Source organism: Apium graveolens, unplaced genomic scaffold (assembly GCF_009905375.1).
Source record: "Apium graveolens cultivar Ventura unplaced genomic scaffold, ASM990537v1 ctg4214, whole genome shotgun sequence".
Lineage (NCBI taxonomy): Eukaryota > Viridiplantae > Streptophyta > Magnoliopsida > Apiales > Apiaceae > Apium > Apium graveolens.
Window position 1 is genome coordinate 5673 of NW_027418439.1, and position 72089 is coordinate 77761.

Consider the following 72089-nt stretch of genomic DNA (forward strand, 5'->3'; position numbering starts at 1 on the left):
TGATTGTCATCAAAATGTGGCTGTTTATAGTTATGATTTCCAGAAGCTTTCATTATCTCAATCATGTTCAGTTGCAAGATAAGAAATTTGCAACTCGAACTATATCAAAGTTTCCCAAGCGTTTTTCTTGTTGATAGGCGCAATTCATTTCATATATGTATATATGTACTTCCTAGAATTTTTGAAGGAAGTACTAAGATAATATGAGTTGACCGTTGTCAACAGATAAATAATTAATGGGGAGTTTCTTTCGACATCATCGTCAAATTAGTTAAAATAAATCGAAGTAATATATTTCGAATATTGGAAGTACTAGAATGATTTTTCTAAAATTTAGAAGATATTGCAAAATATGATTAATGATTTTTAATTCCTATAAAATAATTTAATAAATATTTAATAATTAGTAATATTTATTAAACAATTAAACCTCAAATTATTCTATTTTTAAATGAATATTTGAATTAATAATCCTCAACTATATCATATACCTGCAACTCGAACTATATCAAAGTTTCCCAAGCGTTTTTCTTGTTGATAGGCACAATTCATCTCATATATGTATATATGTACTTCCTAGAATTTTCGAAGGAAATACTAAGATAATATGAGTTGACCGTTGTCAACAGATAAATAATTAATGGGGAGTTTCTTTCGACATCATCGTCAAATTAGTTAAAATAAATCGAAGTAATATATTTCGAATATTGGAAGTACTAGAATGATTTTTCTAAAATTTAGAAGATATTGCCAAATATGATTAATGATTTTTAAATTCTATAAAATAATTTAATAAATATTTAATAATTAGTAATATTTATTAAACAATTAAACCTCAAATTATTCTATTTTTAAATAAATATTTGAATTAATAATCCTCAACTTTGATATATTTTCTTCCATCTTGATTTGATATATTTTCTTCCATATGTATACTTTATACAGTAAATATTTTGTTTAAGTTTTATTAAAATTTGCACGTACTGTATGTTTAAAAACTTGTTAAGTTTGTCATCTTCTTATAGCCTAAATAAGGAGACGAGGAGGGAGTAAAATTTTTGAAATGAAAATAATTGATGTTGGAGGAATCTCTTCTGATACAGGAAAATATTTGGAGGGAGAATAATTTTTCATGTTAACCAATATTTAAATTTGTAAATGGAAGAGTTAATTTTTTTACTCGAGATACGTTAATATAATTAAAAATATTAATGTTTGTTATATTAGAAATATTACAAATAATTCTAACTAGCTAAATTAAAGAATAAAATAATGTTAAATATTTGTCTCATCTTTTATATTTTTAAATTTATTTTTTGGTTTAAGTATTTGATCACAAAATATTCACATATTTTATGTTGATAAATTGAATATAAGAAAGGTTTAATATTAATCTAAGAGAGGTTTAATATTTTATGTTAATTGTAAAATTTTTAGTGAATTCAATGTACAAAGAGGCGAGTACGGTTTATAGGGGAGGGAAAATGATTTTTTTTTAAAAAATGTATACCACTAAATATTGGAGATAAGTCTAACAGCCTAGTAAAGTTGTTATAGTTACGACACAAAACTAGAATTAGATCATTATTACGTAGAATAGTGCACGCCTACGCATGCAGGCTTTGTAAGGGTAATATTAGAACATATTTATTAAAAATGGAAACACATTTTTTTGGGACAACTTAAAATGGAAACTCAGCCAAAAGAATTGGGACGGAGGGAGTAACATTTAAGATTATAAGATTCTCTTGATATATTTATCTATTATCTTAAATTTCTAGAACGACCGATTATATAACAAAAATGACCAAATTCAGCTACATATAAGTTATAGTAATATTTAATTTAATAAAATATAAACCACTAAAAGAAGGCAAACTAATGTTTTATTTTGCTATAACAATGGTGGAACAAACAAAGTTGGCACTCATTGCCGAGAAGAGAATCATTGCAAAAGTGAAAGAAAAAAGGTGTTTCTCAATAGAAAATATAAAACAGGAAAAAAGTAAAAATAGGATACTCCAATAGAAAAACACGGGAAAGATATACACACGCATGACATATGAATGCGACTGCACAAGCACAACAGGAAAGACGACCAAGACACTTGTTCTCTAACTTCGTTCACTTTACCATATTACCCTCCCCATCATTTTCAAATTACTCCACACCCGTCCGTACCTCTCCTACTACTAAAAATCCAAATGACCGAATATTAATATGCGAAAGTATTTGACTCAAATCAAATCGGATTGGTTGCGATATGTTGTATATTTTTTAGATAAATATATAGAACACCGGCACACAACATATATTATTACATAATTTTCAAACTAAATATAAATTATTCTATCAACTTCTGATAAATTTAATAAAAAGAAGTCAAAAAATAAATTTAATAATGTCCGATTCAATCCAATTTACGAACGCATGCTTCCGTGTGCAGACAAAGCATACAAAACACAACGCGCAAACAAATTGTTTTATTTCTCCTTTTTCTCCACCTATTTGCAAATTGCAATAATAAGTTCATAAAAGTTAGTGTTCATCTAGTGGTATATTGTAGGCCTTGTTTGGTTATGTTTTTTCGTGTTAGCACCGAGTCAACTCACTGAGTCATGGGTTGCTGCGAGTCATCTTGCTGGAAGAAACCATCTCTCCACCGCAAAGATCATCAACACGCAGTCCAAACACAGCCTTACGCCTCTAACGGCGCCACCACCACCACCGCCGGAACCACCGCCGTCTCTGACGGAGGAGTTCCGGCGTTCTCCGAGTTCTCACTCTCCGACTTAAAAACAGCTACTAATAACTTCAGTTCTGAGTTTATCGTATCGGAGAGCGGCGAAAAAGCCCCAAATGTTGTGTACAAAGGAAGGTTACAGAATCGGAGATGGATTGCTATTAAGAAGTTTAGTAAGATGGCCTGGCCTGATCCCAAGCAGTTTGCGGTATCGAATTTGTATTTAGTTTTATGTTTATGGAAAATTTTCGTGTTTTCGGGTTTTTGAATTGAATTAGGGTTTAATGTTTTTGTAGGATGAAGCTTGGGGAGTTGGAAAGCTGAGATATAAGAGATTAGCTAATTTAATTGGTTATTGTTGCGATGGAGATGAGAGGCTACTTGTTGCTGAGTACATGCCTAATGATACTCTTGCTAAACATTTGTTTCACTGTATGTTATTTATTTTAAAGTTTGTTTGGCTAATGTGGTAATTTTGGTTACGAAATTGCATTATGTTAGTGACCCCCCAAAACATAATTAGTTACGTAATTATGTTATAATTTGGTTAAACTTTGTTAAGTGGTTTGGATTTCTATATGTAGGTAGAGTATGTTTTAGTGTGTCGTGTTTTGAAATCACTAGTGTTCGCCGAGATGGAATAGAGAGTGCCTTTGCAATTAAAAAAAATGCTTAGGGTTGTTTTGTAGTGGTTGGCATTGGATGAAACGATGAACTTGTAATGTACATTGGTAACAAGATTTGTCATATGAAAAAGTTTGATAATGTTTAGCTATGAAAGACTTTAGTTGTGGTGTAAAGTAGTGTTCGGTTAACTGAAGAGTTATAGTGCTTAACTCGGTGTGCTGGTGTGAAGTAGTTACATTTATTTTTGGAGGTACTATGCTTCTATGCCCATCCCAGGTTGGTGGATAATTTGCCAGCATAAATCTGTTGAATTATGGCTTATGGCCTAATCTCTCTGAATTTAACATGAAATTGGAATTACTAGTGTGCATGCAGCGTGCTCATGGAAGTCCCTAATCTCTCTGAACCCATTGTAATTTCCCGTACCCTTATTAGGCTTGGTACTTCATACAACGTGTCAATGATCTAACTTAATGTGAGTATTTGTTGGTAAATAAGAAACAAAAGACTTGTTTTTTAATTGTATATGTTCGCGGGGAAACTTGTTCTCTATGTTTTACCTGTCGTCCATCTATATTACGATTCATGTACTAAATGTAGGTTTGCATTCTAGCTTTTTAGTACACTTTTATAGAGCTTGATCTGAATAATCATACCAGTTGGTCAATCGGAAGTACGACATGCTGTTTTTCTTTTAAGTGAATACTTGACCTCTTGAAAAGTTTCTCTAGAGTAGGTTTATAAATATTGTACTTCTGTTGGTCTTGTTTTACAGGGGAAAATCAAACTATCGAATGGGCTATGCGGTTACGAGTTGCTTTTTATATTGCTGATGCATTGAATCATTGTAGTGCTGAAGGACGTCCACTCTACCATGACTTAAATGCATACAGGGTTCTATTTGACGAGGTTTTTTTTCTAGTCTCCTGTTTCCAAACGTCTAAAGATTAATACCCATGCTTTCATATGCATGTATATATGGTTTTTGATTAGACATGGTAATGACAATTAGACAGTATTGATTTGATTTCCTAGTGCATGGTTTTTGCAGAATGGTGATCCAAGGCTATCATGTTTTGGCTTTATGAAAAATAGCAGAGATGGCAAAAGTTACAGCACAAACCTTGCTTATACACCTCCAGAGTATTTAAGAAATGGTAATTTTTTTTCTTTTGTGTATCATGTTGTTTTAAGGTGACATTATCCAGTGTTTGTAGTCCAGTGTTATAGTGAAACTTTTGGTAGTTGTTATATTCTCTTATCGTATTCATGTTGCTAATGCTAATAGTGTATGTGATGGATGTGTTTTTTCTCCAAAGTTATTTGGACAAAATAAAACATGGAGAGATTTAATCTTGAAGGAAGCAGCAGGTCAATGTGTAAATGAATGACATGTCAGACTGTTAAGTGTATTATGTAGCATTTTGTTAGTAGTTTATCACCAAAAACAAATAGTTATATGTAGCGATGTATTTGAGATGAAGAATGAGGCTGTGCCGTAATTATGGAAAAAATCAGTTAATAGTCTTAGAATATGTGGATTTATCTGGAACTAAATAGTGGTAACTTTTAACAAATATGCGGTAATAACCATTTGCTAACCCTTTTAGGGAGGGTCACTCCAGAGAGTGTTATCTTCAGCTTCGGAACTGTTCTTTTGGATCTTCTGAGTGGAAAGCATATCCCACCTAGCCATGTAAGTTTTTTTGTGCTGTTACTGCTACATATACTCTTGAAGTAGAACTTGCATTTGGGCCAACCAATTGTTTTTTGTTTTGGATTAATAAATATGAACAGACATGCAGATTAATCAATGATTGTATGGTGATAATTAATGTTTCCATGTTCCTCTATTTTCAATTTAGTAATATCAGCTACTTGTAAGTGCTGGTTCCCCTTTCCTTTTTCTCTTCCACTTGAGGTCAATGGACATGGTTTGAGGATGAGGAGGTCTTCTTTTCTTGTATTAACTGTTTCATATACATGAATTGGGGGGGTTTTGGTTCCTCGTCTTTTATGTCTTGTTTTCCGAATCATTTTCAAACCCTTGTCTACCAAGTTAAACTTCATTTTCATGGGGCCAAGTCAGTTTAATTGCACATTTTAAAACAAAAGAGTTGGTTTACAAAATGGAAGAAATGAGGCATGCTATCTTCTTTATACATGGCCGTTTGTATCATGGTATTTACAAAGGTATAGTACAATCACTACCTACGATGGATTATAAAGGTCCATTACGGATCAGGGGTGTGCACTCAAGATGAGTTAAATATGCATGTGTTGGTAATCATGAACATCCTATCTTTTAGTCTTCCCAACTGCTATTGTATCAATCCAGTTACACATTGATCCGGTGAATATGTTGGCTTTTCTATTTATAATGTGTGAATTATGAACTGTTGGTTTTGGCTGGTTGCTCGTACGCTGGAAGTACACATTATATTTGTTCGCAATATGAATTTAAATTCTCTAATTCAACGCATCTGTGTACCATCATTGTAGCCAAAATAGAGATCCCATGAATCTTTTGGTGTTCACATTTTTTGTTGTTAATCAAAAACCCTAATATTATACTACAGACTCAACCCGTGTAATCAAACCTAATCTAGCATTCAGCAAATTAGCTACTTTTAAGTCCTGGTTCCCCTTTCCCTTTTTCTCTTCCACTTTAGGCCACCACGCATGGTTTGAGCATTTCCTATATTCTCATGTTTCATGTACATGAGCCATGGAGAGTTTTGGTCCCTCACTCCCTCGTTATTTATGTCGTGTTTGGAAAATCAGTTCCAAAACCTTTGTATACCAAGATTAAGTTCCTTTCCATGGAGCTGAGTCTGTTCTTTCAGTTGCACATTCGAAACAAAAGGGTTAGTTTACAAGGAAGAAATGAGGCATGCTATCTTCTTTTTATATAGCCTTGTGTATCATGGTATTAACGTAGGTATCCCTACATTCACTACTTATGATGGATTAAATATGTGTGCACTCAAGATGTGTTAAATATGCATGCATTGGTATTTTACTGAATGCCTTATCTTCTAGTCTTCCCAACTGCTATTTCGTGTAAGCCAGTTACACATTGATCAGGTCTCTTTGTTGCCTTTTACATGTATGATATGTGAATGATGAGGTGTGGATTTTGGCTGGTTGTGCGTACTCTAAAGTTACACAGTAGCCATGTTTGCTTTGTGTATTTAAAATACTCTAATCTTAGCCATCTCTGTACCATTTTTATAGCTGAAGTAGAGATTCCATCAAGTTCTTTTTGGTGTTGGGATTTTTATATTAATCGATAACCCTAATATCAAACTACATGTTCAACCCTATTCAACCCCCATAATCAAACCTAATCTTACATTTGGATAAGCTCATCACTTTTTTCTTAAATAGTCGATATATACATCTACATAATATAATTGAAGGTCAATATTATAGAGCAATTATCAGTGTTCGAATAATACTTGGGCAAAGGGGATAGAAGAAAAAATTTAAACTTATGTTGCTTATTTGTATTAAAATAACTGACATCAATTTGCTGTCCTCTTTTTTGGTTATTTTTTCTTAGAAAAAAGGACTTAATTGTAAATCATAACTTTATCCCTGACTACTGCCTTCCTAATTAATTATAGGAAATAATCTGGATTGTTGATTAGAATTTAATTCAAGGTTTGTTGTCAGTTCTCTTTTTCTCCAAATTAATTAGTTCCCATTTGGAACCTAGCAAGGGAGGGGGAGGGGGAGAGGAGAATTTTTTTGCATGCTTAATAAAATTTTTGAAATGCATTTTCTTTTGAGGATATTTAGTTATTATATTTACTGTAAGATGTCCTCATTCGAGGACAGTAGATTTAATAAGTGTAGTCCCAAAAATGGATTAGTGAACTTCTGTATAGCATATCATTTTGGTTGCAATGAGTTTTAGTGCCCGATAGTCTGCTGTACCAAATTAATTAGTTTTTTTTTCCGTTGCACTTATAGTTTATGTTCATGCAGGCACTCGATATGATTCGTGGGAAAAACATTCTCTTATTGATGGACTCACATTTGGAGGGGAACTTTTCAACTGAAGAAGCAACTGTAGTTTTTGATCTTGCATCAAGATGCTTGCAATATGAACCAAGGGAACGACCAAATACCAAGGATCTCTATGAAACACTTGAACCACTGCAAAATAAATCTGATGTAATTACTCATCCTTTACCTTTACCTAAACTTTCCACGATTTTAAATTATAAAATTATAAAATTATAATTAATGGACAGTAGAGTGTAAATTGGCCTTCTTTTTAAAAGAAATTGATAATACTCTATCTGCTGCTTTGTGTGTCTACACTGTTTGCTTGATTTTAGCCAGCATTTATTAGCATGTTTCCTGCCTCTTTTCTCAAATTCAAATATATTCAGTTTTTCGGTCCTGTTATTCAATTTTGCGAGGATTTCGTTCTTGGATCTTGACCTGCAGTTGTATCTTCTAATCATATCTCTCAACTCTCGTAATAATATCACATTCTTACTACAATGCTGTCAAATATTTCATAGTTGCTTTAATATTAGTTGGTGAAGAATAAACAGAATTAGCAGTAGTACTTGAAGACAACAAATTTCATTCTTTCCTGCAGGTTTCATCTTATGTTATGCTGGGCATTCCAAAACATGAGGAAGCACCTCCTACTCCGCAGCACCCGCTATCTCCTATGGGTGATGCCTGTTCACGGATGGACCTCACAGCGATACATCAGATTTTGGTGATGACACACTATAAAGATGATGAAGGAACAAACGAGGTATTAATATTGAAATTGCTTACAACTCAAAAGTTTCAGTGTTATTTTTGCTGAAGTATGCATTGCATTGATTTTTAGTTATCTTTCCAAGAGTGGACCCAGCAGATGAGGGATATGCTAGAGGCAAGGAAGCGTGGAGACTTGGCATTTAGAGACAAAGATTTTAGAACTGCCATTGATTGTTATTCGCAGGTATGAAATGCAGGTTCTTTGCACTTATTTATTCTCGTTATGATATAAGCTATCAACAGAATCTGTGGATCCCCATAGCTCCGTGGCTTTACTGAAATCCCCACCCTCATTTAAGTGGTAAAACTTCCCCCAATTTTGGAAAGCATTGTGTGAACTTTCCAATTTATTCTCTTATGTGGGATTGGATTGGGAAGAAAACGAGGAAGGGGGATATGTTTATGAATCCTTGATGCTTGGCTGACACGATTTTAATTGTTTTCTCAGTTCATTGATGTGGGAACCATGGTTTCACCAACTGTCTTTGCACGGAGGAGCCTCTGCTACCTACTTTGTGATCAACCTGATGCTGCACTTCGCGATGGAATGCAAGCACAATGTGTATACCCAGATTGGTCTACTGCCTTCTATGTGCAGGCAGTTGCACTTGCCAAGCTCAACATGCAGAAAGATGCAGCTGATATGTTGAATGAAGCTGCTACACTAGAAGAAAAAAGGCAACAACGAAGATGATTTCGAAGAATCTACTGGGCTTCATAAATATCTTTATACAGCTGTATTAATTTTGTTGGCAAAAAATGCACCAGTTAGTGTTTAATCCATATTAATAAACTATTTAGAAGTAAATGTATAATTATACCAACAGCGGAGTAGTTTGGTGGAAATCCATAGTTGTACCATAAGAAAAGTGAAGTTTTTTCTGTTGCCATTAAAATTGCTTCATTCTTTTACTAAATTCGTTTAGTAACCGTTTGCTTTTCGATATGATGCTCGTACTCCTTTTTTACTTAAATTGATTGACGTGTAAGGGTCATCCGTGATCTGTATCAAGTATCAACATATGTCTATACTATTTTTTTTACCTTTTCCTTGTGAAGCAAAGTCTACAAGGTTTGATTAATTGCATTGCTCATGCGAGATAACACGCATATAGGCGTGTGCAAAAATTTCTATCAACAATTCAAATCAACCATTTTAAATCATCCAAACCGAAATTTGGTTATAAGAATTGAAAAATCGATATACTCCCTCTATCCGAAATATACTAATAAGGTAATGATCTAATTTTTTTTATTATAATTTTAAAATATATAAAAATATTAATGAAAACCCGCTAATGTTATTAAAAAACAAGACATGCCGGTAAAAAAAAATCATTAAATCGAAAAATTCCATTCAAACATAAACCACATCTTAAAACTCTGAAAACCCTAAATAACGACAAGGATAAATTAAAATGAAGAACTAAACACTTAGAACTTGAACACCAAGAGCCTCGATAATTTACTTGTCGTTTCTTTTATGTCTGTGTATATAGTATCATATATGTCCAAAAAAATATATTGTCATCCAGAAAGAACCCCAAAAGAACAAAGAAGCACGAACAAGTCCATCCCTTGCGCAAAAGTTCCACATATGAACAATAGTGATCATGAAGAATAGTGATCTCACGAGATGCTGGCCTGGTGCCGACACGGAATCTCATCGAATAACTGAACTGCACATAGTATCCTCTATCAGGTAAATTAGGTGATATAGCACGCTTCACAATATTATTCATTGTTACTTATGTTAAATTGTTTGGATATATGGACATTTTGTACGGGTAATAAACTAGTTAAATATATATCGAGTCATACCCAGTACTCAGATTGTACAGTCACAGCTATTTAGCGATTAGTAGTAAATTAGGACAACAGGTCAGATGGGAAACTTAGAACCATAAAAAAGATTATCTTAAAAAACGATAACATTATAACAATAATAATAAAATATTATTAAATTAGTATATTGTGTTGGTCTGTTGCCGAATGCAAGTCCTAGCTAATAACAAGTCAAATCGGTGCAACTTCTACTCTACGGGTAAGGCCAACTTGACATGATATAACAGAATCTCCAACCACTGTGAGCTAAAAATCCTATGTGAGATTTAGGAAATCTGAACAATATATTCTGAACGATTACAATTTCTGAATGAATTGATAATCTGAACTAAATCAGTAATACCTGTTTGATATATTGTATCAAATTTTCTGAATGAAAAAAATTCCAATTTTTTTACATTAAATTTTATCATTTGTTTTTGTAGTGTTTCACCAAATTTAATTTAATTAATTACCCGAGTATAAATTATTATTATATTTTATAATTATTTAAAGTATATACACATTACACGGTTATAATAAAATAAACGGAATTTACCAAAAATACTACTATTTGTAAAATTATTTGCAATTTTACAAATTTCTGAAAAAATTTGTAAAAATACTTTTTTACTCTAAAAATATTTGGAAAAATATGATGTTATAAGGATAGCTTATACAATATTTATTTGATTCTCAATCATAAAAGAGTGGAAGTTGTGAAACTATAGAAAGGTAAATTCATCTAGGGCTGGCATACTACTGATCATGGATGGTTCAGCTAAATGTTTTATACTCACTCGTCCACAAGAATTTGGACTCGTCCAGGTGAATAAATATCCCAACAAACAATCTGAATAGCAAAGTAAGGAATCGTTCAGTCCAGCCAGCTTCGTTCACTTGTAAACAAATGGGCCCTTAGATATAAATTTTAGATTAAAAAACATCACTCCCACATTATTTGTTAGCAAAAAATTTAGATATCATTCAGGTCTTCTATATTTGTTATATTTGTTGAATCTGTAGGTCTTCCAATGTCAAATTTAATTCATGTTTAAATCTAAATATATACATTACTAGGTACACATACACATTAAATATGCATATATTTATATAATATTTAATACATAAATATTAAAATTATTATTTTATATATAATATTTTTTAATTTATATAATATTAAGTGTGAAAATATTGTTCTCTTATTAACAAAATTTATTAATTATTTTTAACAAACAATATATATATATATACATATAACTTTTGAAATTGATATTTTAACTTTAATTCTATTGATTTTTTTGAAGACTTTAATCCGTGCACTGTCACAATTTTTTTATGTTTTCTTAAGGCGAATTGTTTCGATCCCCTAAAAGCAAAATGAAGACTTTATGAGTTTAAGAATATAAAATAACTAGTTGAAGATAAAGAGATGAACAAGAAAATAACAATATATTTACGTAATTTTCACCAAAAACGGTTCTGCTGTTTCTCGTCAATTAGTTCACGCAACTACGTTCTTAATATATCTATCTATCTACATCTATACTATAGTATTATAAGCGAAATTTCTTTTGATCACTTGTTTAACACGTGCCTAAAAAAATTGATACATCTTCCAAAAAAAAGTTTAAATAAATATAATTTACTTAAAAAATTAAATCATATATATACTATAATTATAAACACTATGAATTATTATCTAACATAATTTCTAATCGCACTCAACTTCTACTAGAGAACCAAAAACTTCTAAAATTAATTTTTAATAAATTAAATTATAATATAACAAAATAATTAATAAACCAATAAAAAATTAAAAAAAAACAATAACAAATTATCCACATATATCATTGATATTCAAGACCCCCACTTTGTTGTAGGCTCTCCACGGCGCAACGAAACGTACTATAGATTGCGGTTGGCCTTTTTAAGATTTTAACTATCTAAATTTTGAATCTTTCAATAATATAATACATACAAAACAATACGTAAATATTTTAACTTAATTAATCTCAATAATATATAATTATTATTTTTTATAATTTATTTTCATACTATAATAAAATAATAAAATTACAAATATTATAATTAGTCCGTGCATCGCACGGGTTATAAGCTAGTCTATACTATCTATATCTATACTATACTATTATAAGCGAAACATACTTTCGTTTGGTCAGTTGGTTAACACCTTCCTAAAAAATTTGATACACCTTCCAAAAAAAGGTTTAAATAAATATAATTTACTTAAAAAATTAAATCACATATATAATATAATTATAAACACTATGAATTATTATCTAACATAATTTCTAATCGCACTCAACTTCTTTATTACCAGGGAACCAAACACTTCTAAAACTAATTTTTAATAAATTAAATTATAATATAACAAAATAATTAATAAACCAATAAAAAATTAAAAAAAAACAATAACAAATCATTCACATATATCATTGCTATTCAAGACCCCCACTTTGCTGTAGGCTCTCCACCAGCGCAACGAAACGTAATATAGATTACGGTTGACCTTTTTAAGATTTTAACTATCTAAAATTTGAATCTTTCAATAATATAATACATACAAAATAATACGTAAATATTTTAACTTAATTAATCTCAATAATATATATTTATTATCTTTTATAATTTATTTTTATACTATAATAAAATAATAAAATTACAAATATTATAATCAGTTCGTGCATCACACGAGTTATAAACTAGTCTATACTATATTATAATAGACGAAACATTAAAAGTTTGGTAGTCGGTCGGTCAGTACTTGGTGAAATTACTTAATTACCCTTACTTAATTATTTCAATTATAATTATTGGGTCGATCAATTTTATTTCCTAATTGATATTGAAGTCAACTTCTCTATTATTTTACCAATTTCAATTCTATTTTATATCAAACTCCATATCATTATAATTTATATTAAATTCAATTTTTTCTACCAATTTATTAATTTATATTAAATTATATATTATTTTAATTTGTTACTTCGGGTTAAATTAATAAGAAAACTAAATATAATTATTAAGATTTAGTTAACATGTCATGTGAATCGGGTTAAGATAAAATAATAATACTTATTATCTTATTGTTAAAATAATATTATTTCTGGTCAGCGAATCAATTCAAGAATTTGCAGACTGCAGTTGAAAAAGACATATTTATTCAAGAATTGTCCAGGCTCAGGGTGACAGTCGATGTAACAATATTATTATATAAGAATATTTGGGGCGCTTGCATCATTGGTTAAAATAAGAAACGGGATTTAAAATAATTATAAGCGAAATATGGTTTCGTTTGTTCGGTTGGTTGCTACCACCTTCCAAAATAAAGTTTAAACAAATATAATTTTAATAAAAAAATAAATAAATTATCCAATATAACTACAAACTCTAAGAATTATTATACAACTTAATATCCAATTGCATTCAACTTTTTTTTTTACCTCTTTTGTAGGAATCCAAACACTTTCAAAATTTATTTTAGTAATTTAAATTATAATATAACAATAATATAATTAATAAATCTAGAAAATAAATAAAAGAATATTTTAAACAAATAATATCAACCTATCTATCTATTTTATAATATTATAAGAAAAATATGGTTTTGTCTGGTTGATTGGTTAACACTGTCCAAAAAAATAGCCTAATGCTTATTATTTTTTATTAAAAAATAAAAATGCTATAGAGTAAACTGACTCAATTTATGACTCTTTCATTCAGAAAAACACTTTTTGTTCATTCTGCGGACTAAAAATATTATTAAAATTAATTAAAAAAATTCCATATAGACAAGATTTCATTGGTCATTTATATCAAAAACATATTTAGATCGCATAATTAATAAATAAATTTGAAAAATAAGATTAACTAAATTATATTAAAATTAATATCATAAATCAAAACTTATTTAATTTATTTCATAATTTATCTTTATAATAAAAAGTAAGTATAAGTATTGTTAAATTTAAAATAAATATATGAGAATCGTTATATTAATATGAAAAATATTCTAAATCTTAATATTTTAAATATTCAAATTTGAATTCGTCAAAAGTATGATATAAATATATATATATATATATCATTAATTTCAATAATACATAATTATTATATTTTATTTCATTTAATTATCTTTTATATTTTTTTCTATTTTTATAAAAATTATTATATAAATAAGAATATTATATTATAATCACCCCGTGCGATGCACGAGTTATATGCTAGTATATATATATATATATATATATATAAAGTTAGTTAAAAATTATACTATCCTTCTTATTTCTTAATACTCCTTCCAAGCCAATAAATGAGAACAAAGTGAAATTTTGACTTCAAGATTAAAAAAAATAAACTACTACTTATCTTCGAAAAATAATTGATGTGTACTTCATATAAATCATGTCCGGACAAGTACTCTATCATTAAAGGACTGATTTATACTTTTGTCCTAATTTTTACTAGATATTTGACAACAACTTTAAACACATTCAAAGTCACTAGATATTTGACAACAACTTTAAACACATTCAAATTCAGGCTTTTCTCGCCATTTGAAGACTTTTTGATATTTTCACGTGTCCGAATTATTTTGGCCATTGAGGAATTCAAATCATTTCTCTCTCGATCTCTCTTCTTCCTTGTCATCCATTTACAACTATTTTTTTTACAGATTTTTCAAAAAATCCGGCCTGGCTCAACAAAATATGGTGTTGAATTATCAACTATTTACAACTGTTTTTAAGAGATTTTTCAAGAGTTTATCAGAATATGATGCCAGAATTTAAATGGAGATTCGAGGCACGATTATAGCAACTTGATTACGCAAAAGCTATTTAATTTCAGCAACTTGACGATGCAAGTTAAGCCGTAAAATTAGCTCGGGTAGTATAATAAAAATATCAAACGTCATATAATAAAAAAACAAAAAAAATTGGTTTGGATGATTTTAACCGTTCAACCCGCCCAATTCTCACCCCTACACCCTAGCCTACACACCCCTACACCCTACACCCTACACGCAGCCTTGCCATTTTTTGAAAAGGCTCATGAACCCTTGCCTTGTATAGTGTGTCAAGTGTCAACGTGTGTTGATCTCTGTAACTCTTGCGTATGCCTCTCCTTCTCTGTTGCGTATTCTTCAGGCTAAATTTGTTGAATAATCGTTTACTTTTCTTTTTCAATGACACATTATGCAAAATGTTTTTCTCACTCTTGCGTTTGGTGATTAATTGTAAATTGTAATTTCATGTATGGATCTGTATCAACATATTTATACAAGATTTAATTAATTGCATGTGTTAATGCAGAAGGCATGGTTATGCAACATATAGCTCAGCCTTGCCATCGATGAAAAGGCTCATGAACTCTTCCCCATCGACACTTTCCTTCTCTATAAGAAGTAGGGCAAGCTTGTGTAGTATGTCAATGTGTGTGTTGATGATCTCTGTGGCCCTTGCGTACGCCTTCTCTACTAGCTCTCTTACTTCGGAATCCACCACATCAGCAGTTGCCATTGAGTAATCTTTCTGTGATGACATCTGTGTTACAATAATGAAAAAGAAGTCAGCAATGCCCAGGAATAAACCAAGTTCACTACATCAATGTGAGGAAATTCCATGGAATATTTGAGGAACAATTCGGGTATCATGTGAAAATTTTACCTGCTGACCAAGGAAGGGATCCCCTCCGGATCCACCTACAGCCACTTGTCCAATCTTTTTGCTGAACCCAAATCTCTCAACCATCTGACGGGCAACTCGTGATACTTGCATAAAGTCATTTGATGCTCCTGTTGTTACATTCTCTTTGCCAAAAATGACCTCTTCCGCGACCCTGCCATCAAATTAAGGTCAGGAACACAATTCTTTGCACTAGATACATTTATTAGAACTATTTTAGGAATCCACGGGGTCTTCAAAGAAATGTAGTACCAGTGTTCTTATGAACTGAGAAATCTGAACACGTAGTTTACTATGTTAATATAAATATGGTGGAACTAACCTTCCACCAAGAGCAACAGCCATCTGATTCTCAAGGTAACTTCTGCTGTACAAGCCAGATTCAAGCCTCTCTTCACTTGGGGCGAAAAAGGTAAGCCCGCCAGCTTGACCTCGAGGAATGATAGATATTTTGGCTACTGGATCATATTCAGGCATGAGTGCTCCAACCAAAGCATGCCCTGCCTCTGCATGTGCACAGAAATATGCATTGTTAAAAATATGAAGATACTAAAACAACACAATACAAAAGGAAATATCTTGCTAGTTTCTTTAGAACAGACCATGGTAAGCAACCAATTTTTTCTTCTCTTCTGATACAACAGCATTTTTCTTCTCTGGACCAGCAATTATCCTCTCAAGAGCATCAGCAATCTCATCTTTGCTGATTTCTTTAAGTTCGCGTCTAGCGGCAAGAATGGCTGCTTCATTCATCAAGTTTTGCAAATCAGCCCCGGTAAAACCTGGCGTTCTCCTTGCAACCTTATCAAAATCCACATCCTTTGCTAAAGCCTTTCCTCTGGAGTGCACCTACAGATTACAAGAAATGGAATCATAAAGACATATTGAAGTAATCACACTGACTCCTGGTTTTACATGACTGTTAATATTACATACTAACTACCAGAGTCAATACATGATATGCAACGCCTTGAATGGTGATGTTTTTAATTAATATCATATGCTCGTAGTCTCAACAAATAAGCATAGCAAGCCCCCTCACCATTATTGACAAGACATGTCATATTTTCTTGTAGTTCTATTCAAGCAGCTCATATTTAACATTCAAGTAAGCACCGATGATAACAGGAATGATATCGAAACAATTGTAAATATATTACGCATAGATATCTGTCTTAAATTAAATTTAGTCAGAAAATAACATGATGTAGAAATTTTCTATTACTGACAAATGAATTTGGCATCCTACTTTCCTCTATGTAGTTATTCTTCCATATGGTAATCTGAATGCAATCAATTAAAGAACTCACAGCAACCTAGGGACACCATAAAAGAACAATAAAACCAAAAAAATTTAGGTGTGTATGTTAACCTGAAGAATCTTGACTCTGCCGGCAACATCAGGCCTGTCCACTGTAACCTGTCTATCGAACCTTCCAGGCCTTAACAATGCTGAATCAAGAACATCGGGTCTATTGGTAGCAGCCAAGACTATAACCCCAGAATTACCCGAGAATCCATCCATCTCTGTCAACAGCTGGTTAATAGTCTGCTCTCTCTCATCATTTCCACCTCCCATTCCAGCTCCTCTCTGCCTCCCCACAGCATCAATCTCATCGATAAACACAATGCAAGGAGCTTTCGACTTTGCCTTCTCAAACAAATCCCTCACTCTCGACGCACCAACACCAACAAACAATTCCACAAACTCAGAAGCAGCACACGAGAAGAACGGAGTGCCAGCTTCACCTGCCACCGCCCTAGCCAAAAGCGTCTTCCCTGTCCCCGGAGGTCCAACCAAAAGACACCCTTTAGGAATTTTAGCTCCCAAAGCAGTGTACTTATCCGGGTTTTTCAAGAAATCAACCACCTCCTGTAATTCCAATTTAGCCTGATCAGCCCCAGCAACATCAGCAAATGTCACACCAGTCTCAGGAACCTCCTGAAACTTCGATTTCGACCTACCAAAATCCATAGGCCCACCCATCCCACCAGGCCCTCCAGACCCTCCCTGAGCTCTCTGAAACAGAAAAAACAATCCAGCAAAAGCAAGAAATGGAAACAACAAATTCCCAATAAACCCTAACAACCCATTACTAGATTCACCCTCAGAAACCGAAATATCAACACCATTCATAGCTAAAATATCAATTAAATCAGGATCATTAGGCACAACAACACTAGCTCTTCTACCATCAATAGCAGTAAGTTGAAGAACACCCCCATCTTTATTAAACCTAACTCTCTCAACTTTACCCTTTTTAACAGCATTCAAGAACTCACTATACCTCCATTGAGCACCCTCAGGAAGCTCAGAAACAGCTTGAGTTTTGGGAGCATCCAATGAAAGAGTTTGCGAAAAAGGCGAAGACTTTACAGCAGCAGCCTCAGCTTGAATCACCTCAGGAGGGCTTGGAGGTGAAACAATTTCATCTAAAGCAAAAGCTTTTGGTGAAACAGAAGAAAAAAGCAAGGCAGCTAAAGCAGCATTGGAAGTCAAATCTTGAACAAGTCTTAAATTCTTGGGCTTTTTGTTGTTTTTGTGATTAAGAAGTGAATGGGCTATCAAGAATCTTCTTTTAAAGAGTAAAGGTAAAGAAGATGAAGATGATGATCTTGATGTTTTGGGAGTTGGAGGTGAGAGTAGTACTAATTGAGAACCAAAGAATTGCTTAGAAGCCATGAGGTTTTGAAGTTTGAGATGAGGGCTTTTGATCAAAACCCAAGATTCAAATGGTGAAATGAGATTGATGTTGTATATATATGTGTGTGTGTAAGTATTGTTTAGGTACTACATGCTTCAACCAAGTCCATTACTTGAGGAGTTGCTTGGATAGCATCTACGTGTATCAATACATGTCCCTCATCCACACATATTTCTTTTTTGACTTGGATTAGCTATTTATTTTTTCAAAATTCCATTATTTATTTCCAAATCCACCAACTTAATTTGATAAATTTAAGTTGGGTTAAGGTAAAAATACTTAAATCAAACTCTATCTATGCATTTATATAAAAATTAAACATGTTAATGTTATATATTCTCGTACTTAATAAGCGCGGTAAGTATGTTGCAACAATCATCTGTCAAGAATTCGTGTCACTTATCTTGTATAAGAAAGTCATTTTCAATTATCAGGTTGGTAAAAGAATGTTAGAACTGTTGAAATACGATCTAGATTGACTTGCATTTTTATTTTTGAAATTTAATGGTTTGTATTTTTAATTAGTCACGTAATTTGTAGTTTAAAATTGTTCTTAGTTATGAAAATGTTTCTGATGTTCTGGTATTTTGATATATGATTTTAAAACAAACTTGGATTGTACTATATAGCAAGCAACTACAATTTGTGATATCAGCTGCATAATCTAATGAGATTTTACTGATTATCATCATAGCTTTCTGATTACTGATTAAAAACTGTCTACTGTCATTCTTCTCCTGAACTACACTAGTGCACTACCATCTGGTTTCTTATTTTCTGTATCTGTAATCTGTATTTCAAAGCTGGTACACAGACCCCCAGTACAGTGCTAATACTCGCTTGCATAGATCCTCTAGTACACCCTTAGTATGTCGATTAGGATCGACACTTGTGGTGGTTCTTATAGTGTTCAGTCTGATGAATGCACGCGTAAATATCACAAAATGGGGACATCATTTGATGATATACCAGTAGTGAAGGTTGTGTATGCTCTTGGTTTGTTATGAGATGGTCTCAACAGCTTTACGAGGTTCATATAAAAAATAAGGGTTAATGTTATATATTATCGTACTTAATAAGCGAGATAATTATGTTGCAACAGTCGTCTGTCAAGAATCCGGATTTCTTAGGCCGTAACTTGTGTTAGAAAGCCATATATAATCTATCATGCCCGTAAAAAAACGTTACAACCACTGAAATACGATCTAGATTGTCTTACGTTTTTATTTTTGAATATCATTGATTTATAATTTTAATTAGTCACGTACTTTGTAGTTTAAAACTGTTAGTTATAAAACCATTTCTGATGTTCTGGTGTTTGATATTAAAACAAAACTAAATTGTACTATATAGCAAGTATATACAATTTGTAATATGAGGATTCAGGTGCATGATCCAATGAGATTTTATCTGATTATCATCGTAGCCTTGTGATACTGATTAAAATCTGTCTACAGTCATCCTCTTCCTGAACTGAACTAGTGCAGTGCAATACCATCTGGTTTTTTATTCTCTGTATGTGTATTTTAAAAGCGGGTACACAGACCCTCAGCACACTGCTTATACTTGTCCACATAGATTCTCTAGTACACCCTTAGTACGCGATTAGGATAGACACTTGCGGTAGTTCTTATGAAGTGTTCAGTCTAATGAATGCAGGCGCAAATATCACAAAATTGGGACATCATCTGGTAATATACGAGTAGTCAAGGTATATATATGCTCTTGGTTTGTTATGAGATAGTCTCAACATCTGTACGAGATTCATACTTCAGTAACACATTCTTAAGACTTTCTTTCCGTCTAAAAGAAAGATGGCTGACCCAACACTGTTACAGTTTCTGAAACAACTTTTCACTCCAGATCAAGCAGTTTCCCATCTAAACCCCATCCTCTGAACACCGGCAGGATCAGTTGTGCAGATTAAGGGATTCTAAATCTGTCTCCCTCAGCATCAACAATATTAAAGGAACTGGATAGTCTTCAAGATTCGCATCAAGGCATCAATTAGTTGATTCATTTGTCATCATTCCATAGAGCCCTTCCCAAAAAATGTCAGCATTGGATGAGATTCTAGAAGTTCTCTCAGGTTGCTAGTTTTTTGCTCAGTTGTAAGATGAAGTTTTATCGAGTACAAAGGAATCTATTCAAGTGCTCCAATCATATATTTGGAGAAAAACTAGAGAAACTGGCTTGACTCAGGAATCAACAAATCAGTTGCAAAGAGCATAAAGAGTTAGATCAATTTTGGAAATAATATTAGCCTACCACACTTAAATGAAGACAGTTACCTTGTGGCCATTGGAAACATGGTAACAGAAGTACAAGCTGTCAGTTTTTCAGTTGAAGTGATTGTTGTCTCATCACACATGTGTTCGAGACAAAGGCAACTTCAAAGCAAAGTGAATAATTGAAAGTTCCAAATTCAGGCAACCAAAACGTGGTTCGTCGACAAAAAAGAAACAGGAGACCATGAAGTCCAGAGAATTGACGAGGCTTTGAAGCCATGACCATTTAAAAATCCTGCAAAGACATCAACACTGTAGAAAATGTGCTGAAGCAATTGCAGACAATAGAATAGAGTATTCAGGCTCTAATAGTTTCCTCCCATGTGGATCATGCAGCTATGCCTTGCCTGCTTGCAGAAAGGTTAAACGTTTCTTTTCCAGATATTCTTTATTTCCAGATACACTCCAGAAATAATTTCGTATGCTTAAACATGGTGTTTCAGATTCATAAATCACACCAAGAACCTCATGAAGCTACCAAAGTTCAAAGTAGAAAATCTTGTATAAAGATTAGATCAAATTGTCGTTTGTGCTTTGACGTGGATTAACAATATTAGAATTTTAAATAGCTTTTAAGATTCCACAAAATTGAAAATAGCAGAGCACACTTTGAGAGATTTGAGAAATTTAATTATGACTTATAAGATCAGGTACACGCTGTGGTAGAGTACTCGAGTGCATTACAGTACCTTCACTCCTCAGATCTTGAGCTTGCAGCAACGTACGGATAGTTAAATTTAATTAAGCCAATGAAAACTCCCCATTTAACATGTTACAGACTAGAATATGAAGAACTTGATTGAAAAACGTGTCATCAAGCTCGTGTGCACAAGTAATATGTACACAGTAGTGATCCAATTAATTTGTGCATCAAAGTCATGAACTTCATCTGTCAAAGGAGGTTGCTTGATATCATTCGATTTTCTAAAATAGCTGATTAGTACTTTTAGATAGTGCATTTGGGTATTGAATGTTTCCCAATTTCATCATATTCTGCATCTTTCAGGTGTTTAGCAAGACCGTGTTAATAAAGATATCTTGCATACTTCTTTTAAATTGATTTTAAGACATATATAGTAGCCTTCACACATTTAAATAGATTCTGATAGATAATAAAGATGTAGTATTACTAGTACTTGTCTTCTTCTGTGGACCTGTTTACATTTAAGTACAGAACACTCGATTGGTGTACGTACTACGGATGGTTGGGATAGATGCTGTTCTTAAATAGTATTCAAGTTCGACCTGGTGGATGCACGCGTAAAGATCACCTAGCAGGATGACATTCAGTAAAATACAAGTAGTTAAATTGTTTAACCTGATTTAAATTCTTTATCTACATGCTAGGTAGCATGATCCACATTATTAGTTAGAGACGGTGGTTCATCTGATATATTCAACTCCTGTCGAATCTTGTTTCTTGGAATAGTGACATAACCTTATGGAAGTATTTTTAACTCCAGCAAAATGGTGGGACATTTGAGGTAAATGAGATTCCTTATGTTTCCTTTGCTTCTGTATATATACTCATGGTTCACTATGAGATAATCTCAACATCTTCAAACTTAACAAACTTCGATTATCATTCTTAAGACTTTTTCCTTACCAAAAGAAAGATGGCTGGTTCTATTGCAGTTTCCAAACCAACTTCCCATTCAAGATCAAGCAGCTTCCCATCTAAATCTCATCCTCTGACCACAAGTGTTGAGGATCAGCTAAGCAGATTAAGGGCTTCTGAAACTGCCTCCACCTCGGCATCTACAACATGTGACAACTTGGATAGCCTTCAAGATCTGCATCAACACATCAACGAGTTGTTTCATTTGCCATCATTCCAGAGAGCCTTCTCCAAGAAAAGGTCTGCACTGGATGAGATTTTAGAAGGTTCTCTCAGGTTACTAGAATTTTGCTCAATTGCAAAGGAAGCGTTGTTGAGTACAAAGGACTCTATCCAAGTACTCCAATCATCTCTTCGGAGAAAAACTAGAGAAACTGGCTTGACACTGGAAGTTATGGCTTATATGGTCTCAAGAAAGAAGATCAAACAGCTAGTTTCCAAGAGCATGAAAAGTTTAATCAATTTCGAAAAAAATATCAGCCTACCACTCTCAAATGAAGATGCTGATCTTGTAGCCATTGTGAACATGGCAAGAGAAGTACATGCTATCAGTTTTTCGGTCTTGAAGTCAGTCTTGTCTCACGTGTCTGAGACAAAAGTGACTTCAAAGCAGAGTGGATGGCTAAAAGTTTCCAAATTGATGAAACCAAAACGTGTTTCGTTTGACACAAAAGAAACTGAAGGCCATGAAATGAAGAAGATTGATGAGGCTTTAAATGCCTTCACTACTCAGAAATCTTTCAAAGACAACACTGTGCACAATGTGCTGAAGCAATTGCAGACACTAGAATGTAGCATTCAGGAGCTTGAAGAGGGATTAGAACCCATATTTAGATGCTTATTAAACACTCGTGTTTCTCTTCTAAATGTACTCAATCACTAGTATTTTTGACAGTGTTCCTGATAGCACAAGAGTTCAAAACTTTTATGCTACATATATTCTTGTAAATGATGGAAAATTTTATACAGTGATGAATCCTTGTTCTATACACATCTCTCTCTATTTTATGGTTTCTCCTTTGCAGAAGAAATTTCTTAAGTTAAAGTAGCTTATAATTTGATTGATATTAGAGGATGCACATACAAACAATTCATAATCAAACTTGATTAAGACATTTAACAAACTTCATTTCTTACTCCCTGCCTAAAAGGTTCCTCCTACGTGGTCAATGATCTTGCGGGCTGCAGCTATGCCTGCTATTGATATGTCTCTTCCCCTGATGCTTTAATTCAATTCCTTCACCAAAAAATTGTGTTAATTTATTAATCACAGTAAGAACTAAGAACCCCATTAAGCCACTAGATTTTTTTAATTAGAATTTTAAGTTTAAATATTCACTCAAGCTGGTGTTCGTGCTTTGACGTGGACTCATATAATTAGAACTTTGCATAGCTGTTAAGATTCCACTTGTTCGCAAATGACAGACCATTCCTACTAAGGTCTGAGAAATATTAGTTATGCCTTGTAGGATCAGGAACACGCGGTGGTAGAGTACGTGTGCACTAAAAATATCTTAATACCTCACATCTTGAGCTTGCTGCAATGTGCAAATACATTATTCAGCACAGCAATGAGAACTCCCTGTACTACAGGCTGTAGTACATGTTGCAGACCACAGAATATGAACAACTTGATCAAAAATGTGTGTCATCAAGATCTTGTGCATAAGTTATACCTACGCAGTAGGTGATTAATATAAATTGTACATCAAAAATCATGAATTCATCTGCAAAACATAGTTAGTTACTTGACATCTTTATAGTTTCTAAAACAGCTTACCAGTATTAAGCTAGTGCATTTCATGTCATCACTTTGCATCTTTTAGGTGTTTAATCAAATAGAGTTTTTGTGGTTCTCCTTTTTGACATTTTAATTCTCCTTGGCCAGGGAATGGCATAACACAATTCTTAGTTGGAGTACTACGGATTGCTCAATACTAAAGTGTTTAAATAGTATTAAAGTTTCGACCTGATGAATGCACACGTAAAGATGTCAAAATGGGAACATTAGTTATCTAATAAACTTTATATATTCTTTGAATCTTTATTCTAGGTAGCATGATCCACATTATTAGTTCAGATGGTGGTTCATATGATAAATTCAACTCTGGTCGAATCTTGTTTCTTGGGATAAAGACAGAAAACTCATGCAGGTATTTTTAATATCAGCAAAATGGTGAAGCACTTGAGGTGGATAAGATACCTCATGTTTCCTTTACTTCCGTGTACTCATTGTTTGCTATGAAATATCTCAACGTTTTCACAAGATTCAAACTTTGAAAATACATTCTTAAAACTTTCTTTGTTCCACAAGAAAGATGGCTGGTTCAAATTACTGCATCACTTTAAATTCGTAATGATAAGTTCGGCAATAATGGCAACCTTCTACTTGTCTACAAAACATGGTGGCAAGCTTATGGTGTATTAGCAGCAAGATGCACTGAAGGAGGCAGATAAAATAATTATTATCATCTGGTCTAGTTTCCTTTTGTTAAATAAGTTATTAAACTTAACAGATGACTGCACCAGCTACACCCATTGAATTATATATCAATTTACGAGCTGCAAAGGTTCCTTTTGTCGACAGACAATCTACTATTATTGAGATCTGCATTTTCTGAATTTTAGCAAGTTCCAGTGTCCAGCACATGAAATTAAGTAAATTACAATTATATGATTCATTTTGCCTCCCTCACCCTGTATATATATGATAGCAAGAGGAGAGGTTTATCAAAATAAACTAGCATTACATTGGCATTTAATCCACATACAAAGAGAAATGGCTTACCATTCGCGTTCCATCAGCTTACCATCTAGATCTCATCCTTTCACTGCCAGTGTTGACGAGCACTTGTGTAGATTAAGGACTCCAGAAGAGACATCCTCTTCATCGATTTCAATCAAGTGCAACAAATTATCTGCGCTTAAAGACTTGTACGAGTGTGTAGAAAGTTTGCTTCAATTGCCATCCACACAACAAGATCATTGCAGCTGTTCAGAAGATATTCTTGGCGGGTCAATCAGGTTATTGGATTTGTGCAGCACCTCAAAAGATGCTATCTCGCAAATGAGAGCTTCTGTTCAAGATCTCGAGTCATCTTTAAGAAGAAAGGAAACTGATGTATCAGGGAAAGCTAGAAGCTACTTGATCTCTACGAGAAAAGCGTACAAAACAGTTTCAAAGTGCTTTTCTAGTTCTAACAAATTAAAGATTAACAAAAACAGTGAGACGGCTGCTATTGTTAGCCTTTTAAGAGAAGTTGAAGATGTCAGCATCAGAGTATTTGATTCTATTTTCTCCTCAATCTGTCCTGCTAAGGAAACATCAAAGCAAAACAGATGGTCAATGGTTTTCAAGTCAACACAATCCAAGCGTGTACATTGTGAAGGAGACAACCAAGTTCAGAAAATGGAATTGGCTTTAGAAGCTTTGTACAAGAAATCAAGCACGGGAAACGATATTATGGGAACTCAAGAAGTACAGAAATGTTTGATGGCATTGGACATGAACATGCAAGAATGTCAAGAAGAATTAGACTGTCTGGTTCGATCATTGATCATTGAAAATTGAACAAGTTGTTGCTAATTTCTTATGATCTGAAGTTAAAGTAAGAAAAGAAACAAAACAAAACAAAAATAGGAAATTCTTCTGTAATATTATGCAGCTACATTTAGCTGGCACATAACTACATAGGTAAAAAAAATTATGTTATGAATTCATAAGAGTGCTTCCATGCGGATGTCTATGATATGCTTAACCAGGTCAACTTAGCTGGTTAGCCTAAACAACTCTAATAATGAGCGAGGTGGTGCAGAACCGCTGAAAAGATTCTTAATGCCCTATCAGTAGCCTACAGTTGTTAGGTTTCTGATTTCTTCGTCAAGATACATAAATCATAGATAAAAGGATAGTGGATAAATTATTGTCCTTCCTATGCCCGTGGTTAAGAAGCATCGCACTCGTGGGCATTACTATTGTATTGGAAAAAATGTTCTAACTAATTGCTGATGAGCATGATCTTCATATGTGGATCACGGTCATTGTTAATCAATGCCAGGCTATTAAGGTTCCTTCTGTCTGCAAAAACTATCGTATTATTGAAATATGCACATTTTCTACATCAGCATTTCAATTTTCAAGAGATAAATAAAGCCAAGATGGTACTGTGATGTCAAGAAGACTTCAGTAATCCACTCGTGGTTGATCATATTAAAAGATAAACCACTCTATGATTAACTCTTGGTGTCGGGAAGACTTCAATCCGATCGTGCTTGATTACATAGAAGTTTTTTTTATTAGATCATACTGCAAACAAAGTTGGAATGATCCTGAATTATAGCAAAGAATGCATGGGCACAGCACATCAAAGGCCAGTACGATTCTTCTTGTCTCCTTGCCTTCATATAAAAGGTGCCAATGGCAAAGCTTAGATCAAACCAACATTTGGACTTAACATTTTATTGAGTTCTTCTCTTTATCTGCTATCTAACATGGAAGCCTATACTGCAACCACAAGAAACAATGGCCATTCTCGTTCAATCAGCTTACCGTCCATACCACACCCTTCAGCTGCAAATGTAGAGGAGCTTCTGTGCAGACTAAGGTCGTCAGATGCCACATCCACTTCTTCAGTGTGCAATAAAGTAAATGGCCTTAAGGACTTGTATGAATCTCTCGAGGATTTGCTTCAATTACCAAGTATGCATTCTAGCGATTCTGAGGAAGTTCTTGGTGCATCTATTAGGCTTTTGGATTTGTGCAACACAATGAAAGATGCATTTTCACAAATGAGAGCTTCTGTGCAAGATCTTGAGTCATCTCTTCGAAGAAAAGAAGCTGATATGTCAAACAAACTTAGAATCTACTTAATATGTATGAAAAAGGTCAACAAAAAGGTTTCTATATGCCTTAACAAATCACAAAATGAGAAAAGCAATCAGACTTCTGCTGTTATGAGCCTCCTGAGAGAAGTAGAAGAAGTCAGTACAACGATGTTTTAGTCCATATTTTCATCAGCCTTTCCATTGAAGCAAAATCGGTGGTCACTGGTTTTCAAGCCAACGCAATCAAAACGTGTACACGGAGTCAGTGAAGGCAATACCAATGAAGCTCAAAAAATGCAAATGGATATTAAAGCAATGTACAAGCAGAAAATCGACATGCAATCTGATTCCTCGCTGATTCAGGAAACGCAGAAGGGATTGATGGCACTGGACATGAACTTGCAACAATGTGAGGAGGATTTAGACTGCATTTTTCGATCTTTGATCAAGACTAGAGTCTCAATTCTCAATGCACTCAACCATTAGTTCATAATGAATTCTATGATTAGGTCCAAAATGCATTGCATTGTACAAACATGAGAGCAAATGTATAGATAGATTAACATCAAGGTGAATATATATCAAGAAATAAAGTTCAAAATCATATCCAGACTCATTTTATATCTTCTAGCAATACTTTTGTGCAAAATTTCCAGACTAAAAATAGAAGTTGGAACTAAAATATATGAAAAGATTATGTAAATTTCCTAAGAAAATTGAATCAATGTAATATTCATTTACCTCTAACAATTCTAAGCAGGTCCCTTGCCAACCTGAAAACAGAAATTGTGTTTAAACTGAAAGTTATCAATATTAATATTATACAAATTCAAATAATAAATATATCCGTTGTAGTCTAGTTGGTTAGGATACTCGGCTCTCACCCGAGAGACCCGGGTTCAAGTCCCGGCAACGGAATCATTTTTTTATTTATTTCCTCGAGGCCACTAAAGCAATGTTACTATTGGGCCGAGTTTTAGGGGATCGTTGGGGTAATATAAGTTATTGGGCTGAGTTAACCCATATTTTTGGGCCTACTAAAAACTTGTTACAGGTCATCTACCCGAAACCCCTATTTTGAATAATATAAAATTCACCGATGGGCCATAAAATTGGATTGTTTAATTATAAAATTGGATTCTTAGAAGCAGAGAGTTCCAATTTTGAGCTAATAATTGTTTTAGATATGTTTTGCATTCGAATCAAAAATCAATCTCTAGATACTATATATAGACGAAATATTAAAAGTTTGGTAGTGGGTCAGTTGATACTGGCTGAAATTAATTAATTACCATTATTTAGTTGTTCCAATTCTAATTATTGGGTCGATCAATTCTAATTGTAATTGATATTTAAGTTAACTTCCTCTATTACTTTACCAATTTCAATTTTATTTTATATCGAATTATATATCACTATAATTTATATTAAATTCAACTTCTTCTACCAATTTAAATTTTAATTTATATTGAGTTCTATATCATTCTAATTTGTTACTTCGGACTAAATTAAATTTAAACAAACTAAATATAATTCTTAAGATTTGGTTGATATATAATGTGACCCGGGTTAAGATAAAATAATAATACTATCAATTCTCCTAAAAAAATTATACCTATGAACTTGGATAAATAAATACATTATACAATTGATTCAGACTAATACAAAATAAAAATAAAAATACAATTCAACCAACAAAAAAACATATATACTACTACCTCCGTCCCTCTAGATTATATACATGCAATGTTTGCACGTATTTCGAGACTTCTATAAAGTATTGTTTTATGATGTTGTTTTTTAAAAAAATTTTGAATAAGAGTTTAAACATGAAACTTTTATTCAGAATTTTTTTTAAAAAAATATTATGGAATTATACTTTAAACGAGTATTGAAAAACGTGTACAAAAGTGATGTATAGAATTGAATGAGACTGAGGGAGTAATTATTTAGTCTAAAACAAAATTATGTTATTGATCTGGAATTTTAAAAAAATAATATTAAACTAAAAATAATTAGTTTGATTTGGTCGATGTATTGGCCATCGGGCTAAAATAAAATAATGTAAATCACTGATCCGAGATAAATCAAATTAATACTAGATTAAGTATAATTCGTATCCTATCCATGTGAAATAAAACATCAAATTTTATTTAAAACATAATTTTTTTTAAATACACTTAGAATTATCAATAAAACTATATCGTTCAATCAATAATATTGCCCTTTTCAAATATTTTTTTATAGAGTTATAGTTAATCGATTAAGTAATCAACATGCTAAAATAATAGTTTTTTAAGGTACCAACATATTGGAGACGTTATATTTTTATCCTCAATAAAATAATAATTTCATTATAATAATATTTCTCCCTTACCAATGTTATCATTTTATATAAGTTTAAATATTATAAAAAGTTATTAATATATACGTTTACTTATATAATTACCATGAAATCATATCATTTAAAGTTTTAAATGAGCAAAATTAAAAATTGAATTCAATTATTTTTTTAAAATTATATATATTAAAAAAATTCTGTGGAGTCCGTGCATCGACGAGTTTTAAGTTAGTAATACAAATATATCATGTATTCGTTAAAGTACTGTGAAGTTACTAGTCCATATTATGTACGATATACTAACTCCCAAAATTAACGAGACACTAGTTTTTTCATAGATATGCTCGGTAGATGTATGTTTAAAAATAATAGAATCTCGTTGTAATATAAAAGATGGAGATTTTTTTTTTTTGAACAACGTATTTAAATTTAGATGGTCCTGCTACTATGTAAACTGAATTTCTTGGAAGCTCCGTGAAGAAAGCATAACAGCTAATTACATGCTAAACTCAAGATTAATGTTGAATATTATACACTCGTGTACACACACTCCAAGTGTTTGTCAATAGGAAAATAGTTCATACTCATAGACCATAGTCCATATACTATTACATTATATACTAGTATATATATAGTTAATAATATTCAAGTTCCGGATCACTTATGTCAGAGGTTGTAACATAACAGATTACACAGCCTGTTACCTCTCACCCTCGTGCATGCATGAGTTTACTACGTTAGACTCAATTAGAGATTTAGAGATGCACAAAAGGGCTATCGGACCGGATTTTGACCGGACCTTAAAAAGCCCGAGCTTTAATCGGGTCGGCCTTTTCGGGCTTTGGTTTTAACCGGGTTAGACCAGGCTTGCCGAAAATATCAGAGCCCGTTTGGGCCCTCGAGGCGGGCCTAACCGGGTTTTTTTTGGGCCGGCGCGGATCGGGCCGAGTTTTTTTTAATTTAAATCGGATTGAGTATTATTAAAGATTCCGAAAAATACATATGTTAGCAACTAGATCATCATAAAAATGTATTAGTTTACATGGAATATTTTATGAAAACATTACTTTCTTGAAAACATTTAAGTTCGGCAAAAAAAACATGTTTATAGAATAATATGTTTTGTTTATAAAATAATATGTTTTATCATTGTTATGATAACAATGGTATCTAAATATATATAATATACTTATTATATCTTCTTTCATTATTTATACAACGAAGTATATAAATAATATTATTAATCATAAATATGTAAATATATATGTGTTTAAAATATTATTTATATTTATAGTAAATGTGAATTTATAAACATATAAGAAAATATATTAGAATAATCAGATTATAACAGAGCTTTTTCGGATTTTTAATCGGGCCGGGCCGAAACCCGGGGTTTTAACCGGGTCGGGCTTTGTTTAAAAATATAGGATCCGTCAAGGCCCGAAGCCCGGGCCGGGACCGGACCGATCTTGACCGGGCTTTAACCGGATCGGATCGGGACGGGCCAGATTTTCGGGCTCGAGCTTTTGTGCATCTCACCTACAACTCTACAACTATACAAACTAGACCGTAAGTTCCTGCTAATTAGCACAATAATAGTATGCTAGCTGTTCTCATTTATGTCAACTCCGTATACCAAAACGGATGCTTCGTTCCCTCCTTCCTTACTAATCTTAGATCTACTGTTGTGCACCGTACTGTCCTGCGACGTAATCTTACCGTACAACCTCATCATCTCTATTATATATACCTTGTATGAACTTGACACCCATCAAGCAAGTACATAGCTATAGCCCTCTCATATATTTTATCAAGTCAGTCTTCACTACAAGAAACAAGAAACAGGGCCTTTACCGAGTACATAGCTGTAGTGCTTGTTTGAGTCAATTTTTCGATTTCCTTAGCTATGTCGCACTTGGATTTTGAAGCTCTCAAAGAACTTCACAACAAAGCGAACAATCTGCTACACTCACCAGTAATCAAAGAAGCCCTTGTCCAGCACCAACAAGAGAATCATGTGCACGAGATATCTGAAGATTCTCTGTGCATGCTTGATGCTTGCGGAACCACTAAAGATGTTCTTTTGTTAGTCAAAGACCATCTCCACAAACTTCAATCAACCTTTCACAGGATTAGCATTGGCGAAACCAGTGCCACTGAAAACAAACTTGCAGGTTTTTATATTCATAGAAAGAAGTTAAAGAAAGAGCTGTTGAGTTGCTTGAGGTCATTGAAAGGACTGAAGAACAAATGTACTATGAACACGGATGTCTACCCGGTTGATCCTAACCTCGTGGTGGTTGTCAATGTGCTACGAGAAGTAAGAGGGACAACAATCTCGATTGTTGAATCACTAATGTCTTTAATGTCCATGCCGAGTCCTGCTTGTAAAACAAACAGGGGATCATTAAGGTCAAAATTCATGCGAGTGAACAGCCTAAGCTTGTGGGAAAACTGTGACAGGAAAACATTCCAAACAGGCAACAGACTTTTGGAGGCTGTAGAGAGTGCTGTCGAAGATCTTCAAGTTGAACTAGAATGTATTTTCAGAAGGTTGATTCAAACCAGAGTTTCCCTTCTCAACATATTCACCACCTAAACAGAAAATTGTAGGAAGGCGATTTAACCAGTAATTTTACCTTTCTTAGTGTTCTGCTTACACCTCGCAGCTAAGCTTGTATAAGCACACACCTAGATATAACCATTTATTCATTCTTTCTTTACATTGTTACTGGTTATAATTAAGAACATACATTTTTTAAAACTTTTTAGATATCTTTCATAGCTTATTTATATCCTGTTGATTCCTGAAATTAATTTCAAGACAAATAATTTTTTCCGCCATACAAGTTTTTTTCTTAATAAATCAGACCTCCGGTAACAGTGGAGGATCGATTTGCGAACACAGGGAGATAGGATAGCAAGGTCCATTTGTTAGGAGGGTACAATATTGTTCAGCTCTTCAAAAAAAAACTTTTGAAACCAGCGAGAACACCCCTAGACAACGAAATTGAACTTTGCTCAAGCTTTTAGATTTAATACAATTCAACTGTAAGGACCCTTTTGTTTCTTACAAAGAGTTCTGAAGTGGACACGCTAGTTAACAAGAAACATAATTAAAACATAATTATCTTACTGCTAAATCTGTAGCAAATCACAATGGCTGCATGACTATCTATTTACACGCAAACTTGTACCAAAACAAGTGTCATCAATTCACCATTGCACAAACAACTTTTTATTAGAGGGAAATAGTTCTCTCTTTGCTGTCAACATAGAGTTCTGTTTTTTAATTACAGGGTTCTCTTTCAATTGATAGATATGGGTAAAATTTTAAATTTTTAACGAATCAAACCAACAATAACTATTCTGGACGAGAGGGAGTACAAATATTGTTCACACTTAAAAAGTGGAAACTTGGCAGGTCTGAACAATATTTCAGAATCCAGCAATTGAGTGCTTCTTAAACAGATTACATAACAAGTTTATCAAAGACTTCTTTTTACTTTAATTGTCATGTTTAAAAGTTGATATTGTGAGGACATATAACAAACTTAAGAGCAACACAAGGAATAGCATCAACGGATATTGTAAAGTTGTACACTTCATATGACTTAACCAAATTAAGAACAAAAGGGTCAAACATTGGGTAATAAAGGATTCATTTTATTCAACAAACAACTACAAGTCCAAATACCATCTGTGCCAAGTTCCCCGGCAGAGCATAATATGTTTTATCCTTCAGCAATTTATAAGGATGCCTGAAATCAATGTAAAGAACATAATATAATGATGAGTAGGATCTCAATTTCATCACTTCAAGCTTCAACAAAAATAAAAAAGCTCATGCGGATATATATTGCTCCATTTTGAAAAGGAATCATCTGACAGAATATATCATGGTACATTCAGCTCTAAGTTAATAGTTGGGTAGTATTGCTTAATTCTTTTAGAATAACACCAGAACTAAATCCATTCCCACAAAAAGATCAATCCCGCCCTTGTGCCCTCCTAAAAAAACTACCTTTCTGATGGTGAAGGTTCTTTATTCCTTGGTCGGAAGTGACATGGTTAAAATGATCTAACTACTTATTTATTAAAAAGGGGGTAACAAAATGAACTTGAAGCTTAAATGTAGCTTATAATATGAACTCGATTATCACAGGTTTAAGATTTTAATTTGGTCAGATGTTCATATCTATCCAGGTAACGGACAGAACTAGCCATTCAAATTTACAGCTCAGGAAGCTTCCAGTCCAGTGGCATAAACACCTTCTACAATATCAGATTATGCGTAGCTTAGACACCTTCTCTATGGTGGTTTCGTGTTCAAGTAAACAGTCATGCTTATAAAAAAACAGGTTCAACTAATCATTTCCCCAGAAGCACTTACATGAACTACACATTTGTATGCAGATTGCAGCTTTTGCATACACAAACTGCACTCTGTTATCTTTTAAACTAGATATGCTATAAGGTTTGATTAGTTTAATGATCGACTTCTTAAGCTAACATTTTTAAACCTGGTACCTGTTATAAATTTATTTTGCACTGTAACAAATGATCCCGCTAAAGATAAAAAAATTAAATATACTTTAGAATAAATTTTATACAGGAATCTGACAAAACATACCCGAAGCTAATGCCCATGGCCACTGGAATGGTCATCATGGCCATCCCAAGGATGTCTCCAGCCCTACAGGAAAAGCCAATAAAATCAGAGAGACCAACAACAAAAAGCTGAAAGAAACAAAATACTTGTACTCACCAATACTACAGGACCGTCCTGCTTCGCCCTGTACAAAATCCAAAACCTGAAACACTAATACGTTACAAATGTTAATATGATATTATAGCAACTGGCTTTATATTTCTGTCTATACAGGTTAATACTACCCAACCATCCAAACAAGCAAATTATGATAACTAGAAAACATTTTTGCTATTTAAGTCACCTGGCAACAAGATATGCTTATTAATCTTAAGTAATCTAGCTACGGTAATTTGTCCATAAGAAGAAAAACAACCACACTATACCACAACTGCACAAAATGTTAGTGAACAAATGCGTGTTCAGTTAGGCAGGCAATAGATGCAGTACAAATACGAAACTAGCACAAAAACCAAATGGCCATTTCTAATCAACGGGAAAGATAGTAGTCAGACTTAGACCTGGCAACGGATCGTGTCGGTGTCGGTGTCGTGTACATTCATTCCGTAAATTACACATAAACTGACTAGTTAAGAAACGAGTTCCTCTTATCATTAGAGCTAGGTATATAACAAAATTGAAGGGATGCAATCCTGAATCAAATTCATAGAAATGAGAATATAATCAAAAGACAGATATAATAAAATAAATTGATTAATAAAGGAAAAAATAGAAAAGAAACGGACCACATCATAGCGCACATGCCCTTGCCGGTAACAGAATGCCAGCGCTTAGGTTGATGAATTGTTACGCCCTTGTATGTGATGCCACCGTGTCCTCCGCCTCCCATTTCCACCCGCTCCTTCTTCCTTTCTCAACCGGATTTTTTATGCTCCAATTGGACTTGGCTCAACCCGGTTATCAATTGTTATTAACTCTTTTTAACTAGTTTATAGCCCGTGCTTTGCATTTTAAAAATTATTTAATAAAGTAAAAAAATAAATTTATAATTAAAATTGAATAATATAATTCTGAAAGATTAAGTTATCTATTATCTATATAATAAGTGTATTGCATCTGCATATTATGATAAATCTATTTAAGAACTACTTTCGTTATATAAGTTATTTTTATGTTATATATTTTATGAAATTATTTCTATAAACAGATTTGTCAAAATTTAAAGTTTACTTCAAATTTGTATTAAAAACTTACCATAAATAACATAATTCATATTTAAAATTGTATTGCAAAGTTTCTATAATTAAAATGGGTCATAATAAATATATGGATCTTTTATAAACCTAATATGGATACCAAACCTAAAAATGGATAGTCCACTGGGTCAAATTAAAGTTAAAAATTATATCCGAACCAAAATATGGATACCAAACCTTATGAAAGGGTTATCCAGCAATTTATAATATATAGATTTTCAGGGTATTTCTTAATTTTATACCTCTTAATTTTATACCTCTTCAAGAGAAAAAATGTACGCTTCCAAGTACCAAAAATGTCCGATTGGTTCTGTATACTCACCACATTTTACAAATGCGTATTCGACTTTTTTATTTTAAAATAAAAAACACACATTCTAAGAATGCATATTTATTTATTTTTTAAAGAATTACATATTCACTATAAGTTAAATTTGAATACGCATTTCCAGAATACAAATTCTTTATTAATTTTGAAAATTTTGAACACGCATATCTGTACGGGCATTCAATAGGTATTTTGGGGGTAACATCCTGCCAATCGATATTTATCCCCAAAGTGTTTTCACATCGAGAATTATTTGCAGATGAAGAGATGTCAAAGGGGCTTCTTACTTCCCGAACATATCCTCCTACATCTATATATAAATGCTGGTTTATCAAGAATACGCAAAAAAAGCACTTTGAATTGTTGATTAATCGCCAGAGATGGTTTAGAACCACTGGTTCATTATCTAATGGATCTTTCCGTTCTAATACTCTATCCGAGAGTTATCAGTGTGCAATTCCAAATGTGAAGTAAGTCTCCGTATCCTATTGGTGTTACGCACTACTTGAAATTCAACAGACCCCTTGTTGTCTTCGTTAGTATTTTAGTTTTTCACCCTCCTCAAGAGACTTGTGTAAATAATTTAATGACTTATTTTTCTGAGTTTGACTTATTTTCCTCGATAGAATTGTTGTGAATACTCGGTCCATTAACATTAGTTGAGAATTCAATCAATGAAAATATGTTAAATTAATGATAGTTTGTGCTTATTGTGTGCATTCATGGATACACCATAAAAAAATCGATAGTGAATATACGATCAATTACAAATATTTTAAAATAATATTGTATTCGTGTATGTGAAATAGATTGGAATCTATAAAGGGAAAGGTAGAGAAAGAAAATGAATGATTCTGAATCGTTTTACTTATTTAGTTCAGATTTGAAAATTTTTATGATAATATTTAAATTTGACTTTTTTCAATTATGTAATTTCAAAAGAGTCAAATATATTTATATTTCTATTTATAGTAATCTAATTAATTTGCTTTATAATAAACTAATATAAATACATATTAAATAACATCATTAATTTAACATTTAAATTTATCATAATTATTTTTAAATTATAAAAAATAAATAAATAATTTTTTTAATTGGGTAAGATTTAAATTATAATTGAAATGAAAAAGAGAGGTGGAAAGGAAAAATAAATAACTGGGATGGCGAATGGGTTTTGAAAGATATTGGATAAACTAAAAAAATGTAGGGGGCCGATATTTTTTACTAACCGAACATCAACAAAAGAAATAAGATCAATTATTTTTGTGCAAGACATGCCTTAATATAACAATACTAAGTCACTTTAACAATTCTAAGATTATGTTGACTTGTTCATTTTTATGTAATCTGTAATGGTATTTTTTGAGTCAGTAAAAATGTTGAAGAAGATCCCTATCTTTGACAAAGGAAACTACACTTTTTGGAAGAAAAAGATGACGTTATTCATCAGGATGACTCATCCATTATAACTTGAGATTCTCAAGCATGAATCCTTCATTCCTATTGTGAGGGTACCTGAAGCAACACAAGTTGATGTCAACATACACTGAGCTAGAGAAAGAGAAGGTCTCACTTGATAGTGGCTTACAACTCATTTTAATTGAGTCTCTTGATATGTTATGTACAACAACATTATCAACTGTGAGTCAGCCAAGTAAATCTGGAAAAAGGTAGAGATCTTATGTGAAAGTACTAAAGAAGTAAGATCAAACTAAAGAAAAATCATGATCTCACAATATGAGAGTTTTATGGCTAAACCAAAAGAATGCATTATTGAAGTGTTTGAAAGGTTCAACAAACTGATAATTGACTTAAAGTTGCATGATAAGTTTTATGATGCCGAGGAGGTCAACCTGAAGTTCTTACTTACTCAACCTGACTATCTAGAATGAAAAATTACTGCAATAAGGGAGAGAAGAGATCTAATCATAATAACTTTGGAGGTTTTATATGGAGTTCTAAAAATCTATGAACTTGAGATATTGCAGAGAAAGTCATTAAAATTAATCAAGTACATGTGGTTGATGTGTCAAGTGCCTTGATAGCAAATGACCAAAAGATGTTGGAAAATGAAACTAAATCTCAAAGTTAAGTTGTACAACCTAGTGAGCATAAATACAAGAAACCTCAAAAAACAAGTTATTTAGGAAGTAAATGAGGAAGAGTTCTACACTCTTGATGAGTTGGATGAAATGGATCAATCCATGGCCTACCTCGCAAGAAAATTCTCAAGTATAAGAGTCAAGAAGCCCAGGTTCTTTAAGGGTAAAGGTCAATCTTCTTACAACAATGACTGGAAAGGAAAATCTCAGATGAAGAAACACAACTAGCAAGAGTGGCTACAAATTACGATCTGTGGATAGATCAAAGATTAGATGTTATAACTATGATGAACTTGGTCACTTTGCCATAAAATGCAGGAAGTCAAAGAAGGTGAAGAAAGATAAAGCATACTTGGAGTTTGAAGCTAAATATGAAGTTCTTCTGAAAAAGCAATAAGGAATAGTTTATATTGTTGAGGGAAAAAGTTGGGATAATATAGATAATGAAGATGACAATGAAGAATATGAAAATTATGCTCTTATGGCCTTAGAGGAAGGAGAATCATGTGCATTAAAGTCTGAGGTACCCATCTTAACCACTATTGATTTGAATGTCTCTCAATATAAAGAAACTATTGAAAATATGGGCATAGAAATATTTCACATTCACAAAACTATGGTAGTTGCCACTGAAGAAATGAACAAATTTTCAAAAGTAAATGAAAAACTGGAAATAGAGAAACAAGAAATAGAACTGCATCATGTGAGCCTAGATTTTGTTAATTAAGAAAATGAATATTTAAAGAACAAGTTAAAGTGTGTAGAGGAGAGAAAGGATGTGCTAAGAGAAAAGATTGAGAAAAATGAACTTAAATTTAAGTCTTTTAAGAATGCTTTTAAATTAGTTGGCCAATATCATGAAAAAACAAACCTTGTGCCAATGTGGTAATTGGGCTAGACTATGAGGCTAATTCACCAGTAAAGAAAAATCAAGCTGATAAATGCAAGAAAATTTTGAACAAGAAAGTACCTGAGGTGTTATTTAGATCTTTTCTTAATTTATGACAACTAGTCATGACCTTCATGTTGCAGGGAATGCAATCAAACTTATCATAAAAAGAATAAAAATCATCGGTTTGTACTTGCATGCCACATACTTTGGTTCACCAACAGTCTTTTTACAAAGATGAGTTAGGTGATTTGTTGAACCACATTTTTGACATTATTTTCTAGGGGCATCTTCAAGATAAGCATAATTGTTACTTTTGTTGAATCCAATCTTTTCATTCCTGTTTTTCTTTTTTATCTTTGTGCTTTCATTGCTTACTACAGTTTCAGGAGTCTTGGAGACATGGCTAGTCTTAGGCTTCTTTTCACTTTTAGTGTTGATAGTAGAATTAACATTTTTTCTGCTTTTATCCTCATCTATTACTTTTTGCTTAATGATGAGCTCTTCTTTACTAAAGTCCACTTCACGGGGTTTAAACAAAGGTGCATTGACTTTTTGTTTTGTTTCTGAACACCCACTTTGTGCCAACTTCAAATATGTTCTTTGGTCTTGGAACAAGAGTCCAGACTTTGTTCCTTTCAAAATTATTGAGCTCTTCTTGCATTGCTGTGACCCAGTCAGCATCTTGGAGAGCTTCTTCAACCTTCTTGGGTTCAGTTTGAGATAGAAAAGAATGGTAGAGATATTCATTCAGAGTGGCTTTTCTTGTTCTTACCCCACTGTCAGGGTTTCCAATGATTAAGTTATGTGTGTGTGACTTAGACCATTTTCTTATTGATGGAAGTTGACTCCTAGAAGAAGAACCTTCCTCTTGATCCATGAATTCTATGTTATTTCTTTGAGTAGTACCACTGTTGTTTCCTGATGCTCCCCCTGAATCAGTGTTCCCATTGTTATCAGTATTTGACTAATCAAAGTTTGAGGAAGATGAGTCTGATGATCTTTCTACTGATATTCCTTGAGTTGTATCACTTGTAGTAGTCTCTGGATTTGAGTCACGTTACTCCCCCCACAACATATGCTTCCGTGTCAGAAGAATTTCCATTATTTTGTGAAACTTCAGAGCTTTGAGTGATATCAGGACTTACTGTATCAGAGTCAGGATTTAAAAGTTCAGCATAAGGTACTTCATTTTCAAATCTCAACTTGTCATCGTCATCTGCATCTTCTAGAACTGTTATCTTCTTGTCATCAAAAGACACATGTATAGACTCCATGACTGTTCTTGTTCTCAGATTATAAACTTTGAAGGCTTTTGTAGTCAACGGATATCCTACAAATATTCCTTCATCAGCTTTTAGATCAAACTTGGTAAGCTGCTCCGGATGAGTTTTGAGAACAAAACACTTACAACCAAATATATGAAAGTATTTCAAATTTGGCTTCTTCCATTTCACCATCTCAAATGGTGTCTTTCCATGATTGTTGATAAATGTTGCTTTTTGTGTAAAGCAAGCAGTTTGCACAGCCTCATCCCAGAAGTAGGTAGGCAATCTTGCTTCTTCAAGCATGGTTCTTGCAGCTTCTATCAGAGTTCTATTCTTTCTTTCAACAACTCCATTTTGTTGTGGAGTTCCAGGAGCAGAAAACTCTTGTTTTATCCCCTTGAGTTTGCAGAACTCTTCCATAATGCTATTCTTGAATTCAGTTCCATTATCACTTCTGATGATCTTCACTTTGTATGTTGATCCTTTCTCCAGCTCCCCCATATGATCAAGAAGAATGGATGGAGATTCATCCTTGGTGTGCAGAAAGTACACCCATGTGTATCTTGTAAATTCATCAACAATCACAAGTGCATACCTCTTCTTGGCAATAGACAGAATATTCACTGGACCAAAGAGATCAACATGAAGTAGATGATATGGTTCAAGAATTGAGGATTCAGTTTTACTCTTGAAAGATGTCTTCCTTTGTTTGGCTTTCTGGTATGAATCAAATAAGCCATCAGGATTAAATAATGCATTGGACAATCCTCTTACAAGATCTTTCCTCACAAGTTCATTGATTTTTGAAGTTGAGGTGAGAAACTCTTTTATGCCAGTACCAGCTGTCTTCCACAGATGCTCTACTTAGTAGAAAAACTTCTGAGTTATCAGTTCCTGTGAAGACCCTGGCTTCATGCAAACTACCATATCTCACACCAGTCAATGTGATCTTGCCATCTGACTTACTGACAATTTTACAATGCTCCTTATAAAATTGACATGGTAATCTCTGTCACAGGTTTGACTCACACTGATCAGATTATGCTTGAGTCCTGCAACTAGAGCTACATTTTCAATGATGACATTTCCAACTTTGATTTTACCATATCTCGAGATTTTTCCTAAGTTCCCATCTCCATAAGAAATGCTTGGGCCAGCCTTCTCCTCAAATTCTGATAGCAGGGATTTATAACCAGTCATATGTCTTGAGCATCCACTGTCCAAGACTAGAGCATTCATCTTGTCACCCTGCAATCAGTAATTTGAATCAGTTAGTATTTTTAAGGACCCAGACTTGCTTGGATCCTTTGGCCTTTTTAATTTTGTTTATGCAGCAGAAGACTTCATATCATAGTTTATGTTAACATTCTTACTATCAGTATTTATACATGCAGAAATAGATTTTGCTTTAACTAAAGAGGGTTTCATTTTATAAAAATCATAATATAAAATGTGATACTCTTTACATGTATAAATAGAATGACAAATACTTCCACAATGAAAACAAGGGTTATGTGGTTTATATCTAGCTGTTCTATTTCTAAACTCTGATTTAGAAGGAACACCTTTTATCTCTTTATTCTTCCTGCAAGAATTAGCAAGATGATTAGTGCTACCAAATGTTTGAACATGTCTTTCTAGGTGCATTAGGAGGGGTTACATACTTTCCATTTTTATTAAACCTACCTTGTCATTCCTATTTTTCCTAGACCTTTTCCTCTTGTCTTTCATGTGTAAATCCTTCAGCTTTTGCTTAAGCTATTTCTGAGTCATTGAACCAATATTTACTGAGTTGGTATGAACTTGTTCACTCTTTTCACTAATTAAGTTTGATATAGGTGCTGAGGTAGTACCTTCCTCATGAATAGATTTATCATTATTAGCACTTGGATTAAACTTAATGGTCTTTACTTGAACCTTGTTCAATTTGACCTGACTATCAGTTTTTATTGGTTCGGTTTTCTCAGTTTCTTCTCCACTTTTCTTATTAGAATTAGATCTAGCTGAATATCCTAATCCTGATCCCCAACAATCCTTTTCTAAGATTTCCTGAGTTGTCTTTCCTGAGTGTAACACCCACAGATCCGGGGTCGGGGATCCGGGTCGTCACGAGTCCCATTTCCCTTAATAACACCCAAGCTTAATAATTACTCAACTACTCTGTACTGTGACCCCACAATAAACACACACACCACACGTTATAGTCTCAGAGATGAACATCCAAAAATAACCACAAGTCATTTTATTCCACAATTATCTGCCAATACACCTTAAAAGGTTTTCTTAATAAATTTACATTTCTTTGCCATTATTACAATTCATAAATATACATAAATCTGGTACATCAGAAGTTGAAAGCCTAGCCTATTGGTAGTTCCTACCTCAACTACGGCGGCATCAATACTTCTAGAAAACTGCGGAACGTCTCCTAATCGCTTGCGAATCGGGAGCTTGGTCCTGTTCATCTTTTCTATCTGTTGTTGTGTGATGAAAGAAGAAAGCAAGGGTGAGCAGCAAGCCCACCAAAATAATATGTATAATGATTAATAGTATATGAGCCTTCTCATAGTACTCATGAAAGTCTTGGTCAAAAGAAATGAACCAAGTTGATATCTTAATGCGATGAAGTCACAAAATATTCAGTATATATACATATATACTTTTCAAAATCCTAGAAGTCCTCTTCCATACATAATATACACAGAGTTCCAGTTTATAACTGTATAAAAATATCGTTGCAAGGTGATCTCATATATCTAACCTTGTCTCAATGTTTTTCTGAAAATCTTTGTCATGCATAAGATAATCATTTACTAGATATAAGTTTAAAAGATGAAGTTACAAGATACCCCAATATACTTATATCTTTCCCAAATACTACTTGAACTACCACCGTTCAAGTTATAATCAGTTTCAAAAGTTCATCACATAGATGAGACTACAAGACAAGATTTGAATAGATTCAATCTTTAAAATATTATTAAAGGAAATGAAGTTATGACATACTTCATTAAGTTCTGATATATATATATATATATCCACATATACATCTTCCTTTATACATTTCCTGAAAACATCTGTCATGTTAAGTATGAACAGAGTTTGAAACATCCAATGAATTTTGGAAAGGAAAAGAATTTTGGCATAAACCAGATATCTTGCTGATCAGGCAAAGATACCCATAAGTAACCTTTTCTACTAGTAGATGGACGAATTCCCCACTGGTCATCACCCTGGTCTCAATAGGACCTTATGCTGGACTGCCACTCAGCCACTTACGCATTTGATGGACTCCCACTGAGCCACTTAGACTATCATGGACGCCCACTGAGCCCATGTTGCTTATGCCGACTCAATAGATGGACTTACTTCCCGAACGTTGGGTAAGTAATCAATTCATTTACCAAAACTGCAACCTTGTTGCGAATATAAAATACACCACAGAGCCGGATCCCTCAGTTTTGAGCGAGTATTTAAATCCCCTTAAAAGGAAGATCTTAAATATAAAAATGAGTTTTGGGATCCGCTCTAACTTTTAAAAATCATTTTGAAGACTCGAAAATACTTTAAAGAGTGTTTGGAGTAATGCTGATTTAATGAAGTAAATCAGTCCCCAGTATGAAAGAAATATCTGAATATTATTATTTAAATAATATTCCCATAAAGAATAATGGAGGTAGAAGTTGGAAAACTTATACTCGAATGAATAGCAAATAATCAAAGATACACTTATACGAAAGTAATATCTTTATTTGAATAATCAAAAATAAGTTTGATTATCGACACCTTATTCTTTAATACAATAAAGAATATTATTAAGTAATAAGCGGAGTCATAATACCTCGAATGAATACTATAAATAATATTCATTAAATGAAATAAAGGAGCCAATACGTCCTCAAATGACTGTCCAATTAATAATCATTAATTAATATAAACTGAGTCATAAGCCCTCGAATGAATATTCGAAATCATATTCCATAATAAAATAAAGGAGTCATACCTCCCCAAATGAATATTCGAAATAATATTCAATAATAAAATAAAGGAGTCATAAGTCCTCAAAAGAATATTCAAGTAATATCCAAATGATAAAACAAACTGAGTCATAAGCCCTCGAATGAATATTCGAAATAGGATTCAATTAATAAATTAAAAGTTATCGAATAAACCTTATTCGATTAATAGTTTGGAAAACTATAACCATATATATATATATAAGTATATATATATATATTTATATTTATATACATATATACAAAATCTACTCGGGATCCTCGACTCCCGGTTTAGAAATATGTTCACCTTTTATCCCTTATACTAAGGGTATACGCAACTACTTGCTTATTTCTAGCATAGGTATTATGCAACTATAAGCATTGAAATCCACAGATAGATAACCAGATTACGAAACAGACATGCATATATACCATATCAGCATGCTCCAATATATCGCAAAATTTGCTAATAACAATCATGCACTATCACAGGATAAAGCATATACATATATTTACATCACAACAACAGTATAACGGGTAGAAAACTTGCCTGAGCGACTTGGGGTGATAAAAGGCTCGGGATGAGTCTGGTAACCTATAAACAACAAGTAAGTTGGAATTAAACCAAAATCACTTGTAAATCTATACTTTAACTAACTTAGACTCTAACGCTTGTTTTGCGCTCACTGATTCGCTTAAGTCACTCGGGTACCCTCGGCTCCACCATTTTTAATAATTTAACCTTTACGAGTTTTAAAGCGATTCCTTCGCGAGTGTCTTACCAACTGCCTAACACACTTACCATAAATGTTTCATACATTAATTAACCCTTTTTGGTCTTTAACCTATGTTTCTAAGTAAGGCGAGGGGAAAAGTTTTGTTCGCGAAACGCCGTTACTTGAAACGGTCGTTTCTCCTAAACCGTGCATCGGAATCGAACGAACTACATATCAAAACGAAGCTCGTAACATGAGCTATCTAAACATGGCAGTGGTCATAATCTAGCAGGGGGTTCTAGGGTCCTAATGCTATGCACAAAAACAGTCCAAAGAAAATCGGACGTTACGACGGCTATGTTTACGCGATTTCCAATATTTTAAACCATTCAAACCCATTCCAAATCAACCTCAAATCCAACATACAACCAACATCCATCCTCATCACATCATAACAACCCCAACCAATTCAATTTAATCATTCATACTTATGCCTAAGCTTAACTTTAATCATACTTAAGTTCTTTTCATCAAAACCTCAACATTTACCATTCCATTTCACTACCAATTCAAATCCCAAACTCTAATCACAACAACAAGCTACAATATCATCCTACTAATCAAAATCATCTTATAATATATAGGAATCTAGGGTTTGGAGATGGTATACCTTCCTTTGAGTGGTGGGAGGAGCTAGGAAGCCTTAAGAAGCTTTGAGAAGTCTTAGGAAAGCTTGGATCTTCAAGAAAAACAAGAAAAACTTCAAGTTAAAAACTTGAAAACACTATTCATAGTCTTCTTCTTTGATTAAATGGAGAAGATGGAGAAGGAATTAATGGCTTAAACTCATGATATAGCCCTAACTAAGCATAAAGATGATTAGAGAATTATCTTACCAATTTAGGATGCTTGGATCTTTGATTTTGAAATTTCTTGCCCTTTAAAATGATAAAAAGCCGAGAGCAAAGATGAACCATGCTTAGTTTCTTTTTGATTTTGATGAAAATGATTTTGCTTAGCTTGGTTGGCTTGTTTTTGTGTTTGATTTAGTAAATTACCTAGTTGCCCTTGATTTTCTGTGGTTAAAAAGTCACCACATCTCCTTCCTTTCTTGTCATGCCTATGTCATCCTCATGATGTCATCCTCCCCTCCTTGTCCTCTTTATATTGGTTGGATGACATCATTCCCACTAATCCCTTTGATTAACTTCCTAATCGTTTGCCTAATGACCGCTGATCTGTTATACGGTTCGCTTAACTTTCGTTCTCGTTTTTCGTTTGAAGGATCATACCCGGGATCTTATTACTTAGGTTCCCTTAACCTTTCTCAATACATTGTATTCCTTTTATGATCCTCTCTTATAATCCTTTAATTTAAATCCTTTTTATCCTGTTACCTTATACTCAATTCTTTCCGTATCTATTGGATTTCCGGGAAAATCAAAGTGTTCGGAATTGGATTCTGACGATCTTTACATACACTTATATACCACATAGAGTACTAATAATATCCCATAAGATCAATAACAGAACCCCTACATAGCGTGGCATGAAAAGTTTTCTCATTCAACAAAAACACTATTCATAAGGGTTTCAAAAATTTCCAAAAATTGGGGTTATTACAGTCTCCCCTCCTTAAAAGGATTCCGTCCCGGAATCAGATAGAAATGAATAGGGATACTTTCTTAGTATTGCACTTTCTAACTCTCAAGTCAATTTTCCCACATTGTGGTTCTACCATCAAACTTTTACTAGTTTGATAACCCTTCTCCTAAGCACTCGTTCCTTTTCACTCTATAACCCTTCCTGGTTGCTCCATATAGGTTACGTCTGGTTGCATGTCTATGCGCTCATATGCCCCTATTTGTCTGGCATCTGAATTACACTTCCTTAACATTAATACGTGGAACACGTTATGACTAGCTACATGTTCTGGGGTAAGGCTAGCTCATATGCTAACTTCCCAAACATCTTAATATATCCAAGGGTCCAACAAATTGTAGACTTAGCTTTCCTTTCTTTCCGAACCTCATCAATCCTTTCCAAGGGTTTCCAAGGGGATACCTATAACATTACTAGGCCCCCTATTTCATACTCTTTGTCCTTTTTGAGTCAAATCAGCATACCTCTTATGTCCATCTTGGGTTACTACCAGCCGTCCTCTGATTAGATCTATTATATCCCTGGTCCTTTGGACTACTGCGGGTCCGAGCATCTTGCGCTCTACAACTTCATCCTAACATAAGGGAGATCGACATTGTCTTCCCTCAAGGACCTCATAAGGCGATATCTCAATAATGACATATGATCTATTGTCGTAAGATAACTTAATCCGCGTTAAGTGATCATTCCAAATTCTTTCAAGTCTATTGCACAGACTCTCATTATAGCTTCTAGCATTATAGCTTTTGCTTCTTAATACCCATTCTTTTCCAGTTCGTAATCGCTACTACCTTCCGTTCCTAATATTATACTGGTTATACTTTTGCTCGTTAGCGTTCTATAACCTTTTAATAACCACGTCAACCTTAGTATCACGAATGTGTTCCCATTTCGCATACTACCACCACTTTATTACTCCTTTTTCAGCTGTTTCTATTTCCCAAAGTTTGATCAATTATATAGAAGTAAAGGAATTTGTTGAGAGATCACTATGATCACGAACACTTGTTCTATTACATAGTTAGTACAGAAGGTGGCCAGCCTTTAGTACTTGACAAGCAATTAAACAATAGATGGTATCCTACTAGGCTTCTATCACAGAGATAGATAGTCATTCGGCAATACCTCCCCTTCTGGAAGGGTTGTTCTTCTCAGCTTACATGAAATGAAAAGGAGAGGAAAGAATGAATTGAAGAGAATTGTATATATGAAAAATATACTGCCACAAAATATCTGGCTCGGAACCTACCTCTGAACTATAGAGGTTTGTCATAGGAGAACAAAACATAAATGTATTTATATCAGCATCAAGTATTATAGCATCGTATTTCCCATGCCTAAATATTTTCGCCATTCCGTCCATCATTCTATGGACCCATGCTCTTGCTCGAGCTTATACACAATTACCTTTGAAACTCCCTCGACATCGAAAATCGAATCTGGGATCTCATTCTATACATCATCGTTACTAGAATTCTATGCTTGCACCGCAACCTTCCTCGTATAATAATACGACTCTCTATTGATAAGAAAGAATAATAATTCCCTAGGTAGATACTCTACTTAATTAGTCTATCAATGATAACTTATACACTACCACGACCCGATTAGTGGTACTCAATCTCAACATCCATTCCAATACAACTCTTACGGTTGTAATCAGCTCATTACTCGCAGAATCATTGCTGCATTACTATGGTCCACCACTGACCTACTGTAGTCATTCACTTTCCATGAAATCTTAATATCTAACCATACGGAGTCCATATATGTCGTATCAAATCCTTCTAAGGAGGTAACATAATCACCATTCATGATTCATGAAGAACACTCCTGATCCTGACATACATACATGACATGAAGCAGATAAAATTGCAGAAGAGTTTCAATCAAAGCAACGATAGCAGGTTAATACCATTCTTAATCATATGCCTTAAATAGAAGACTTAACTCAAAGGTTCGTCTAGTCCTTTTTGAAACATGGTCCTGGCTTATCTCAAGATAGTATCTTCTGAGATGGATAGCCTGCTCATGGCGATTACACGAATTAAACCTTTACTAACTACTATTATGGTTGGGTATTGCACAGTCATCAGAAGGAATGTCAATCTTCCAAACCATAATACAACCTTCACAGTTTTAACCATCATCACTGTATTCTTTTGGCACAAGCGCCTATAATTATCCTCTTACCTTTAAAGTGTCGGCCACCTCTTTGGCCTTTCCTGATAGTAAAATTTCCTTACAGTCAATGTCATTTTAACCACCTCCAAATAAATTTTCTACCTTATTTCAATCACAGCTTATGTGAAAATGCTTTCCTTAAAATCTGATGAGTAAAAAAAAATCACCATTTTTCCATAAGTTATTGCCTCAGTCTTTAGAGGTTAATCACTGTCATGACTGACTCTCAATCATAATTAGAACATCTTTTATCTTAAGTCCTAATTACCCTGAACAATTTCGACCATTACTGGTTCAATCCATACTTTCTCGTGGTTTAACATGTGCCCCACTTGGCAACATTAGAATTACGTCATATTTCCTTTATCAACATTTCTATTCTTGAGAATTTTGAATATTACCTTTCTCCTTGTAAAACCTCTAAGGTTATCCTTGATTCGTTCCTCCTGTATTCCCTAGATACAGGGCATATCAAAATACCCTTTACTAATACTAGAACCATTATCTATATGTTTCTGAAAAATTTTCTCCACTGATACTTAAAGGTCATCATTACCTTAATTATTTTCCAATTCATACTGTCAAAACTCATACTATCCCTATTAAGGGTGAAATGCCAACCTTTATGCATTCCCCTAGGATTCATTTTAAGTTACCGATGTTCTATCCTTAATTCCACCTTTAAAAGGTACCTGCATCCTTCCATGGATAAATCAAGTCATATATCCTTGATAGATTATCTTATTCATCATTCCCACCTCGATAGTCTATACCTAATTTCATAATAGCATCCTTATTCAAATTGAGGTCAATCCATATGGCCTCCAAAAGATAACAATGGTCATCCGCTTTTCTTTCCTGATTTGGTAATGATAACATGGATGTTCTGGAAGATATTGGTCATGTTCAACGTGAACTTCTTCTTAATAATTCCTTATTTACTTTTGTTGTTTATCTCAACAGTCATCTCAATGTTGGGATACCTCTCATACCTGGCGTCTCCCTTTCTGGGTATCGAGCCACCGATCTTACATTTCACATTCTTGAAGGTCACTTCCTTCATCCAACTTTCCTACTTTCTTACTTTCTTGTCTCCTTAGTCTATCCGCGTCTTATTATTTATCCTTCGAACTATCTAAAGGTTTCCTTGAATCCTCCCAACTTACTAGGGATAAAATATATGTATCTCTTATGCCTTCACCCAGCAATTTTAACTCATGGTGAATCACCCTCATCCTGACGATTACATACTTTTCTATTTCTATTGCTACGAGTCTTTAGGGTTTCCTCATACCCAATTCCTTTATCATTCCTCAAACTCTATTTTCTTTTTATTTTCCTTTCTCTTATCGTTATTTCATGAACCAACACAACATAAGCATTGATTTCAAACATCCCGTCATTCTGGATTCGTGTCCTCAGAACGAATCTTGACAACTTTTACAACTTAGATTCATAATTCATCATACTCGTCTGCCTTTGTTCTGGCTCTAAAGCTTTTATACTATTCCATAACCTTGGGAATTACTTTCCCGAAAACAATTGGCTGAACTTTAATCAGTTTATTATAATCTCTTGCTCCGTGCCTTCCTTGGCCTTTCACCAGCAGGTGGTCTCTCTCTTAGGAGGGTGAGTGATAAAAACAGTCTTTTGTGGTTCATCAATCATTCAGAATCTCAAATGATTCTTCTATTTCCCTTAGCCAGGCTGTTGCCTCGACTAGGTCAACCTGTTCCTTGGAACTCTGAGAGCTTAGCAATTTAAAGGTCATGAAAGAATTTCCTACCGCATTGTTTCCTCAAGGTGGTGGTTGGGGATAATAGTCTAAGTACTTTTTAGACAGGTCCATGAATTGCCATATAGGAGTACCGTCTCGGTCTCCTTTCCTTACTCGACTTTCTGATTCCTTAGTATGAAATGTTTCATCCTACTCCCCATAATTGGGGTCATCTTTTAATTTAAAATCCTCATTTTCCACTCCATTATGTCATGGGTTCCTTCTATCTTGATGGCGACCTCCCTGACTATCACGTTCAGGGTTTGCTCTAAATCTTATTCCTCCAACTATGGCTCTCATCTAAGTTCTCATCCTTACGCTCTTGAACCTTTCGGAACCCAAAGTCTATAGGAATACCTCATTATTCCCTTATCATCTTTCTCGGTATTAATCTCATATTTATTTGTTGGCTCTCTGCCTTCATTCATCACCTTTACTGGCACAATATGTTCTTTTCCAATAATTCGGGCTGTATTGCTATCTCAAATAGCTTTTCGGTACCGGCTCCGATTACCTTCGCTACTATTTCCATTTTCTCAAAATCTCTTATAAACTCTCCAAAAGACATTATCATCTTGAGTCTCTCCTTTTTACTAAGGGCATCAGCCATCACATCGGCTTTCCCCGAATGATAAAGAATCTCTCAATCATTATTCTTGATTAGCTCTAACTGCCTCCTCTGGCATATGTTGAGCTCTTTCTACGTGAAAATGTACTAGAGCACTTATGGCTTCGGTAATTCTCGCACTTCTCTCCATACAAGTAGTGCCTCCAATCTTTAGGGTAAAACTATTGCCACGAGCCTCAGCTCATGGGCGGGGATATCGAATTTCATATTACCTTAATTGTCTTAACATGTACGCGATTACCTTACCGTGCTTTATATGAAGCGCCCTAATTCCTTATGCGAAGCGTCACTACATTTCACAAAATCTCATTTTCCATCCGGCAACGCCAACATAGGGAACGTCACCAACCTTTGCTTCGGTTCTTAAAAGTTGTTCTCGCATTTCTCTGTCCATTCGAACTTCTCAGTCTTACGAGTAAGCCGCGTTAAAGGGGCTATTATCTTTACAAACTTGAACGAACCTCCGGTAGTGACCGACCAATCCTACCTCTGGTAGTCGACCTAACCATGGTCATCAGTGGTCCTTTATCCAATCTTGTCAGGATCCTCCTTGGGATCCTCCTCAACAACTATCCCTTCTAGGGCAACCTCGTCAACCGCTACATCCTCAATATCAACATCATCCGGTCCTGCGTTAGGACACTCTATCGGATCCATAATCTGATCCCCAATGAGTAACAAAACATCATCGCGTTGTTGCTCCTCAACCTCAGGGTTCGGAGTCCCGCTACTATATACGATAACGAACTACGCTTCTATCGCTACATTTATAAGGGTTCCCATAAGGGTTTTAACTGTCAGTACTACGTTAGGTAGTCCGACTATGAACTTGGCAAGAGTTCTTATTATCTTAGTGAACTTATTATCTTAACGTCCCATCATCTCCGAGGTTTATAACGCTTAACTCTGATACCATTTCTGTAACACCCCCAGATCCGGGGTCGGGGATCCGGGTCGTCACGAGTCCCATTTCCCTTAATAACACCCAAGCTTAATAATTACTCAACTACTCTGTACTGTGACCCCACAATAAACACACACACCACACGTTATAGTCTCAGAGATGAACATCCAAAAATAACCACAAGTCATTTTATTCCACAATTATCTGCCAATACACCTTAAAAGGTTTTCTGAATAAATTTACATTTCTTTGCCATTATTACAATTCATAAATATACATAAATCTGGTACATCAGAAGTTGAAAGCCTAGCCTATTGGTAGTTCCTACCTCAACTACGGCGGCATCAATGCTTCTAGAAAACTGCGGAACGTCTCCTAATCGCTTGCGAATCGGGAGCTTGGTCCTGTTCATCTTTTCTATCTGTTATTGTGTGATGAAAGAAGAAAGCAAGGGTGAGCAGCAAGCCCACCAAAATAATATGTATAATGATTAATAGTATATGAGCCTTCTCATAGTACTCATGAAAGTCTTGGTCAAAAGAAATGAACCAAGTTGATATCTTAATGCGATGAAGTCACAAAATATTCAGTATATATACATATATACTTTTCAAAATCCTAGAAGTCCTCTTCCATACATAATATACACAGAGTTCCAGTTTATAACTGTATAAAAATATCGTTGCAAGGTGATCTCATATATCTAACCTTGTCTCAACGTTTTTCTGAAAATCTTTGTCATGCATAAGATAATCATTTACTAGATATAAGTTTAAAAGATGAAGTTACAAGATACCCCAATATACTTATATCTTTCCCAAATACTACTTGAACTACCACCGTTCAAGTTATAATCAGTTTCAAAAGTTCATCACATAGATGAGACTACAAGACAAGATTTGAATAGATTCAATCTTTAAAATATTATTAAAGGAAATGAAGTTATGACATACTTCATTAAGTTCTGATATATATATATATATCCACATATACATCTTCCTTTATACATTTCCTGAAAACATCTGTCATGTTAAGTATGAACAGAGTTTGAAACATCCAATGAATTTTGGAAAGGAAAAGAATTTTGGCATAAACCAGATATCTTGCTGATCAGGCAAAGATACCCATAAGTAACCTTTTCTACTAGTAGATGGACGAATTCCCCACTGGTCATCACCCTGGTCTCAATAGGACCTTATGCTGGACTGCCACTCAGCCACTTACGCATTTGATGGACTCCCACTGAGCCACTTACACTATCATGGATGCCCACTGAGCCCATGTTGCTTATGCCGACTCAATAGATGGACTTACTTCCCGAATGTTGGGTAAGTAATCAATTCATTTACCAAAACTGCAACCTTGTTGCGAATATAAAATACACCACAGAGCCGGATCCCTCAGTTTTAAGCGAGTATTTAAATCCCCTTAAAAGGAAGATCTTAAATATAAAAATGAGTTTTGGGATCCGCTCTAACTTTTAAAAATCATTTTGAAGACTCGAAAACACTTTAAAGAGTGTTTGGAGTAATGCTGATTTAATGAAGTAAATCAGTCCCCAGTATGAAAGAAATATCTGAATATTATTATTTAAATAATATTCCCATAAAGAATAATGGAGGTAGAAGTTGGAAAACTTATACTCGAATGAATAGCAAATAATCAAAGATACACTTATACGAAAGTAATATCTTTATTTGAATAATCAAAAATAAGTTTGATTATCGACACCTTATTCTTTAATACAATAAAGAATATTATTAAGTAATAAGCGGAGTCATAATACCTCGAATGAATACTATAAATAATATTCATTAAATGAAATAAAGGAGTCAATACGTCCTCAAATGACTGTCCAATTAATAATCATTAATTAATATAAACTGAGTCATAAGCCCTCGAATGAATATTCGAAATCATATTCCATAATAAAATAAAGGAGTCATACCTCCCCAAATGAATATTCGAAATAATATTCAATAATAAAATAAAGGAGTCTTAAGTCCTCAAAAGAATATTCAAGTAATATCCAAATGATAAAACAAACTGAGTCATAAGCCCTCGAATGAATATTCGAAATAGGATTCAATTAATAAATTAAAAGTTATCCAATAAACCTTATTCGATTAATAGTTTGGAAAACTATAACCATATATATATATATATAAGTATATATATATATTTATATTTATATACATATATACAAAATCTAATCGGGATCCTCGACTCCCGGTTTAGAAATATGTTCACCTTTTATCCCTTATACTAAGGGTATACGCAACTACTTGCTTATTTCTAGCATAGGTATTATGCAACTATAAGCTTTGAAATCCACAGATAGATAACCAGATTACGAAACAGACATGCATATATACCATATCAGCATGCTCCAATATATCGCAAAATTTGCTAATAACAATCATGCACTATCACAAGATAATGCATATACATATATTTACATCACAACAACAGTATAACGGGTAGAAAACTTGCCTGAGCGACTTGGGGTGATAAAAGGCTCGGGATGAGTCTGGTAACCTATAAACAACAAGTAAGTTGGAATTAAACCAAAATCACTTGTAAATCTATACTTTAACTAACTTAGACTCTAACGCTTGTTTTGCGCTCACTGATTCGCTTAAGTCACTCGGGTACCCTCGACTCCACCATTTTTAATAATTTAACCTTAACGAGTTTTAAAGCGATTCCTTCGCGAGTGTCTTACCAACTGCCTAACACACTTACCATAAATGTTTCATACATTAATTAACCCTTTTTGGTCTTTAACCTATGTTTCTAAGTAAGGCGAGGGGAAAAGTTTCGTTCGCGAAACGCCGTTACTTGAAACGGTCGTTTCTCCTAAACCGTGCATCGGAATCGAACGAACTACATATCAAAACGAAGCTCGTAACATGAGCTATCTAAACATGGCAGTGGTCATAATCTAGCAGGGGGTTCTCGGGTCCTAATGCTATGCACAAAAACAGTCCAAAGAAAATCGGACGTTACGACGGCTATGTTTACGCGATTTCCAATATTTTAAACCATTCAAACCCATTCCAAATCAACCTCAAATCCAACATACAACCAACATCCATCCTCATCACATCATAACAACCCCAACCAATTCAATTTAATCATTCATACTTATGCCTAAGCTTAACTTTAATCATACTTAAGTTCTTTTCATCAAAACCTCAACATTTACCATTCCATTTCACTACCAATTCTAATCCCAAACTCTAATTACAACAACAAGCTACAATATCATCCTACTAATCAAAATCATCTTATAATATATAGGAATCTAGGGTTTGGAGATGGTATACCTTCCTTTGAGTGGTGGGAGGAGCTAGGAAGGCTTAAGAAGCTTTGAGAAGTCTTAGGAAAGCTTGGATCTTCAAGAAAAACAAGAAAAACTTCAAGTTAAAAACTTGAAAACACTATTCATAGTCTTCTTCTTTGATTAAATGGAGAAGATGGAGAAGGAATTAATGGCTTAAACTCATGATATAGCCCTAACTAAGCATAACGATGATTAGGGAATTATCTTACCAATTTAGGATGCTTGGATCTTTGATTTTGAAATTTCTTGCCCTTTAAAATGATAAAAAGCCGAGAGCAAAGATGAACCATGCTTGGTTTCTTTTTGATTTTGATGAAAATGATTTTGCTTAGCTTGGTTGGCTTGTTTTTGTGTTTGATTTAGTAAATTACCTAGTTGCCCTTGATTTTGTGTGGTTAAAAAGTCACCACATCTCCTTCCTTTCTTGTCATGCCTATGTCATCCTCATGATGTCATCCTCCCCTCCTTGTCCTCTTTCTATTGGTTGGATGACATCATTCCCACTAATCCCTTTGATTAACTTCCTAATCGTTTGCCTAATGACCGCTGATCTGTTATACGGTTCGCTTAACTTTCGTTCTCGTTTATCGTTTGAAGGATCATACCCGGGATCTTATTACTTAGGTTCCCTTAACCTTTCTTAATACATTGTATTCCTTTTATGATCCTCTCTTATAATCCTTTAATTTAAATCCTTTTTATCCTGTTACCTTATACTCAATTCTTTCCGTATCTATTGGATTTCCGGGAAAATCAAAGTGTTCGGAATTGGATTCTGACGATCTTTACATACACTTATATACCACATAGAGTACTAATAATATCCCATAAGATCAATAACAGAACCCCTACATAGCGTGGCATGAAAAGTTTTCTCATTCAGCAAAAACACTATTCATAAGGGTTTCAAAAATTTCCAAAAATTGGGGTTATTACACTGAGTTAGTCCAAAGTCTAATGACTTCTCTTTCTTTAGCTAACTCTATTTCTAGATAAGCATATTTTTCTAATAATTTTTCTTTAACATAAACAAAATTATCTCTTTCTTTTTGAAATTTTAGCATGGAAAACAACTCAGTTTCTAGGTAATCATTCCTTTTCTTAAGCACAGAGCTTTCACTGTTGATTCTATTATTTTCTAAGGTTTGATCCCTAAAACTAACATGCAGAGTCTTAAGAAATAATCTTAATTAACAGATATTATCAGTATCAACTGCAAGAGTAGACTGAGGTACCTTTAATTCAGCAGTGTTGGTCTCAGCATCAGCATTTTCCATGAGAACATAATTGATCCCGTCATCTGAGTCTGATGAATCATCTCAGTTTATCTTCTTTGAGATCAAAGCTTGTTTCTTCTCAGCTCTGGGTTTTCTGCAGTCAGCTGCAAAGTGTCCAAGTCCATCACAGTTATAACTTCTCTCTTTTGACTTGTCAGGTTTTCCAGATCTAGCTTCCTTCCAATCAGTATCTCTTCTGTTGTTCCTCTTATCAGAGTTTGAGGAACTAGAGCCTTTTCTGGAAAATCTTCTCCCTTTCTTGAAGTTTCTGTAGACCATCTTCTTGAAGCTTTTAACCAGTAGGGAAGCCATTTGATCCATATCTTCATTGTTGTTATGATCACTATTAGTATCTGATTTAATATCAGGATTTGAGTCATCATCAGAATTTGATGATTCGGTATCTGACTTAGCAATCATGGCTTTCCCTTTGGAGTAGCTTTTCCTCCTAGCTTTCTCTTTTGGCTTCTCTTCAACTTTGAGTGCAACTGGTCTAGGTTTTGATCCTTTCCTCTTGCTCCTTTGCTCCATCTCTAGTTCATGAGTTTTCAGAACTCCATAAATCTCATCTAGAGGTGTGATGTTGTAATAACCCCAATTTTTGGAAATTTTTGAAACCCTTATGAATAGTGTTTTTGCTGAATGAGAAAACTTTTCATGCCACACTATGTAGGGGTTCTGATATGGATATTCTGAGATTTTATTAGTACTCTATATGGTATATAAGTGTATGCAAAGATCGTCAGAATCCAATTCCGAACACTTTGATTTTTCTTGGAAATCCACTAGATACGGAAAGAATTGAGTATAAGGTAACAGGATAAAAATGATTTAAATTAAAGTATTATAAGAGAGGAAAAAAAGGGAATATAATGTATTGAGAAAGGTTAAGGAAACCTAAGTAATAAGATCCCGAGTATGATCCCTCAAACGAGAAACGAGAACGAAAGTTAAGCGAACCGTATAACAGATCAGCGGTCATTAGGCAAACAATTAGAAGCTAATCAAAGGGATTAGTGGGGTTGATGTCATCAAACCAATAGGAAGAGGACAAAGGAGGGAGGGTGACATCACTTGATGATGTAAGCATGACATAGGAGGGAAGGAAGTGTGGTTGAATTATAACCACACAAAATCAAGGTTAATTAGGTAATTAACCTAAAACAAATCAAAAAGCAACCAACCAAGCCAAAACATTTCATTTCACCAAACAAAACACAAAAAGACATCTCCTTCTTCCCCCATCTCTTTGCCTCGGCTTTTTGAAGAAAAGCAAGGAAGAAAATTTCAAAACCCAAGCTCCACTTAATCATAATTCAAGAGGTTTGTTTCTTTAGCTTCCATAATTCATAACTTAGTTATGATATAAGTTTGGATCCAAGAATCCAAGGTTTACCTAGTTAATCAATTCCTAAAAGTTTAGGGTGAATAGTAACTTTCAAGAACAAATTTTTGATTCTTGATTTTATTTGTAAGGACAAGGTAGCTTAAGCATAGATCAAGGCTTCCATGAGCATTCCAAGGATCTTTCATTGATTAAAAGCTTCAAGAAGGTATAAAACTTCAAACCCTAGCTTTACTTTTGAGTATTTTGAATGGTTTTGATTGTTATAGTTCATGAGGAACATGATCCTGGTATACTTAGAGTGTGGTTGGATTTGTAATGAGTTTGAAGTTGTAAATCTTGATTATGGGTTAATGAACTTAAGTATAGCTTTTAGTTCATGTTTGAGGGTAGTATAAATGTTAATATTGAATTAATTGGGGCTGTTATGATGAGATAAGGATGGACTTTGGTTGTATGAATGGGTTGAGGTTGAATTGTGATGGTTTTTGAATGGTTTAAAATTGGGAAATCGCGTAAACATAGCCGTCGTAATGTCCGATTTACTTTAGACTGCTTTTGTTCATAACATTAGGACCCGAGAACCCCCTGCTAGATGTTGACCATTGCCATGTTTAGATAGCTCATGTTATGAGCTTCGTTTTGATATGTAGTCGTTTGATTCCGATATACGGTTTAGGAGAAACGACCATTTTAAGTAACGACATTTCGCGAACGAAACATTTCCCCTCGCCTTACTTTGAAACATAGGTTAAAGACCAAGAAGGGTTAATTAATGTATGAAACAATTATGGTAAGAGTGTTAGGCAGTTGGTAAGATTTTGTGTATATGTATATGTATATATATATTTATATATATATATGTTTATAGTTTTCAAAACTATTATTCGAATAAGGGTTATTCGATAACTTTAAATTATTTATTGAATATTATTTCGAATATTTATTCGAGGGCTTATGACTCCTTTATATTATTATTGAATATTACTTGGATATTTATTTGAGGATGTATGACTCATTTATTTTTTGAATATTATTTATAATATTCATTCGAGGTATTATGACTCCGCTTATTATTTAATAATATTCTTTATTGTATTAAAGAATAAGGTGTCGATAATCAAACTTATTTTTGATTATTCAAATAAAGATATTACTTTCGTATAAGTATATCTTTGATTATTTGCTATTCATTCAAGTATAAGTTTTCCAACTTCTACCTCAATTATTCTTATAGGAATATTATGTAAATAATAATATTCAGATATTTCTTTCATATCGGGACTGATTTATTTTAATAAATCAGTATTACTCCAAACATTCTTAAAAATGTTTTCGAGTCTTCAAAATGAATTTAAAAGGTAGAGCGGATCCCAAAACTTGTTTTCAAATTCAAGATCTTCCATTTTAAGGGGACTTGAATACTCGCTCAAAAATCTTGTTATTCCTAGTGGACTAACAATGAGATTTACAGAAGGGGGGTTGAATGTAAATCTCAAAACTTTTTCAAGTTTTGAGCAGTTTGTAAGGCTAAGTGTTTGAGTGATCAAATGTGTGTGAATTGCTTGGAGCTGATGCAGACAGATATATATTCAAACACAAATGTAATGAACACAAAGAACTTAAAAACTTTTCTGGTGGATTTGTTTTTCCACCAGAGATGTGTTATTTCAGAAAATCTGTGATTCAAAATTAAATCACAGCTGCTTCCTAGTACAAACTAGATGATTTTCTCTCTTGATATTTCTAAACAGCTCAGGGAAAATTCACTTCTAATTACTAGCTACTACTTGGTTTATATACCACCAAGTTTACAAGTGAAGACAAAGATAAAGTACAATAAGAAAATAGTTCTCCACTTGTTTCTATTCCATTTTTATCCAGTGTAATATGGAATTATCTGTTGACTTTCCATTTTGAACCAGACTAAAAACGACTACTTTTTCTGCTGTTCCTGAAATAGGCTACCACATCTCTGTCAATCCATGTGCCTCTGTCAGCTTTGTTAACTGTCACTATCAACTGCTATGAGACTGAGCATCCGTTGAAGCTTTCATCCATTGATGGCTTTATCCGTTGATGCTCTAGCAGTTGAAGCTTTATCCGTTGAAGCACTTAGAGACATCCGTTGAAGCTTTGTTTCTTATCCGTTGAAGGTCTTCAATATCCGTTGACACTTCTTCACTTATACAAAATTACAAGGCATGAAATATTTATAATTAGCCCTCCTATTTGTACATCCATTAGTAGTCAACATGACTGATTATTTCCTAACAACATCTAAGAATTACAGCTTGAAACCAGAGAGTGAAATGTGCTACAATACCAAACTTATTGCTAAGTAAGGCTACTCCTTCAACGGATAGCCAAGATGGTCTTATTCGTTGAGGCTACAAACACTAGATTTCTACTTAAGTGTTTTGCTTAACTTATCATCAAACTAATACACATATTCCTAACAATCTCCCCCTATTTATGTCTACTAGAACTGTAGGCATAAATTTGGGTTTATCTTGATGATAACAAAACACTTAACAAATATATAAGCTGTAACAAAGTAGAAATTCAAAAGTGCTACAAAAGTGTATATGCTGAGATGAAATTGAAGAAATACATTGTTTCCAAGGGTGCTCCTTTAGCCTGAGCAAATTACTTTCTTTTCCTTTGATCCCTGGTTTTCTTTCCTAGCCTCCTGTCATTCTCCTCTATTTGAAGTTGAAGTTGTCTGTAGAATTCAGCTTCATCTTCTTCATTGATATCTAACTTAGATTGCATATCCTTGAGAGTTTCATTACTGGCAATCTTTAGCTGATCTTCAATTCTGAAAAATCTTCTGACTCCTTTGTTGTCTCTGAACTCCATCAACCAATGAGGTGATTTGTGAATTGTAATACCTCTTTCTTGAATGAGTAAAGTTCTAGGCAAGGCATTGGGCTCCCTCCAAGTTTTCCTTATGTTGGCAATCTTGTTGAGAATCTCAGTCCTGGCAGTCCTGGTAAAGCCAAAATCCTTTTGTATGGCTGAGTAGACTCTAATCAAGGTAGAGTAGCCTTCATTCAGAATTCTATGAAGAGGCCATGTTCTTTCCCCAGCTCCTTTATATTTGAACACTAGTCTTTCTGGTAGCTGTCTGTAGGCAGCTATTCCCCTTACATCCTCCAGCTCATCCAAATAGAGTTCAATGTCTGAAAATTCTTTTATGTCACAGATGTGAACATAATCATCTTTAGAGGTTTGAGGTTTAGGCTTAGGCTTCTGTGTGAATTTGATTGAAGCTTTAGAGGGTGTTGATTTGATTCTTCTTTTCTGCTTCTTTGATGGTGTAAAAGAGGTTAGGAAGGTGGGCAATTTGATGGTGTCCCAATCAATTGGTTCCTCCTTAGGAATGATTGGTTCACCATGAATGTTTATGAAGGGGTCAGGCACAATGGGTTCAGGAATAGAGGGTAGTGGTTTGGATATTGATTGGTTTTCTTCAATCTCATCTACCATCTTTCTCTTTGCATTGACCTTCTTTCTATTCCCTTTCTGCCATTTTTCCCTACTTCTTTCCTCCATCTCAGTACCAACCATGTCCCCCATAGCTCTATCTTCACCTTTGTCTTCAATTTCTTTCTGTTCTTCAGCCTGACTTAACTTTAGCTGTTTTTCAAGCTTTGCTTGTGCTCTTTTGTTAGCCTTTAGCTGTTTGGCTTCTTCCTTCAACCTCTTGGTTTCTTCCCTCTTGGCTATTGAGAATTTGGGATGTCCTTGCATCACATAGATGCTCTTTCCCTCTCTAAAGATAACAACCATGTTCCTCCTTACAGCCTCATCCATGTTCTCTTTGAGCTTTATGATACTTCTACCCAAAAGCTTGTCTTCATCAGGCTTTGGAAGAGGAAAATCCACTCCTTTCATTTGAGCAAGGCTTAGAGGGTTCTTTGTAGAGTCCTTGTTGAAGCTGTTGTTGGGCTTGAGGACCATAGGTTGCAGATCTTTGGAAGAAGTTTCTCCATCCTTATGCCTCCCTACTGGCTTGAGTTCCATAATAATTGATTCCACTTTTGTGCTATGCTTCACAGATTGTGATTTGTAGAACCAAATATTAGTTGCATCTTTTCATCAATCTTCTTCCTTTGCTCTTTGACTTGCAATTCAGCTGCTGCTATCTGGATTAGATCAATTCCATCTAGCTTTCATTCGACTTGAATTGGTGGAGAAGTTGTGATGACAGGAACTAGCACTTGAGAAATCTGAACTGTTGTAGATGGCTCTCCTTCCCCTTCCCCTTTATTCTCCCCCTTTTTGTTATCATCAAGGGTAGGAGTCAAGCCTTGTGCTTTAGCCAGCTGCATGAGTAGATTTGTTTGAGTTTGTTGATTCTGAAGAATGGTGACTGTAACACCCCCAGATCCGGGGTCGGGAATCCGGGTCGTCACGGTCTTTCTTTCCACAATATCACTTCACTTAATTAATAATGATAACCTTATGCTGTGACCCCACACTAACACACACCACAACCCGTTATAGTCTCAGAGATGAAATTGAAATAAGTACAAGTCTTTGAATCCACCATTTAAAAGTTATTACAACCCAAAATGATTACTTGATAAATTTACAGTTAATTGCCATTATCTGCCACAAGTTATAATTATACATAATTTGATTCTCAAAAGTAGATGGTCTGAACTACAATAGATCTACCTCTGCAGCTATAGCAGCCACAACATCATCGGGAAGACGCGGGATGCTTCCCACGCGATTGCGCTGGGTCTGCTGGAGTCTGGCCATCTCTCCTAACTGTTGTTGTGTGATGAAGAAATAAAGCAAGAGTGAGCCTTACAGCTCGCAAGATAATACATAGTGATAACAATAATATAAGTATCTAAATGGATACTTACTAGAATCTTTATCATGTGTAAGATAATTACTTACTAGATATAAGTAAAAACAAGGAATGAAGTTACCAATACTTCACTACACTTATATCATTTGTAAAGCTACTTGAACTACCACCGTTCAAAGTATTATAAGTTTTTTTAAAAAAAAACATCCCATAGATGAGACCACAAGTTAAGACTTGAATAGATTCAATCTTTGAAATATTATTGAATGAAATAAAGTTACGAGATACTTTATTTAGTCCCGATATATATATATATCCACATATATATCTCTTAAACATTTCCTGGAACCTCTGTTATGTAAAGTATGAACAGAGTTTGAAACATCCAATGAATTTTGGAAAGGAAAAGAATTTTGGCATAAACCAGATATCTTGCTGATCAGGCAAAGATACCAATAAGTAACCTTTTCTACTAGTAGATGGATGAATCCCCCACCGGTCATCACCCTGGCCACATCAGGACCTTGTGCTGGACCGCCAGCCGGCCTCTTACGCGTTGATGGACTGCCACCCAGCCACTTACACTTTGATAGACCATATCCCGGCCTGTCGCTTATGCCGACTCAATTAGATGGGCTTACTTCCCGAACGTAGGGTAAGTAATCAATTCATTTGTTTTCTCAAAACAGCAACCACGTTGCGAATGTAAAATACACCACAGAGCTGGATCCCCCAGGTTTTGAGCGAGTATTTAAATCCCCTTTGAAAGGAAGATCTTAAATATAAAAAAAAATAAGTTTTGGGGTCCACTCTAACTTTAAAAATCATTTTGAAGACTCGAAAACATTTTTAAGAATGTTTGGAGTACTGCTGATTTATTAAAATAAATCAGTCCCGATATATTAGAAAATATCTGAATATTATTATTTAAATAATATTCTCATAAAGATAACCCTTATAAAATAATTGAAGTAGAAGTTTTAAAACTCTTACTTGAATGAAAATTAAATAATCAAAGATATACTTATACAAAAGTACTATCTTTATTTGAATAATCGAAAATAAGTTTGATTATCGAAACATTATTCTTTAATAAAATAAAGAATATATCTCAGCAAATAATCGGAGTCATAGATCCTCAAATGAATATTCAAATAATATTCAATAAATAAACTAAGCTGAGTCATAAGCCCTCGAATGAATATTCGAAATAATATTCAATAATAAAATAAAGGAGTCATAAGTCCTCGGATGAATATTCGAAATAATATTCAATAATAAAATAAAGTTATCGAATAAACCTTATTCGATTAATAGTTTTGAAAACTATAACCATATATATATATATATATAAAATCTACTCGGGATCCTCGACTCCCGGTTTTAGAAAATGTTTTCACCTTTGGGTCCCTATACTAAGGGTATATGCAATTTACCGCTATTCTCTAGCATAGGTATTATCAACTGAACCAACAGATATATATGGCAAGAATACGAAACAGGCATGCATATGTACCATATCACATGCTACAATATATCGCAAGAATTTGCTAATATAACCGTCATGCATCTATTACAAGATAATGCATATACAAGTGTATACATCACAACAACAGTATAACGGATAGAAAACTTGCCTGAGCGACTTGGGTGATAAAAGGCTCGGGACGAGTCTGGTAACCTATAAACAACAAGTAAGTTGGAATTAAACCAAAATCACTTGTAAATCTATACTTTAACTAACTTAGACTCTAACGCTTGTTTTGCGCTCACTGATTCGCTTAAGTCACTCGGGTACCCTCGGCTCCACCATTTTTAATAATTTAACCTTTACGAGTTTTAAAGCGATTCCTTCGCGAGTGTCTTACCAACTGCCTAACACACTTACCATAAATGTTTCATACATTAATTAACCCTTTAAGGTCCTTAAAAAAGGTTTCAAAGTAAGGCGAGGGGTAATGGTTCGGTCGCGAAACGCCGTTACTTAAAACGGTCGTTTCTCCTAAACCGTATATCGGAATCGAACGAACTACATATCAAAACGAAGCTCGTAACATGAGCTATCTAAACATGGCATTGGTCATAATCTAGCAGGGGGTCCTCGGGTCCTAATGCTATGCACAAAAACAGTCTAAAGAAAATCGGACGTTATGACGGCTTTGTTTACGCGATTTCCAATATTTTAAACCATTCAAAACCATCCCAAATCAACCTCGAATCCAACATACAACCAACATCCATCCTTATCACATCATAACAACCCCAACCAATTCAATTTAATCATTCATACTTATGCCTAAGCTTAACTTTAATCATACTTAAGTTCTTTTAATCAAAACCACAACATTTACCATTCCATTTCACTACCATTTCAAATCCCAAACTCTAATCACAACAACAAGCTACAATATCATCCTACTAATCAAAATCATCTTATAATACATAGGAATCTAGGGTTTGGAGATGGTATACCTTCCTTGAAGTGGTGGGAGGAGCCAGGAAGCCCTAAGAAGCTTTGGGAAGTCTTAGGAATGCTTGGATCTTCAAGGAAAACAAGAAAAACTTCAAGTTAAAAACTTGAAAACACTATTCATAGTCTTCTTCTTTGATTAAATGAAGAAGATTGAGAAGGAATTGATGGCTTAAACTCATGATATAGCCCTAACTAAGCATGAAGATGATTAGGGAATTTACTCACCAATTTAGGAAGCTTGGATCTTGAATTTTTGAAATTTCTTGCCTAATGAATAGTGAAAAGCCGAGAGCAAAGATGAACAAGGCCTTGGTTTCTTTTTGATTTTGATCAAGAATGAATTTGCTTGGCTTGGTTGATTTGTTTTTGTGTTTGATTTAGTCAATTACCTTCTTGCCCTTGAATTTGTGTGGTTACAAAGCCACCACACCTCCTTCCTTCCCATGTCATGCTTGTGTCATCCTCATGATGTCATCCTCCCCTCCTTGTCCTCTTTCTATTGGTTGGATGACATCATCCCCACTAATCCCTTTGATTAACTTCCTAATTGTTTGCCTAATGACCGCTGATCTGTTATACGGTTCGCTTAACTTTCGTTTTCGTTTATCGTTTGAAGGATCATACCCGGGATTTTATTACTTAGGTTCCCTTAACCTTTCTCAATACATTATATTCCTTTTTATGATCCTCTAACATAATCCTTTAATTTAAATCCTTTTTATCATGTTACCTTATACTCAATTCTCTCCGTATCTTGTGGATTTCCGGGAAAAACCAAAGTGTTCGGAATTGGATTCTGACGATCTTTACATATACTTATATACTACATAGAGTACTAATAATATCCCAGAATATCCATAACAGAACCCCTACATAGTGTGGCGTGAAGAGTTTTCTCATTCAGCTAAAACACTATTCACAAGGGTTACAAAAAGTTGAAAAGTTTGGGGGTTATTATAGTCTCCCCTCCTTAAAAGGATTCCGTCCCGGAATCAAACAGAAAACAAATGGGGGTACTTTTCTAGCATTGTGCTCTCTAGTTCCCAAGTTGATTCTTCCACATTATGATTCTGCCATAGTACTCTGACTAGCTTTATCACTTTGTTCCGAAGCACCTGCTCCTTCTTATCTATAATCCTTACTGGCTTCTCCACGTAAGTTAGATCTGGCTGCATATCCACCTGCTCGTACTCCACTATGTGTCTGGCATCCCGATGATACCTCCTTAGCATTGACACATGGAACACATTATGAACTTGTTGCAAATTAGGGGGTAGGGCTAGCTCGTAAGCTAACTTTCCAATCCGTCTTAATATCTCAAAAGGTCCAATGTATCTTGGGCTTAGTTTTCCTTTCTTTCCGAACCTCATTAATCCCTTCCAAGGGGATACTTTCAACAGTACTAAGTCCCCTACTTCATATTCCTTGTCCTTTCGGGCTAGGTCTGCATATTTCTTCTGTCTGTCTTGGGCTGCTACAAGTCGCCCTCTGATAAGATCCACTATATCTTTGGTCCTTTGGACCACTTCGGGTCCGAGCATTTTCCGCTCTCCTACTTCATCCCAGTATAAGGGAGATCGACACCTTCTTCCGTACAGGGCCTCATAAGGCGGCATTCCGATGCTAGCATGAAAGCTATTGTTATAAGAAAACTCGATCAACGGCAAGTGATCATCCCAACTTCCTTTAAGGTCTATTGCACAGACTCTCAACATATCCTCTAGTGTCTGGATGGTCCTTTCACTCTGTCCATCCGTTTGGGGATGGTACGCGGTACTCATATTTAACTTGGTCCCCGCACACTCCTGAAAGCTCCTCCAAAATCTGGAGTTGAACCTGGGGTCTCGGTCTGAGATAATGGACGTTGGGACTCCATGTCGCGTCACTATTTCCTTAAGGTAAATGTCCACCAGTCTATCGACTGTGTATCTCTCATTGATAGGAATGAAATGAGCTGACTTTGTCAGTCGGTCTATAATTACCCAAATGGCGTCGTGATTGGCTTTCGTCCTTGGCAAGCCTACAACAAAATCTATCGCTATCTGTTCCCATTTCCATTCAGGAATCTCCAGGGGTCGCAAAAGTCCACTGGGTCTCTGGTGCTCTGCCTTTACTCTTTGGCAAGTCAAACACTTGTTTACCCATTCTGCTACGTCCCTCTTCATGTTGGGCCACCAGTAATATTCCTTCAAATCTTTATACATCTTGGTACTTCCCGGGTGAATGGAATATCTTGAACTATGGCTTTCATCCAAAATCTCATCTTTAAGTTCTTGAACATTCGGAACCCAAATTCGGTAGGAGTACCTCATTATCCCTTTATCATCTTTCTCAGTATGGATCTCCTCTCCAGTCATTGACTCTCTGCCTTCATTCATTATTTTCTCCTGGCACAATCTGATCTTTTCCAATAACTCTGGCTGCATTGAGATCTCAAAAAGCTTTTCAGTTCCGGTTCCGGTTACCTTTACTTCTATTTCCATTCTCTCAAAATCCCTTATCAAATCTTCCGAAGTCGTTATCATTCTGAGTCTTTCCTTTCTACTAAGGGCATCAGCCACCACATTGGCTTTCCCTGGATGATAGAGAATCTCACAATCATAGTCCTTGATTAGTTCTAACCATCTCCTCTGGCGCATGTTGAGCTCTTTCTGCGTAAATATGTACTTGAGGCTCTTATGGTCTGTGAAAATCTCGCACTTCTCTCCATACAAGTAGTGCCTCCAAATTTTTAAAGCAAATACTATTGCCGCGAGCTCAAGGTCATGAGTAGGATATCTAACCTCGTATTCCTTCAGTTGTCTCGACGCATACGCAATAACTTTACCGTGCTGCATAAGCACACATCCTAATCCTTTGTGCGACGCGTCACTATATATCACAAAATCTCCTTTTCCGCCCGGCAATGCCAATACCGGAGCCGTTATCAACCTTTTCTTTAATTCCTGAAAACTGTTCTCGCATTTCTCCGTCCATTCAAACTTCTCTGTCTTACGAGTAAGTCGTGTCAAAGGGGATGCGATCTTCGCAAAGTCCTGAACAAATCTACGATAGTAGCCGGCCAATCCTATGAAACTCCTTACCTCTGTGGGTGTGGTTGGCCTTTCCCAATTTGAGACCGCCTCTATCTTGGAGAGGTCGACCAATACTCCTTCTTTATTGATCACATGTCCTAAAAACTGTACTTCATTCCGCCAGAATTCACACTTCGAGAATTTGGCATATAACTGCTCCTCTCTGAGTATTCCTAGAGCTATCCTCAAATGCTCTGCATGTTCTGCCTCAGTCCTTGAGTAGATCAAAATATCATCGATAAAAACTATCACACACTTGTCCAAGTACTTCTTAAATACTCTATTCATTAAATCCATGAAAGTCGCTGGGGCGTTGGTTAATCCAAAGGACATTACCAAGAACTCATAATGCCCATACCTGGTACGGAACGCTGTCTTGGAAACATCTTCGGGTTTAATCTTTAGTTGGTGATATCCAGTTCTCAGGTCGATCTTGGAAAAATAAACGGCATCCTTTAGCTGGTCGAACAGATCGTCTATTCTAGGTAATGGGTACCTGTTCTTTATGGTTAGCTTGTTCAACTCTCTATAGTCGATGCACAACCTCATGCTCCCATCTTTCTTCTTAACAAATAAAACTGGTGCTCCCCACGGAGACACACTGGGTCTTATCATACCCTTATCCAAGAGTTCCTTCAATTGGATAGCTAATTCCTTCATTTCTAACGGGGCTAACCGGTAAGGTGCTTTTGAAACTGGCGCCGTCCCTGGGGCCAACTCAATAGCAAATTCAATCACTCTATCGGGTGGTAATCCCGGAAGGTCTTGTGGGAATACATCTTCAAATTCGTTGACTACTGGAATATCTTGTAAGTTGGGCACCTCCTTCTGCGTGTCCACCACATAGGCTAGGTAAGCCTCACTTCCTTTTCGTAGCATCCTTTTGGCCTGGGCCATGGTCAAAAATTTCTGCGCCTGCCTCTTTCCTCTAAATATAACTTCTTTCTTCCCGGGGATATTTAACTTAACTTTCTTCCCTTTACAGTCTATCTGAGCATCATTGCTAGATAGCCAGTCCATTCCCAAAATCACATCAAACTCCCCTAATTTAAAAGGAATCAGATCAACACTGAAAGATTGCTCCCCTATGCCTATCTCACAGGCGGGGTGAATCTGGTTAACATGAATAATTTCATGATTGGCTATTTCCACTTGTAAGGGTTCTATCAAGGGTTCAGCCTTAAGTCTTAACTTATGCGCAAGGTCCTTTGATATAAAAGATTTAGTTGCTCCCGAATCAAATAAAACATTTGCACTGACTGAATTTAGAGAAAGGGTACCTGCTATCACATCTGAATCTTTCATAGCATCCTGGACTGTCATGTTGAAAGTCCTCGCAGTAGGTGGCCTATTAGAAGCAGCCCTGCTTGCTCCCGAAGCTGCTGGTTTGTTCATTGGGCATTCCCTCTTCCAATGACCTGGGCGTCCGCACTGATGACAAGTGGCGGTTGGAATGACGGCAGGGGTTGATGATGGACACTTATTTGAGTAGTGGCCTTCCCGACCGCACTTAAAACAGGTTACTGGCTTTCCTTTACACTCCCCAGTGTGATTCCTTCCACATATGTTACAGGCTGGAAATGGGGGTCGAGACTGGTTGGAATAGGACATTCTTGACTTCTGGCCGCCCTGGCTCACACTCACACTCATTGGCCGCCTAAACCCAGTGTTCCTTCCTGGTAGGGACACTGCTCCTCGATTAAATCTAGTTGGGAAGCTCCTTCCTGCGGAACCTCCACCCATGCTCATACTTTTCCTCTTTATTCCTTTCTTCTCTCTTTCCTTCTGCATCTGTTCACTTCCGACTTCTACAATCGTTGCCTTTTGCACCCGAGTGGCATAGTCCGTAAGCTCAAGGATTGCCACCCTATTCTGAATCCACGGTTTCAGTCCCTGCTAAAACCTCCTAGCTTTCTTTTCCTCGGTGCTCACAAACTCCGGCACAAACCTTGATAACTCAGTAAATTTCGCTTCGTACTCTGCTACAGACAAGTTATTCCGCTTTAGCTCCAAGAACTTGAGCTCCATCTGGTTTTCCATAAACCTCGGGAAATACTTCCCCAGAAACAACTGACTAAATCTCTCCCAGGTTATAATAGCGTCTGTCTCCATATTTTTCTTGGCCTCCCACCAGTAGTTAGCTTCTCCTTTCAGAAGGTAGGTAGCAAATACAGTCTTCTGTGCCTCCTCGGTACTCAAAATCTCAAAAGATTTCTCCATTTCCTTTAACCATGCCCTTGCCTCAACTGGGTCGGCTGATCCGTGGAACTCAGGGGGCTTAAGAGACTTAAAAGCCCTGAAAGAGTTTGCCACAGCATTGTTACTTCCTTGAGGGGGTGGGTTGGGTTGACGTTCCAAATTCTACCTTAGGAGTTGCATGAACTGGCCCATGGGATCCATGCCTGGGTTTGGTACTGGTTGCTCAACCTCGGTTTCTCCTTCTTCAGCCTCTATCTCAAATCCCTCAACATCATATGTTTCCTCTTCCTCTTCATACAGGGAGTCATCCTGTTCCACATAATCCTCATCTTCCTCTTCACCGTGTTCTTGGTTTCTATTGTCCTGATTATGGCTTCCCTGGTCCTCAGATCCAGGGTTCGCCCTAGTTCCAATCTTTCTTGGCGGCATGATTCTAATAATAATAATAAAAATTATTGGGAAAATTCAACGTTAGGTCACAATCATATACAACATTGTGCCTTGCACAGCTCTTATAATGGGGAGAACGTATATCGCAATTCTATTATTTTAAGAAAGTTCTAATACGAAGTGCAGTAATAATAATGATAAAAACAGTGATCCCGTCACTATGGAACTGAACCGAAAGGAAACAAATATATACATAATGCGAGAAATACATAGTTTGATTTGGTCAAAAGTACAACAGTGCTACAGTCATCTGTCCCAAAAGTGATACACAAGAGTCTATCTGTCTAGTCAGAAAAAGGGATGCTATATACAAGTCAACTATCCCGGAAAATTGGCCCTTACTAAGGCCTCGGCTAACTAGACAACTAGACTATTCCGTCATCAATCCTGAATCACACACCGGAGCGGGTCAGCTCCCAAACCCTTTCCATCCTACGACAGAAGATATAGTCGGCCTGCCGCCTGGAGATCCTACCATGCCTGTCCCCCTGGAGCGATCTGAGCCTCGCTCGGGATGTGAGCTCTATCCCCGTAAGCTCCCTCCTCAAGGATCGGGGTATAGAAGCCCTAGTCTTATAAGCTCGGGTACGCCTACCCGCCCTCTCTGCATCCAACTCCCTCCTGGCCTCATCTAGTCGGCCCTCGCCAACAGCCACTCGGGTCCTCAATACATCCTGAACATATCCATGAGCTAACGAAGACTGCCTGTGGGCAGGGTCAAGAGGTGGTGAATCCGGAGCCGCTGAGGGTGCCTCCTCGGTCTGCCTAGGCTCGGAAGTATGGGTCTCTGAGCTGTCATCATCGGGAATCCAGGATAGTGGTGGAGGGGTAGGGCTCTGACCACCGGAAGTGTGGGTAATGGGGTACCAGCATACACTACCATAGGTCCAACACGCTCCTCAGCTACTGGGACCTCATCCAGGTCCTCCTCATCTGGAATAGCAATAACCTCTGTCTCTGACTCCTCTGAGGGGTCCTCCTCATCTGAAATAACAATGACCTCCGTCTCTGACTCCTCTGAGGGGTCCCCCTCATCCTCCTCCATCTCAGGCTCCTCCTGATCCTCAACATATAGCAATGCCTCATCATGCTCACGCTCGAACATCTCAGGGTCCTCTATCTCAGGCGCCTACACATTAAACGAGCTAAGTTACTATCATGATACTTATAAGGGTTCCCGTAAGGGTTTTAACTGTCAGCACTACTTTATGTAGTCCGACCATGAACTTGGCAAGAGTTCTTATTATCTTTGTGAGTTTATTATTGTATCGTCGCATCATCTCTGAGGTTTATAACGCTTA

At 34.9% G+C, this 72089-nt stretch overlaps 7 protein-coding genes and 1 non-coding gene across 8 annotated transcripts; 6 read left to right on the plus strand and 2 right to left on the minus strand.

Annotated features, from left to right (window-relative positions):
- Nucleotides 1–2500: 2500 nt before the first annotated feature.
- On the plus strand, nucleotides 2501–9105 carry LOC141701616 (serine/threonine-protein kinase BSK1-like). Its single transcript, XM_074505250.1, has 9 exons — nucleotides 2501–2951; nucleotides 3040–3175; nucleotides 4146–4279; nucleotides 4422–4527; nucleotides 4981–5066; nucleotides 7364–7552; nucleotides 7989–8153; nucleotides 8232–8345; nucleotides 8610–9105. Exons 1-9 carry the CDS (start codon nucleotides 2619–2621, stop codon nucleotides 8853–8855), a joined length of 1509 nt encoding a protein of 502 aa, XP_074361351.1. The 5' UTR covers nucleotides 2501–2618; the 3' UTR covers nucleotides 8856–9105.
- A 6097-nt stretch (nucleotides 9106–15202) lies between these two features.
- LOC141701619 (ATP-dependent zinc metalloprotease FTSH, chloroplastic-like) lies at nucleotides 15203–18500 on the minus strand. Its single transcript, XM_074505254.1, has 5 exons — nucleotides 17066–18500; nucleotides 16296–16542; nucleotides 16016–16199; nucleotides 15676–15847; nucleotides 15203–15552 (listed from the first exon to the last, which is right to left on the minus strand). Exons 1-5 carry the CDS (start codon nucleotides 18374–18376, stop codon nucleotides 15331–15333), a joined length of 2136 nt encoding a protein of 711 aa, XP_074361355.1. The 5' UTR covers nucleotides 18377–18500; the 3' UTR covers nucleotides 15203–15330.
- Nucleotides 18501–22249: 3749 nt separating this feature from the next.
- Nucleotides 22250–23289, plus strand: LOC141701618 (uncharacterized). The gene has a single exon (XM_074505252.1). It carries the CDS (start codon nucleotides 22303–22305, stop codon nucleotides 23185–23187), a length of 885 nt encoding a protein of 294 aa, XP_074361353.1. The 5' UTR covers nucleotides 22250–22302; the 3' UTR covers nucleotides 23188–23289.
- A 1794-nt stretch (nucleotides 23290–25083) lies between these two features.
- On the plus strand, nucleotides 25084–25875 carry LOC141701617 (uncharacterized). Its single transcript, XM_074505251.1, has one exon. The coding sequence runs from the start codon at nucleotides 25084–25086 to the stop codon at nucleotides 25873–25875; it is 792 nt and encodes a 263-aa protein (XP_074361352.1).
- Nucleotides 25876–27005: 1130 nt separating this feature from the next.
- On the plus strand, nucleotides 27006–27614 carry LOC141701620 (uncharacterized). The gene is made up of 2 exons (XM_074505255.1): nucleotides 27006–27284; nucleotides 27336–27614. The coding sequence occupies exons 1-2, from the start codon at nucleotides 27006–27008 to the stop codon at nucleotides 27612–27614; spliced, it is 558 nt and encodes a 185-aa protein (XP_074361356.1).
- A 359-nt stretch (nucleotides 27615–27973) lies between these two features.
- Nucleotides 27974–28046, plus strand: TRNAE-CUC (transfer RNA glutamic acid (anticodon CUC)). Its single transcript has one exon. It is a non-coding gene; the product is annotated as a tRNA-Glu (tRNA).
- A 3329-nt stretch (nucleotides 28047–31375) lies between these two features.
- LOC141701621 (uncharacterized) lies at nucleotides 31376–32068 on the plus strand. Its single transcript, XM_074505256.1, has one exon. It carries the CDS (start codon nucleotides 31376–31378, stop codon nucleotides 32066–32068), a length of 693 nt encoding a protein of 230 aa, XP_074361357.1.
- A 987-nt stretch (nucleotides 32069–33055) lies between these two features.
- LOC141701622 (NADH dehydrogenase [ubiquinone] 1 beta subcomplex subunit 2) lies at nucleotides 33056–35047 on the minus strand. The gene is made up of 4 exons (XM_074505257.1): nucleotides 34867–35047; nucleotides 34238–34283; nucleotides 34103–34165; nucleotides 33056–33230 (listed from the first exon to the last, which is right to left on the minus strand). Exons 1-3 carry the CDS (start codon nucleotides 34968–34970, stop codon nucleotides 34109–34111), a joined length of 207 nt encoding a protein of 68 aa, XP_074361358.1. The 5' UTR covers nucleotides 34971–35047; the 3' UTR covers nucleotides 33056–33230; nucleotides 34103–34108.
- Between the last annotated feature and the right edge of the window lie 37042 nt (nucleotides 35048–72089).

What these genes read in the sequence shown, in the direction of transcription:
- LOC141701616 (XM_074505250.1), top strand. Translation starts at nt 2,619, where the DNA reads ATGGGTTGCTGCGAGTCATCTTGCTGGAAGAAACCATCTCTCCACCGC. An exon ending in CTGATCCCAAGCAGTTTGCG is followed by an intron (nt 2,952 to 3,039) that starts GTATCGAATTTG and finishes ATGTTTTTGTAG; the next exon opens with GATGAAGCTTGGGGAGTTGG. An exon ending in ACAGGGTTCTATTTGACGAG is followed by an intron (nt 4,280 to 4,421) that starts GTTTTTTTTCTA and finishes TGGTTTTTGCAG; the next exon opens with AATGGTGATCCAAGGCTATC.
- LOC141701619 (XM_074505254.1), bottom strand. Translation starts at nt 18,376, where the DNA reads ATGGCTTCTAAGCAATTCTTTGGTTCTCAATTAGTACTACTCTCACCT. An exon ending in GCTGTTGCTCTTGGTGGAAG is followed by an intron (nt 15,848 to 16,015) that starts GTTAGTTCCACC and finishes ATTTGATGGCAG; the next exon opens with GGTCGCGGAAGAGGTCATTT. An exon ending in ATCCCTTCCTTGGTCAGCAG is followed by an intron (nt 15,553 to 15,675) that starts GTAAAATTTTCA and finishes ATTGTAACACAG; the next exon opens with ATGTCATCACAGAAAGATTA.
- LOC141701618 (XM_074505252.1), top strand. Translation starts at nt 22,303, where the DNA reads ATGGCTGGTTCTATTGCAGTTTCCAAACCAACTTCCCATTCAAGATCA.
- LOC141701617 (XM_074505251.1), top strand. Translation starts at nt 25,084, where the DNA reads ATGGCTTACCATTCGCGTTCCATCAGCTTACCATCTAGATCTCATCCT.
- LOC141701620 (XM_074505255.1), top strand. Translation starts at nt 27,006, where the DNA reads ATGCATTCTAGCGATTCTGAGGAAGTTCTTGGTGCATCTATTAGGCTT. An exon ending in TCCTGAGAGAAGTAGAAGAA is followed by an intron (nt 27,285 to 27,335) that starts GTCAGTACAACG and finishes TTTCCATTGAAG; the next exon opens with CAAAATCGGTGGTCACTGGT.
- LOC141701621 (XM_074505256.1), top strand. Translation starts at nt 31,376, where the DNA reads ATGTCGCACTTGGATTTTGAAGCTCTCAAAGAACTTCACAACAAAGCG.
- LOC141701622 (XM_074505257.1), bottom strand. Translation starts at nt 34,970, where the DNA reads ATGGGAGGCGGAGGACACGGTGGCATCACATACAAGGGCGTAACAATT. An exon ending in GGCATGTGCGCTATGATGTG is followed by an intron (nt 34,284 to 34,866) that starts GTCCGTTTCTTT and finishes TTAGTGTTTCAG; the next exon opens with GTTTTGGATTTTGTACAGGG. An exon ending in AGGACGGTCCTGTAGTATTG is followed by an intron (nt 34,166 to 34,237) that starts GTGAGTACAAGT and finishes CTTTTCCTGTAG; the next exon opens with GGCTGGAGACATCCTTGGGA.